Raw genomic sequence first — 72,089 nt, 5'->3', positions numbered from 1 at the left:
AATGCCTTAAGCTGAACTCACTATGTCGCTGAACGTCTTTGTAGGCTTGAACTTTGTTTGAGTAGGAACCATTTGAGGAGTTAAGAGAGGGTTGACAGGCAAAGGATCAACATCTTTGAGTTGTCCAGAATAATGTCATTGACAGATATTGCTTCCCCCCTCGATGTGATTCTGGACATGGTTGCTGAATGGGATCCGGAGTTGAATTCACATCATGGCCTATGTCAAAATACTGGCTGCACTCCATTATATGTCCACTGCACCTTTCCAGAGGTTCTACTCGACAAGTTAGCACCTCAGAGGCAACCCATTCTCAATATCTGCCTATGAGACGTTGCAACAGAAGAAGCTTATTACCATGCGCAGTCACTGGCAGAAAGGCAATGGGTGGTAAGGGAATTTTTTGCCTTTGTCCACTTCCCACGCATGCTACGTGCCATCTATTGTATCCAGTTAGCTTTTCAGCTACCTCACTGTACTGCACACGTTTTGCACAAAAGACACAGCTGGCATTCATCAATGCCCAGGCTGTCTGTGATGTCAGTCGCTGCTTCACTGATGTCTATGTTGCCTTTCCTGGAAGCACACATGGCAGCTACTTCTTCCAAAATACAACTCTTGCATGTCTTTTGTTTGCTGGGGATATTGGTCAGATGTGGCTTATTGAGAAGCAAATCACATAAAACTGAGCCTTCATTAGCATCTGTGGTAGCATCTCAAGCAGTAACAATATTCATTACAACAAAATACATGCACATTATCCAGACATGCACTACATGTAGATAGGTATGATATGGTACAATCAGAATAAAGGCACGCTTGTTAAAAACATTAAAAAAATACATACAGATATTGACCATGATCTACTCCCATACTCGGGTAAGCAGGATGGGGGTACAAAACAGAGGTTAGGGTATGCAGGTGTGAGATTGTCTGGTCAATTCATTATTCTCTTGAGCTGCTAGTTGGTTGCTGCACTATGGCTGAGATACCCGCCACCCCCTCTCAACACAATCCCCAAGGATGGGAAACCGGAAACGGTTCTGAACTTTTGGAAGACGGGAGGGAGTGACCCTCCCGGCCGTATTTATTAAAATATGGAACAAAATAAAACATTAAAATAACAGTTTCATATTATGTACAATTTCATTTCCACATTGCGATGTTTGGCTAACCTTAACATATTCTCTAATACAAAGGTTCACCTAGCCGAACTAACATCCTACAAAACATTTAACTTGAAATTGTACATCCTAACGTTTAAGGGCCAACGGCAAGGTCGTAACCGGTGTCAGATCCCTAAACCAGAAATATCCCCCTCACTTGTGAGGGGCGACCGCACAGAGGTGTACCTCAAGTGCATCTACCAATTTCCCTTGACTTGACGGGGGCCCCAATAAACTCGACGCCATTTAAAGGTCGTCCGAGGACTCGTGTGAGGTGTCTAGAAGGTAGCGTAAACCCCCTCCCAAACCCCACACAACTTACCACATCTGCCGTCGCAGATGTCCTGGCCCCGGGAAATTCCCCAGGAGGGGGCTGTAGCCCCTCCTACCCAGGAAGGGGCCTTGACCGCCTTTCCTTTCCTTTCGGCGGCCCATCCTTAGAAGGGACCGCCTCCCCGTTGAGGGGCCAATGGCCACCTCCCCCGAGCGCTCCCATCCGTAATGGGTGACGCCCACCCATAGGGATCTTCCAATTACTGCTCACCGATCATGACCTTACCGCCCGACCAAAATAAATACGACAATTCTAACTAAATTACTAAATGACTACATTACTAAATGACAGTAACAATAACAACATATGAAAACGCATGATTACTGATAAACACTAGTGCAGAATTACTTTATTTGCAAAACATACTACAAATTGACCATTCTTTATTGCATATTCAAAGTTATCACGATAATCATCACAACCTGCAAGAAATAGAGTTACCACATCAAAACTTTATTCAAAAACCACTTGCTGTCCTCAGGGGCAGGTGGGTGGGTCAAAATTGGCTCTTCGTTCCGTCTCGAGCTCAGGTGCAGCGAGGAGGTGCAGCTTCAGAGCACAGGAACAAGAGGATGCTTTCTTGGCTTGTTGCTCCTTTTATCCGTCTTCAGGGCAGGCGTAAACCCGCCCCTGCCTGCCCCAAGGGCGTGGCCGGCCGCGTCAGTGTCTAGGCCAGCCCACTCCAGGGCGGGAAAAGGCGCGCCCCGGCTACGCCGCTTCGGGCATACCAGCCGAGACTCACCTCCCGCCCAAGATGGCTTCCCGGGGGGATCGTGGTACTCCAGCATACGTTCGGGGGGACCGAATGGTCGCCCCTTTCCATATGGCTGAGATACCCGCCACCCCCTCTCAACACAATCCCCAAGGATGGGAAACCGGAAACGGTTCTGAACTTTTGGAAGACGGGAGGGAGTGACCCTCCCGGCCGTATTTATTAAAATATGAAACAAAATAAAACATTAAAATAACAGTTTCATATTATGTACAATTTCATTTCCACATTGCGATGTTTGGCTAACCTTAACATATTCTCTAATACAAAGGTTCACCTAGCCGAACTAACATCCTACAAAACATTTAACTTGAAATTGTACATCCTAACGTTTAAGGGCCAACGGCAAGGTCGTAACCGGTGTCAGATCCCTAAACCAGAAATATCCCCCTCACTTGTGAGGGGCGACCGCACAGAGGTGTACCTCAAGTGCATCTACCAATTTCCCTTGACTTGACGGGGGCCCCAATAAACTCGACGCCATTTAAAGGTCGTCCGAGGACTCGTGTGAGGTGTCTAGAAGGTAGCGTAAACCCCCTCCCAAACCCCACACAACTTACCACATCTGCCGTCGCAGATGTCCTGGCCCCGGGAAATTCCCTCGGAGGGGGCTGTAGCCCCTCCTACCCAGGAAGGGGCCTTGACCGCCTTTCCTTTCCTTTCAGCGGCCCATCCTTAGAAGGGACCGCCTCCCCGTTGAGGGGCCAATGGCCACCTCCCCCGAGCGCTCCCATCCGTAATGGGTGACGCCCACCCATAGGGATCTTCCAATTACTGCTCACCGATCATGACCTTACCGCCACAGGCCGGATAGTTGACCGGCTATCCGGACCCCCCACAACACTCCTGCCTAAAGGTCATGTCATAGAGTCTTTAGCCAAGCTATCAGGTCTCCTATGAGTAACTCGTTCCCCACCCGGGACAAATGAACACCATCCCCCAAATACATACTGTCCCCTTTAATACAACCATGCGAAACAGAATGCAGTGTACTTGAACGGAACAATCTACTCACTTTATTATTAATTTTCCTTACTGAATGATTCAGAGCAGAAACCGAAATAGCCCCCCGCCACACTTTCCGTGGGATCATATGGGACCATGCAATTGTGCACCCTGGAACTCTTCTCGCTAACCAACTTACAGTGGAAAGCATCGCCTCAAGAAGAAGTCGTCTACCAGTGGTCACCAAATCGTTGCCCCCAAGATGTACTATGACTACAGACGGCGGTGACCTTGTCCGCCCTAACAAACCCTCGAAAAATGATTGAAACTGGTCAATACAGAGCCCGCCCTTTCCGTAGAAGGACACACTGTACCCGTATTCCCCAGCCACGTGAATCATGTCACCTGCTTTGAATACATCCGCGGCACGCCTCACGTATGAGTGGCCCACGACCCACACCTCCTTTTTCACAGCCGGTGATGTCTGACCGCTGGCCCCCCGGTGTCGGGTCGACTGCACAGTCCGCCCCGCCTCGTAGGCTTGCGCAACTGAAAACCAAACAAAACAAGAAGCGTGAGTACATCATTACAGCTTCACAACATATGCAACCGCACATACCTCTTATAACAGTTCGAGGACCAACGCCCCACACGTTTTACTTGTTCTACATTCAGACCCCTGGCTGTAGCCTCTGTAGCAGCCCCTATCCGAAAGGAATGGGTCCCAAACTCGCCGGGGTTCAAGCCCGCGGCCGAAATCGACATCGCAAGCACCCGCTGGAACTGAAACCTCATCAGTGGGGTAGCGTCAGCGTGTCTCAACAAGGCCCCCCCCCATGATGCCACCCTTTGCGCTAAATATTCCTCTACGCTCACTACAGGGCACATGGAAGACCCGGGGATCCTTTGTATGATTATGCAGTCCCCAATCGCACCCTGATCGGACTTGGACCTGACAAACGAGACAGTCATTGTCTCCCCCCTGACCTGAACGTGCTCTCGGCACAGTCCCCCCATGGCATCCTGCTTGTTCTTCGCCACTAGTTCACTTACCCGCATAGCCCCATGGAATGCTAGCGCAAAAGCGGCTCGGAATAACACTGTTTCATACTGGGATGAACACGTTGCCGGAAGTACAGATAATAACAGGGCCAGCCTATCCAGACCTATCGGGCGCCTTTCATCTACTCTGCGACCCTCAAGGCGTTGCCACCCACGTAGCGCTCTTTGCACAACGAAAGACGCAGTCGGGTCCTGGATCCCATGAGCCCTTGCCATAAAGTCAAGTCAAGTCAAGTCATAACATTTGTATAGCGCACTACATACCCAGAGGGTTTCAAGGCGCTTAGGAAGGGGAGGAGGATTATTTGTCAAATAACCACGTTTTAAGCTGCTTTCTGAATGCTAGGTGGTTCTGGGTGAGGCGAAGGTAAGCGGGGAGTGAGTTCCATGTTTTAGCAGCCAGGTATGAAAAGGATCTGCCTCCCATGGTGGTCTTGTTGATGCGAGGTACAGTGGCGAGGGCTTGGTTGGAAGAACGTAGTTGGCGGGAGGGGGTGTAGAAGGACAGTCGAGAGTTGAGGCAATCTGGTCCGATGTCGTAGAGTGATTTGTGTGCGTGGGTGAGCAGTCGGAAAGTGATCCTCTTATTGACGGGTAGCCAGTGGAGGTCTTTAAGGTGACCAGAGATGTGTTCGTTGCGTGGGATGTCTAATATGAGCCTGGCTGAGGCGTTTTGGATTCGTTGGAGTTTCTTCTGGAGTTTAGCGGTGGTACCTGCGTAGAGGGTGTTTCCGTAGTCCAGTCGGCTCGTGACCAGGGCGTGGGTGACTGTTTTCCTTGTTTCGGAGGGGATCCAGCGAAATGTTTTTCTGAGCATGCGAAGAATGTTGAAGCAGGAAGAGGATACGGCGCTGACTTGTTTGCTCATTGAGAGTGAAGAATCCAGGATGACGCCAAGGTTCCTTGCGTGGTCTGTCGGGATGGGTGCTTTTCCGAGGGCTTCCGGCCACCAGGAGTCGTCCCAAGCAGAGGGGGATGTGCCTAAGATGAGGACTTCTGTTTTGTCTGAGTTCAGTTTCAGACGGCTTTGTTTCATCCATTCGGCAACTTCTTTCATTCCTTCGTGTAGGTTAGTTTTGGCGGTGCTGGGGTCATTGGTGAGAGAAAGGATCAGTTGAGTGTCGTCCGCGTAAGAGATGATGTTGAGGTTGTGTTGGCGTGCGATAGCCGCGAGGGGGCTCATGTAAACGTTGAAGAGGGTGGGACTGAGTGAGGATCCTTGAGGTACGCCGCAGATGACTTCAGAGGCCTCGGACTTGAATGGAGGAAGGCGGACTCTCTGGGTTCTTCCGGTGAGGAACGATGTGATCCATTCAAGTGCTTCTCCTTGGATTCCAATGTTATTGAGGCGTTGTAGAAGGGTGCTGTGGCAGACTGTATCGAATGCTGCAGAGAGGTCGAGGAGGATGAGGGCGACTGTGTCTCCATTGTCCAGTAGAGTTCGAATGTCGTCTGTTGCTGCGATGAGGGCGGTCTCAGTGCTGTGTTTTGCTCGGAAGCCAGATTGTGAGGGGTCGAGGGATTTGTTGGCTTCGAGGAAGGCGGCGAGCTGGTTGTTGACGGCTTTCTCAATGACTTTGGCCGGGAATGGAAGAAGCGAGATGGGGCGGTAATTTTTGAGTTCGGTGGGGTCCGCTGTTGGTTTTTTCAGAAGGGCGGTGAGTTCAGCGTGTTTCCAGTCTTCTGGGAAGGTAGCAGAGTTGAAGGAGCAGTTGATGACGTCACGGAGGTGCGGTGCTATGACGGAGTTTGCTTTGTTGAAGATGTGGTGAGGGCATGGGTCTGTGGGGGATCCTGAGTGGATGGAATTCATCAGGCGGATGGTGTCCTCAGTGGAGATTGGGTTCCAGGCGTTAAGGGTGTTCATGGGGGGAAGATGGTCAGCAGATGGTAGGGTGGGTTGGTTGTCGAAGCTGTTGTGGATGTCTGCAATCTTGTTGTGGAAAAAAGAGGCAAGGGAGTCGCAGAGGGTTTGAGAGGGGGTGATGTCGTTGGAGTTGGCCGAGGGATTGGAAAATTCCTTGACGATGTTGAAGAGTTCCTTGCTGTTGTGGGCGTTGTTGTCAAGTCGATCCTTGAATGCTGTTTTCTTGGCTTTTCGGATCAGTTGGTGGTGAGTGCGGGTGGCGCTTTTGAAGGCGTCCTTGGTGCTGGTGGTTGGGTCTTTTTTCCAGGCCTTTTCAAGGGAGCGGCAGAGTTTCTTGGACTTCTTGAGATCATCGTTGAACCATGAGGCTTTCTTGCTGCCAGGTTTACTTTGACGTTTTTTCAGTGGAGCTAAGGTGTCGGCGGTGTTGGATAACCATAGGGTGAGGTTGGCGGCGGCTTCGTTGGCGTTAGAAGAGAGGGCTGGGGAGTTTCGAAGGAGCGATGCGGAGATTTGGTCCGTGGTGATTTTGTTCCAGTTTCTTTGCAGGGTAGGTTGGGAGTGGTTGATGGGTTTCGGCTTGTTGTAGGTGAAGTGAACGCAGCTGTGGTCGGTCCATAGGAGATCCGTAGTGGGGCTGAAGGAGACATGTTTGCTGGAGGTGAAGATAGGGTCGAGTGTGTGACCTGCGATGTGGGTGGGGGAGGTGACTAGTTGTTTAAGTCCGAGGTTGGCGAGGTTGTCCACGAGGGTGGCGGTGTTGTGGTCGTTTATCTTTTCAAGGTGAAAGTTGAGGTCTCCCAGAAGAATATAGTCTTTGGAGGGGAGCGCGTGTGGAGAGATGAAGTCTGTGATGTCTTCACTGAATTTTGCGCGGGGTCCTGGTGGTCTGTAGAGGAGGGTGCCTCTGAGTGTGGTCTTGGGGTCGATGTGGATCTGGAAGTGAAGGTGTTCGGAGTTGGCGAGGTTGGCGTCAGAGCTGGTTGAGATGCGGATAGATTTCTTATGGACGATAGCGATTCCTCCTCCTGTGTGGCTGGTACGGTCTTTGCGGGTGATCTTATAGTCTTCAGGGATGGCAATGGTGATGTCTGGTGCGGAGGAAGCATTCATCCATGTTTCTGTAAGGAAGGCGACGTCTGGAGAGATGGTGTCTAGTAGGTTCCATAGGTCAATGGCGTGCCTGTGCACCGATCGGGTGTTGAGAAGGATGCATTGTAGGTGGTTGGGGTCGGGACTCTGTGGTGTGGTCGTAGCGGAGATGTTGTCGGTGCCGCTGAATTTGCAGGAGTAGCAGGAGAAAGGTCCATGGGAGTGTCCAGGAGCGGCTTGGACGCAGTTGGGGGCACGACCGGGGTCAAGGGCTAGGATGGTGGCGGCATCATAGGTAATGCGGGAGGGCTGGGGAGCGCGAGGGGCAGGGGGTCTGGCGCTGGGCGCGGTCCAGGCGCGGACGGGCGTAGACGGGCTTACCTTTGGCGCACCTTCGGCGTGTCCGAAGCGCGTGGACGCTGCGCGTGGGGGCATTGGCCATAAATGGGTGGTGGAGGGGGCGGAGCGTGGGAGGGGCCGCTGGGAGGCGTGAGCGAGGTCGAGGGAGGGCTCGGGTCAAACAGGGAAATGGCCGCAGCAATAACAACAGCGCGGAGACAGGGTTACACACAGCCAATGTGATCACAGACAAAGAGCAGCCAGTATAAACACAACGGTATGCACAGCAAGTAAAAATACTTTACAGTCTGCCAAAGCGCTAGGATAATGTTTAGCCAAACGTGCGCGCTAGCAGAAAGGCAGATACAGAAGTCAGCGCTATACTCAGCCAAAGCGCTATGAGATTAATAAACAAACGAGCGTGCTAGCTGGGAGCCAGATGCGGAGGTCAGCGCTACGATACCACAGTTGGAGCCTGAGGGAGGAGGCGAAGGGAGCGACCACTCACGTTGTAGGCAAGATGGTCACAGCTCTCTGTGAGGGTGAGGACGGCCCGTAGCTCTCGTGGGTGGGAGGGGCCGCTGGGAGGCGTGAGCGAGGTCGAGGGAGGGCTCGGGTCAAACAGGGAAATGGCCGCAGCAATAACAACAGCGCGGAGACAGGGTTACACACAGCCAATGTGATCACAGACAAAGAGCAGCCAGTATAAACACAACGGTATGCACAGCAAGTAAAAATACTTTACAGTCTGCCAAAGCGCTAGGATAATGTTTAGCCAAACGTGCGCGCTAGCAGAAAGGCAGATACAGAAGTCAGCGCTATACTCAGCCAAAGCGCTATGAGATTAATAAACAAACGAGCGTGCTAGCTGGGAGCCAGATGCGGAGGTCAGCGCTACGATACCACAGTTGGAGCCTGAGGGAGGAGGCGAAGGGAGCGACCACTCACGTTGTAGGCAAGATGGTCACAGCTCTCTGTGAGGGTGAGGACGGCCCGTAGCTCTCGTGGGTGGGAGGGGCTGCTGGGAGGCGTGAGCGAGGTCGAGGGAGGGCTCGGGTCAAACAGGGAAATGGCCGCAGCAATAACAACAGCGCGGAGACAGGGTTACACACAGCCAATGTGATCACAGACAAAGAGCAGCCAGTATAAACACAACGGTATGCACAGCAAGTAAAAATACTTTACAGTCTGCCAAAGCGCTAGGATAATGTTTAGCCAAACGTGCGCGCTAGCAGAAAGGCAGATACAGAAGTCAGCGCTATACTCAGCCAAAGCGCTATGAGATTAATAAACAAACGAGCGTGCTAGCTGGGAGCCAGATGCGGAGGTCAGCGCTACGATACCACAGTTGGAGCCTGAGGGAGGAGGCGAAGGGAGCGACCACTCACGATGTAGGCAAAATGGCGGCCCGATGCCTCTGGGCCGTAGCCACTGATTTGCCTGCCTGATGTAAAGACAGCAGAAATTTTACTACCAACTCCTCCTGGCCCCAAAGCTCCCCCCTAGCAGCCCCCAAAAAGGCCCAATAGGAACGGAACGCCCCTTCATATGCCTTCCTCGTCCTGGGTGCTAAACTCTCTCCCACGAGGTTTCGTAGTTCGGGGCACCGAGAGACCAGAGAGCTTCGGGAAAGGGTGCTGCCACCGGGTCCGCTGTGGGCAGAAAACCCCAGAAGGCCTGCATACGAAAACGAGAAAGCGCATCAGCCGCTTGGTTCATTACCCCCGGCACATGTCTTGCCTTAAATAGCACATTCAATTGCATACACAATAACACAATTTCTTTGAGCAATCTCAGAACCCATTTGCATCGTGCTGCCTGGCTATTGATACACTCAACCACGGTCATGTTATCAGACCAGAACACCACAGAGTGATCTCTGAATCCCTCGGGCCAAGTTTTCAGGGCCACCAGAATGGGGAAAAGTTCAAGAAAAGCAATGTTACTTGTCAGCCCACACTCATGCCACCATAACGGCCATTTTTGAGCCGACCATTGTGTGCCGAATATGGCACCAAAACCAATGCTCCCAGCCGAGTCTGTCCACAGCCCCAGCTCCTCGGAGGACACCGCCGCTTTGTTCCAGACAATTCGACCATTGAAATCCGCCAGAAATGCCAACCAAATGCGCATATCCTGGCGAACCTCTGCCGATAGTCTCGTGCGATGATGACCCTCCTTCAGGCTGACCATGGCTTGAGCGATCGAGCGGGAAAAGGGGCGGGCCATCGGCATTACTCTCAGGGCAAAATTCAGCTGGCCCACCAGTTGTTGTAATTGATGCAGTTTGACCTTAGACTCACTAATACACGTTTCGAGGGATGCCCTGAATCTTAACACTTTTTCTCTTGGCAATCGAAAACAACCTTCCTCTGAGTCGAGCTCGATCCCCAGAAACTCGAGGCTCGTCGAGGGACCCACAGTCTTACCTGGTGCCAATGGCACACCAAAATGATTCATTAAGACACAAAATTCAGTCAAAGCCTGTCCACATTCTGGATCCCCGGCTGCCCCCAAAAACAAAAAGTCATCGAGATAATGCATAACATGCTGAAAACCCGTCCTCTTTGTGAAGACCCATTGCAGGAAACAACTGAACTTTTCAAAATAGGCACAAGATATAGAGCATCCCATTGGCATACATCTATCCATGTAATAATGACCCTGAAAACTGAAACCAAGGAGACTCTGATCGTCTGGGTGTACTGGGAGCAACCGGAACGCTGACTCAATATCTGATTTTGCCAGCAGCGCCCCGGGCCCTAGGCGATTCAACATGGCAACGGCCTCATCGAAAGATGCGTACCGCACCGAACACACTTCCGGGTCTATCGCATCATTCACGGAAAGACCACGTGGGGCTGACAAATTATGTATCAGCCGAAACTCACCCGGGTCTTTCTTGGGGACCACCCCTAAAGGGGAACAAACAAAGTTAGCAAACGGTGGCACCTCAAATGGACCGGCGACTCGACCTCGAGTAACCTCCTTCCTAATCTTTTCCTGCACCACGGTCGTATGTTGCAAGACCGATAGTTGGTTCTTACATTTTGCTACACCCTGAAAATCCCCCACTGGGATGCGGAAACCATATGAAAACCCGTTCCGCAACACCCCAGCGGAAGCATGATCCGGGTATTCATTGAGCCAAGGAATCATTGCCATGGTATCAATCGGGGTAGGTAGAGGCGCCCCTTGGACTATTTCAGACCTGTTTGGCGCTTCCCCTACCACCGTTATCACCCGTTTTGGCTCTGCACATGGACTCAGGATGGGATGGCTGCCCACACCCCCCACATTTGTGTCTAAACTTGCATGACCCCTGGGGCCTCGTACATTTACCCCTGTTAAAATTCCAACAAATCCCCCTTTTACCTGCGTTGCCATTCGGCTTTGAGTGATAGTCGTTACCTGCACCCGACCGAAAGGGTGTCCCAGCGTATTGGCGGGAGGATTCGCCCCCGCCACTTCCTATCAATGGTACTTTCAACATTCCTGTACTCTCCATTTTTGACCATGAAACGGAGTCGTAACAATCCCAGGTCAAGTTTTTGTCGTGTTCTTTCGCTTTTCTAAAAATATTATCATAGCAGAACCACTGATTTCCCCCATATGATACATAATACTCCATGATCCGTGACTGATAAATAGGCAATTCGGTCAGCAACTCGGGCCTACGTTCGCTCATGATGGCGGTAAAGATTCCCCATGCCCTGCCCCAAGTGCCAATGTTTTCGTCAACCTTAAAGGCGGCCATTTTTGCGCGCCAAACACTCGGATGCATGAGCTCCTTCTGGCTCTTAACATGCTCCATCTCATAATGGTCGGTAAGCAAAGAAAAAATGTTTACATACTCATCCGCCCAAATCTTTTCCTTAATCGCCAGTGGAACATGCTGACCCACCTTCTCCCTTCGTGAAGGTGCAGACCCCTCCCTCGCGATCGGCAATGGCCGCTTACCTGAACCAGAAGCTGCATCTGCCGCCGGACCTGGGCCTGTTGCTTTTTCTGCCGCCGGAGACAGCGGGGTAACTGACGATGGTGCCTTCCCAGCCTCCCTAGTTTCACGCAGTTGTCTCATTAACACCCGGGCGTCGTCAGCCGTGGCGCCCTCGCTATCTTTCCCCAACCACGCTGCCAATTGTGCTGCTAACTCGGGAGGCATATCTTCCCCGGACACGGGAGTGACCACTACGGGGATCGGATTCCCCTCCTTCGGCACTGGAGTTGGCTCTTCAAGTGGGATATCGGGAACCGGGGTTTCCCCCCCCAGATGCCCCCCTTCTGGACCTCTTGCCTCTCCCTCCGGGGGCTGCTCCCGGCAAAGGTCGTTTCGGTCCTCCGTCCCCGTTCTTAGCCGCCATCTGCTTCTTCAGATCGGTTACTTCTTTCATGAGCATGCGGAGCATCTGATCGGTACTGACTCGCTTTCCGACTTTCTTGGGCATTCTCCGACAGAGTATCTGTAAGACAAAAAGAAAGATTACCACGCTCAAAATTGGCTCTTCGTTCCGTCTCGAGCTCACGTGCAGCGAGGAGGTGCAGCTTCAGAGCACAGGAACAAGAGGATGCTTTCTTGGCTTGTTGCTCCTTTTATCCGTCTTCAGGGCGGGCGTAAACCCGCCCCTGCCTGCCCCAAGGGCGTGGCCGGCCGCGTCAGTGTCTAGGCCAGCCCACTCCAGGGTGGGATAAGGCGCGCCCCGGCTACGCCGCTTCGGGCATACCAGCCGAGACTCGCCTCCCGCCCAAGATGGCTTCCCGGGGGGATCGTGGTACTCCACCATACGTTCGGGGGGACCGAATGGTCGCCCCTTTCCATTATGTGGTTGAATAGTCTCTTGTTAATGCCGAATAGTGGATGACTAACGCACTGTCCAAAGATACCATCCTTAGACAACTGGTTATTTCGCATCATATCGTTAATTACCATGATATTCTCAAGTTTGAAAATAGTAGTAATTTTCTCAAACATTGTAAAACTTACCATTACTAATGTTGTTACCGATCAGAGTTGGATTTCTTTTAATACATGCAAGGTGTCTTTCTCCCAGATGCAGAGTATCTGCCCAATGTACGGAGGTCCCCACCACGCGTGGGCTTGAAGCCTCCACACTCAAGTGGGGACATACCACAAAAAACAGGAAAAGACATACAGGAAGACAAAATCAGCCATTTTGTGGTCATTCTGAGGTATCTCTCTTCCATGCACCATCATCCTCCAGGCAATTCTTGCCCCCAACATGGCTTAGGAATTTGACAAAAAGATCCCCCATTCTCTAAGAGTGAATTAAAAATCATCAATTTTGTCAACAAGTACCCTCAGCTTTAAGGGGGAGGGGCGAGATACCCTGTTGAGTAAAGCTTTAGAGTTCCACATATGGCAAGAATCGGAATGCGTGTCCACATCTGGTGGCAGGAGGTGTGTTACAAGTTCTGGGAGGACCATTGTTGCTGGGCCAGGATTAAAGCCCAGGAAATTAGGGACTTGTCCTCTCAGCCACATACTTAGCAGTCGTTGATAACAAAAGATTTCCTAAATTCTGCAGCACGTAATCGGTCGACAGGAGGGCTATGATACATGAGAGTCTTGTGATAGCTGTCAAACAACAAAATATTGACAAAAAATATTGACAAAAAATATAGCTTGTAAATATTTTACTAATAAAATAGATAAATATATTGAATAACTTGAAAGATAAAATAAAATATATGCCTTTAAATAATCGCAGAAATACATTATTTAAACATAAATATTAAAACATACTAATCATAACTAATTATAAAAACAAGCACTAGCTATTAAGAAGTAAGAAACTGTAACAAATTTGTTTTGAAGGGATCAAATTCACTCTTCCCTCTCTAACCTGACCAACAGTACGGAAATATTGTAATTTGAAGCAGTCATATTTACTGTTTGGCGAATCACTCGTAAATACTTGAGCAAAGCAAGCAACATGAGACTGCATTTACCATAATGCCAGGGGTGAATATTGCTGGGAGGTGATGCGGTGTGCTCCCACCCCTGTTCCTGTTTAAAAGTACTCCAGTGAGTCATTGAGCTGACAAGCTTGTGGAAGAAGCACCCGCGCGCCAGTGAGAGATACTTGACCTGATGTGATGTTTGGCAGTCTACTCAGCAAACCCCAAGTTTGAAACCTGTAATCTCTACTGATGACGGTTAAAGAACCAGTAACACATGTCTAGACATCACCACCATCTGCACCAACTCTGGCAAAACACTGACATACTTGAGCAAAGCAAGCAACGTGAGACTGCATTTACCATGCTGCCAGGTGCGAACCTTGCTGGGAGGTGAAGCGGTATGCTCCCAAACCCTATTCCTGTTTAAAAGTACTCCCATGAGTCATTGAGCTGACAGGCTCATGGAAGAAGCACCCGCACACCAGTGAGAGGTACTTGACCTAATGTGATGTTTGGCAGCCTACTCAGCAAACCCCAAATTTGTTGCCTGTAATATCTACTGATTATGGTTAAAGAACCAGAAACACGTGTCTGGAGATCAGCACAATCTGCGCCAACTCCCGCGAAACACTCGTTAATACTTAAGCAAAGCAGGCAACATGAGACTGCATTTACCATAATGCCAGGGGGGAACCTTGCTGGGAGGTGAAGCGGTGTGCTCCCATCACTGCTTCTGTTTAAAAGTACACCCGTGAGTCATTGAGCTGACGAGCTGGTGGAAGAAGCAACCACGCGCCAGTCAGAGGTACATGACCTGATGTGATGTTTGGCAGCTTACTCAGCAAACCCCAAATTTGAAGCCTGTAATCTCTACTGATGAAGATTAAAGAACCAGAAACACGTGTCTAGAGATCATCATCATCTGCGCCAACTCTGGTGAAACACTCTTAAATACTGGAGAAAAGCAAGCAAAATTAGACTGCATTTACCATAATGCAAGGGGCGAACCTTAATGGGAGGTGAAGCTGTATGCTCCCACTCCTATTCCTGCTCTGTTAAAATACCTGCTCCAGTGGATGTGCTTTCCTGCATGTATTGCCTGTAGCGCCTCTTTCATGGATCTACTGGAGCATTCAGGACCTAGAAGTAGTACTTCACATGCATGCCCAAGCATTCATATTTTTGCTGTGAGAGACCAAACTCCAGTCATAGCAGACTGCTGCATGTGTATTATGGTAGCCTAAAGATGCACTTGTAGCCCTGACTCTGAGTTTTCTCTAGAAAAGACTCACTTTGTCCTGGAAAAGCTTGTTGCGCATAGCCTACTGTAGACAACAGTTTTGCTTTGATGACCCTTTTAATTGCAACAGTCATTGGGTTACATAACTTTTCATTGAGTTTACACAGGCCGTATATGGTTGCCTGGGCTTTTGTTTTCATCTTTTGCTGATGTACCGTCACTTTCACCGTGTGTTAGACTTGGCATCCTTGGCATGGTTTCCCCTAACGTTTTGCCTCGACCTCCTGTATTTTTGATGCTCTGCTGGATTTAGTATTTGCTTGCTTAGATGCTTTGGGCACTTTGCTACTGCTGATCAGTGCCTAAGTGCAAATGCTCCATGTGTAAATTCTTAACATAATTGGTATTCATCATTGGCATATTTGATTTACTAAGTAAGTTCTTAGTACATCGCACTGAGTGTGCCAGGGCCCATAAATCAAATGCTACTAGTGGGACTGCAGCACTGATTGTGCCACCCACATGAATAACCATATAAAGGTATCTCAGACCAGCCAATGCAGTTTTGGTGCTAAGTTTTAAAACTGCCATGTTGACCTGGCAAGTGTACCCATTTGCGAGGCACAAACCTTCCCTCTCCTTGCATGTAATGTGCCCCTAAGGTAGGCACAAGGTACCTCCATGGGCAGGGTGCAGTGTAGGTAAAAGTTAGGACATCTTCTGGTATGTTTTACATGTCCTGATAGTGAAATACTGCCAATTTTGTTTTTCACTATTGAAAGGCTATCTGTCACATAGGCTACCATGAGATTTATTTGGCAATTTCTTAGAAGTATAACTTTCCATTGGGACAAGATAGAAAAATGGAGTTTAGGCTCACTGAACTAAGAATTAAATAACACATCATTTTAGAGAGATGTTTTTTAAATTATGTGTTTAAACATGCCACTTTTAGAAAGTCAGCATTTTTTTAATTAACCATTCTTTGTGCATCTGCTGGTTTGTGTATTGACTGTCTGGTTTTGAAGTGACAGGGGCTGGGAATGTGCATTCACTGTAGACTGTCACAAGGGGGGTTGAGGTGTGTCCATCCTTTCCTGTGTGACTCAGAACAGAGCTGAATAGACCTTGGCTGCATTTAGAGTGCTGGGAGGAGTTTCACTTACACCTGAATAGGCAGTGTCTCTTCAGCACAATGCTGTCTTCACCTCCTGTAGTGATGCTGCACTAGAGAGGACAGATCTGGTTTGGGCTGGGCTCAGAGACCCTTGCACACAGAGAACAAAGACAAAATGGGGTATAAGCAGTGAACTGTACACCCCAGAGAATTAGATTAATTCAGTACTCAAAAGGAATCTTTTGCCAAGGAGAAGAGCTGGAGAGCTGTACGGTGGCGTGTTTTTTCTTTGCTTTGTGTTTTGCTGGGTTGACCTGCAGTTGCTGCTTCTGCCAAGGAAGAGGACAATGACTGGAACTTTGCTGAGAACCTGCTTGAAGAAGAATCTCCATGGGCTTGTGTATGCTAGCCTCCTGTTCTGAAGTCTCAGGGACCCAAAGACTTCATATCCAGCTCCCCTGAACTCCACTGCTGGGAGTTCTGCTCTGCCAACGAGGTCCCTATTCCAGTTTTGGGCTTCCAGAGTTTGTTCCTGCTGTTGAAAGCTGGAAGAAACTTAAAGAAAGCAAGAAAAACAGCCTGATGCCTTTAGCGCTGCTGCCAGTGATGCCGCGAACTGCACTGAGGATTTGGGAACTACTGGTGAAGAGCACAATGCACCGCCCCGCCTGCAGCTCAGCTCTGATGCCCTTTGATGCCTGCAACTATCAGCCTTCCCGACACCAGCGCTTGCACAGACGCCATTACTGCCAGCACCAGCATCCCAATATCGCGGAGCCTATAACCGATGAGGGTGACTTCATAAACTGTTTGACTTTGCATAGCCTCACCGGAACCGACCCCTCCCAGCTGATGTGTCTACTTCCCATGTCCTTGACTCAACAAGTTACCACATCGGGGACACCATGCCTCACCTCCCCTGTGGCAACCAGGGAACAGGCACCGACCTCTGCACCAACGCCTCACCTCCACAACGCTGTGCATCGTCCATATACTTAATTTTCCAAGTTACTTTGTATGGAGGCCCGTGTGACTCCATGCCCGACACAGCGCAACACGGGGTCTGCACCGTAATTTGGATTTATGCCTTTCACAACATCATACTAGCCCCATGTGGAGCTATTTGATTCTACAAGTGTGATTTCTGCAAGTAACTGTTTTTAAATGCTATTTTAATATATGAATGTTGGATTTTTTTAATTTTGGACTTTTTTGGTTTAGATAAATATGCCTTCTTTTGCTAAGCTGGTGTGGTTTTCATTTGTGGTGTTTTTACTGTGTTACTGTGTGTTTTGAGTACAAATACTTTACACATTGCCTTTGGCATAAGCCTGTCTGCGCATGACTAGCTACAAGGGGGTAAACTGGGGTTAGCTAAAGTGTGTATCCCCCCCTTACCCTGACTAGAAGCAAGGGTCCCTACTTGGACAAAAGGACATACCTCTGCCAATTGAAGACCCCCATTTCTAACACTGTGTCACTGAACCATCCCCTGAGATAGTTGTCCAGTCTCCATCTGTGGGATGTCTTTCTTGCATAGCGGCCAAATATGACCACTTTCAACTTACTTCGATTGCCAACCTGGTCATTGCGTTTTTTGTAGAAGTGTAATGCATCTAGCCCCACATGGAAGCCTATTTTTGTATGGTCAGGAAGTAGCAAGTTCCCTTCATACTGCATTATATACACTTTCCTTTGGCCTATCTCCGGGGCAGCTAGGTTAGCAGTTTGCAGCAACTAGCTGAAATTCACTGTATATATAAATTAAAGAGTGTTGAGGCAAGGACGCAGCCTTGTTTTAAACCCCAATCTGTATTTAATTTTTAGGGATATCGTATCACCTGCAAGTTTCACTTGCACCCGGGTGTCAGTGTAGAGGGAGTTGATGGCATTTAAGAAGCTGTCTGGAGTGTTGCAATTTTTTTCAGCTTCCTCCATAGATTGTTAGACATAACACCGTCAAATGTGGCCGAACATTTGAGGAAGGAGGTGAACACTGAAATGGTGTTCTCAATGTTAGCTTGCAGTGCGAAGAAAAATAGTAACAATATTGTCAACAGTTGAGCCACCCTTACAGAATCCAGTTTGGTAGAATGGGAATATCTCTTCTTCTTCGATTCATCACATTAATTTGGTTAGTAATGTGTTCACATAAGCCTTCCCCTCGATGTCTAGGAGGGGATTACACTATAATTTTTAGGATTAGTGTTTCTGTCTTCAACATTGGATGACGCAGAAACCCTCACCACAAGCCTGGAATGTCTGCATGCAGTCTACATGCTGTAAACAAAGGAAAGAGGACCCAGCCCAGAACCCAGGATCCTCTCTAAACATTCCTCCTGGAAGTCTGTTGGGGACCAGAGCCCCTTCTTTACTACTAATTATCCAGCAATGTGGTGTTTTTGGTTGTAGTTTGTATACCCTCTTCACTGGCCCTTGCTGAGGATGAGGCCTTATTCTAGTTAGTACATTTCCTGGTTTCTCAGTGTATATACTCTCTACCTGGGTTAACCATACTTCCGCTACCACATGGTTGCACCTGTCAGTTTTTTTATGTGTTCATTGGTCAGATTTAGTCTTTCATCTTCAAACAAATAACAGTAGGGCAAGCGCTCTGCATTGAAGGGCTTAGACTCATTATTCTCACACTAATGTAGGTAACAGTAGGGGACATGTTGGACTTTGGAGGGATGAGATTTATTATTCTAACTCCAACCTGGGCAACAATAGGGTAAGTGCTAAATATTAAAGGGGTCCAAACCGCTCTTCTCACTCCAGCATAAGCAACAATAGGGAAAATGTCAAACAATTAAACTCAGATTTTATTTTACTGATCCTATATTAAATTAAATTACATATACACCATAAATATGTATTAAAGATAAGTCCATAGATAAAAACACATTTATTTAACATTTTGTTATTTAAATAAATTAAAAATATTAATAACCAAAACAATGAAATTAACATGTACTCATACATAAAATATTATTAAACATTATGTGCATTAAAACTCAACAAAAATATATTTAAGATAGTTCCCATCCTATTCTCTTAAAATTCCAACAACCAAAAATGTGTTACATTAATTAAGAAAACAAATAACAATACACATTATTTTACAAATAATAACACTATAAAAGTAATTGTGCTATGAAAAATCCTCAATATACTAAAAGAAATGAATATCGAAATTATTAATAACAATTACATAACTAACAAATATTTAACGAATCAATTACAAAATAACAAGTAAGGATTCTCATATTTTTCAAATGATCTATTAAAAAGCTAACAAAATAAGCACATAATTAATGATCAAATAAAAAAATTGAAACACATAAAAACTATTTTATAATCAATAAAAAATATATTTTAAAAACTGCCTACCCTATTCCTGCCAAAAAAGATCATATAAAAAACCTTCAAATATATTACCAAATTTAAAAATAAAAATAAAACATGCTTAACATTAAACTAATAATTGGCCAAGCTTCACAGAGCATTCCAATGTAACACTGCAGGGTGGGAGAATTATGTCTACCACAGACAATAGACATCCAGTGGATACAGTAATCCCTTACAGTGTGGCAGAAAGGAAGACAAGATAAATGCTGTGCATCTACCTGCCTTATTCTTTTGCGGCATCTGAAATAAGACAGACAAAATGTAATCATCCAATACTGTTGTGTAGCGTTTTAGGATCCTAGTGTAATTTACCGATTCATGCCCTTATATAGGTATATTTCGCCTTGCCCTTATATAGGCATAGAAATCATAACCATATTTAGACATAGCCCATCCAGTCCAAATACAGGCATGGCTACTTCCACTGGTTCCAAAAAGACACAACAATTTCTTGGAAAACTCGGCTTCAGCAGACAGGGACATCCCCTTTCTTGAATATTGATTTTTCCTAGAAATCTTGGCATTTTCAAAGAACTACCATTCCCTTGGGGTTCTTTGGTGACCTTATTATGTCCGACTTTACGTCAAACAAGGCAACTTCAAGGTATAAATATGCCTTCACTTGCCCTAGCAAACACACAGTGATTTGGAGAAAGCTTGACTATCTACTTGCCCGACACAGCCTGCTACAGAAAGTGCCAAAGGAAGCCGACCGTCCAGCTGACGCACTGACAGAGAGGCTGCCTTTCTCTTGCTGAGAATACAGCTCCAGTGTTTCCAAGCTCCCTTTGCAGGGTGTTGGGAAATCTAGTCCGAGACAGAGATACCAAACCTACTTCATCCTAAAACCAAGGTACGGAGCTGATTAGACCCTAAGAAAGATCTTGGATAGATTCTTGGCAAAGAAACTAAGCCTATGCTAGACCACACTTCCTTCTTCCCTTGTACTAGACTTAGGTTAGGCACATTGGGGTAGGCGTATTTTAGAAGCACCATTTGAATCCATTTTAGCCTTTGTTATATATGTATGTATTTATCTATGGTCTAGAAGCCATACAATGCTTTTACAGTATTATTTTATAATACTCTTCTTACTGTATGCACTATACTTTTCAAGCAGTATTACAATTATAGCAGTTCACACTACTTGCATGAGAAAGAAGACTGTTCAATAAACCCTTTTATTGGAAATCCCCGTCTCTCTATTTCTCTGCACCTCTGATTAAACGAAGCATGCGCGATTGACTGAGTAAAATATCTATCTATTGTTTCCACGACTCTGGAGATCAGTTTTATTCTTGGGGAAACAAAGTTGTCATGTTTATGCTGTTGTCAGAAACTAATCCCTTCTTGTGAATTTGAGAAAGTTTCTAGTGACCTCTGAGCTAGCTGGCACTCACAATTAAGTCTAATATATTCAATAGAGACCTAGTCGTCCGTAGTCCTACGTCAAACCTATAGGATATATTATTCCAATGCGCAGAGCATACTGGGAATATAGGAACTACACTACATGGCGCCCAATGTTTGGTAAGGCACTCATTTTACAATAGATACTTGAGTAACTCAGTCGGGCTTTTCACAGAGACCCTTTTTTCCCGTAAAATACTTCAATAGACGTCTGGAGTGAGTAAAAGGATGAAATATCCACCATTATTGAGTAGGGCGAAAATCCTATGTATTCGTTTTTGGGTTGTTCAATTTTGAAGGATACAGTGTTCCAAAATATTGTGCACCTTATCTTTGTTTCCTTGAAAATTGCTCTGCAAACTTTCAAAAAGATGTCGGATAGCGACACCAAGAATGGTAGACCTACAAGAAACAACGCAACCGGTCCAGCTGCAACAGCTGCAGCCCGACAGGGCTTTGATGTTACAGGGTTTAATGAAGACGACACGGATGCTATAATCATCCCAGAAAATTTAAGCGAAACCATCACTATAAAGCTTATAACAAATGGCCTATCTGCGAGAGGTGGTATGGTAATTTTTGTCATAGAGGCACACGAATATCGGCAGACAGAGGTATTCTATTCATGGATTATCTTCCCAGAAGCAAATCCATTAACACATGTTTTCCACTTCTACAAAGTAGAGGAACCTCCAGTGGAATACAATCCTTTCGAGGATATTGAAATTCCATTAACATACCAAGAGCATGCGCTCTGGTTTAAAGGCGCCCTACAACATCGAAATCACATTACCAGGCTCGGTCCACTAGGTAGACCAGGAGAACATGGCCGGTACTCGCCAGCTATACACCACATCCTGCCATTGAAGGAATGACAGGTCCCGAACTATTAGTTCAACTAAAACAATTAATCAAAATACATTGACAATCGGTTCAATATTTCATGCGGACTCTAACAGCTCAACCTCCTATAAGGATTCCACAGCAAAAACCTCACCAGGGGAACACTTATAAAATCAAACCAAAGACTATACAATCAGTCATTGGTAAATTCAATTCTTGACAGCTCAAAAAATCACTCAAATAGAGGCAGTATTTCCAGATAGTACACCTCATGAGAAACATAGGATACTAACAATCTGTTTACCAATGGGGATCGCACCACACCTGGAGGACTGTGACACTTGGGGTACAGTCTTTGCTGCAATCTGCACAAAAACACATGGTGTTCCATCTATGGCGGTAATACCGGACGTCCTGAAACAGATTCAAAATGAATACGGGGCAGAGCCTGTTTTAAATCTCGGTATGAATTCACTTAAAGATTTCAAAAAGGTCTCAGCTATAATATTAGCTAATATTAAAGGTGAAGCATCATCAGTGGCGAGCCGCCAAAAATTAAAAGAACTTGATGTAACTGAGCAGCCATATGAACTGGCCAGAATAATAGAAAAATCCTATGAAGAACTAGGTAGATATAGGTTGGGTGGGAAACAAGTTAAGCCCCAAGTAACAGAAAGTCCTGAAAAGGTCTTTATTAAAAACACTCTCACTACTCCTAAAAAGAAGTGGGAAAACACTAAACAGACACTTCCTAAAGAGAAGCGTTCTCAATCCAGAGGTAGGTCTCCTCAAAAGGAGCCCTCTGAAAAGAGGTATAAACTCAGGAACAGGGATAATTTGAGAAAACCTGATAGATATCAAGATACTGATACACGTTCCTCTCGCACCTTTCAGACTTCCTCACAGGAAATTGGAATGAAGAGGACGGTCAGAACACAAGGAAGAACACATGAAGTCCAAAGACGATTAACACGTTCCAAAAAATTAAAAAACAATTCACCAAGAAGAAGATAGCAGGTCTAAAAATCAGACATGCCGAGAATCTTGAGGACACAACTCAAGTACAGGGAGTGGGCCCAGACAATGCTGGATAGCACAGCAGAAGTAACCATAGCTCGCAAGATCCTGAAGGATCATCTGGAGACAGTGGACTTGAATGAGTAAATTCAAGTTGAAACTGCTGATACCAGGGTTAGTGTACCTCATAAGTTATATGAAGTAAAGCTCTGGCTGGAGGGGGACATAACTAGGAAAATAAGAGCACCCTTTTGGGAGAAGCTCTCCAAGGGTTATGACATTCTTCTAGCTGAAAAAGACTGGCCACCAAAATTTGTCAGGGAGTGCCCACATGGCAAAGACATCATTATGCCAGCCTTCTCTAATCATATTCCAATTCACTTAAAATACACCTATGCAAGAAAATGGGCTGTAGCCCAGGGTCCATCATTATATAAAAATCATGTAGGATGGGATGAGGACTATCCTCACCATAAAATCCAGTTAAAAAATCAACCAACTGCTCAGATGCAGTGTCAAGTTAAGCAAGAAGCTAAAAAACAGGTCAGTGAGATCTTAGACTAACTTGAATACCAAGGGTTGATTGAAACATGGACCTCTTCCATGAACAATCCTCTGTTTCCTATCTCCAAACCAGACAATAGATATTGTCTAGTTTTGGACTACAGACATTTAAACACTTGTTGCAAAAACTTTGCAGTACAAAGTGCACACAGTGCAACACTGATGAATAACATTGTGCACAAAAAATATAAAAACACATGAGATATTTTTAACAGTTTCTCTGTCATAACATTGCACCTGAAAGCAGGTACTTGACCGCTTTATCAATTATGGGGACACAACGTCACTTCTGTCATCTCCCCCAGGGATTCAAGAATAGTACAGGATTATTTTCAGCCAGGGTAACAGAGTTACTACAAATGTATGATGATGAGGCATTATCTTATGTCGATGACATCTATCTAACAGACGATGATTTGGACAGGCACTTGAACAGAGTGAATACCATTATACTTGGATTTCTCTCTGGAGGGTATAAAATCAACTTTAAAAAATCAAGAATTGCCCACCTCAACGTCCTCTTTCTAGGTTATGAGTTATCAAGTGAAGGCAAAAGCCGGACAGACAACTTTTTAGAGAACTGTGCGCTGCTCCGACCTCCAAAAACGCTGAAAAACTTACAGTCAATTCTAGGTTTCTGGAATTTTGGAAGAACTTACATTCTAAACTACGCAGAAAGAGTTAAACCTGTCTACGAATTAATAAAACCTGTTTTCAAAAGTTTGCGGCTTCATCAGCCAATGTATTAGTTTTTGGGTTGTTCAACGTTGAAGGATACAGTGTTCCAAAATATTGTGCACCTTATCTTTGTTTCCTTGAAAATTGCTCTGCAAACTTTCAACAAAATGTCGGATAGCGACACCGAGAATGGTAGACCTACAAGAAACAACAACGCAACCGGTCGAGCTGCAACAGCTGCAGCCCGACAGGGCTTTGATGTTACAGAGTTTAATGAAGACGACGCGGATGCTATAATCATCCCAGAAATTTTAAGCGAAACCATCACTATAAAGCTTATAACAAATGGCCTATCTGCGAGAGGTGGTATGGTAATTATTGTCATAGAGGCACACTATTATCGGCAGACAGAGGTATTCTATTCATGGATTATCTTCCCAGAAGCAAATCCATTAACACATGTTTTCCACTTCTACAAAGTAGAGGAACCTCCAGTGGAATACAATCCTTTCGAGGATATTGAAATTCCATTAACATACCAAGAGCATGCGCTCTTGTTTAAAGGCGCCCTACAACATCGAAATCACATTACCAGGCTCGGTCCACTAGGTAGACCAGGAGAACATGGCCAGTACTAGCTAGCTATACACCACATCCTGCCTTTGAAGGAATGACAGGTCCAGAACTATTAGTTCAACTAAAACAATTAATCAAAATACATCGACAATCGGTTCAATATTTCATGCGTACTCTAACAGTCCAACCTCCTATAAGGATTCCACAGCAAAAACCTCACCAGGGGAACACTTATAAAATCAAACCACAGACTATACAATCAGTCATTGGTAAATTCAATTCTTGACAGCTCAAAAAATCACTCAAATAGAGGCAGTATTTCCAGATAGTACACCTCATGAGAAACATAGGATTCTAACAATATGTTTACCAATGGGGATCGCACCACACCTGGAGGACTATGACACTTGGGGTACAGTCTTTGCTGCAATCTGCACAAAAACACATGGTGTTCCGTCTATGGCGGTAATACCGGACGTCCTGAAACAGATTCAAAATGAATACGGGGCAGAGCCTGTTTTAAATCTCGGTATGAAATTACTTAAAGATTTCAAAAAGATCTCAGCTACAATATTAGCTAATATTAAAGGTGAAGCAGCATCAGTGGCGAGCCGCCAAAAATTAAAAGAACTTGATGTAACTGAGCAGCCATATGAACTGGCCAGAATAAAGGAAAAATCCTATGAAGAACTAGGTAGAGATAGTTTGGGTGGGAAACCAGTTAAGCTCCAAGTAACAGAAAGTCCTGAAAAGGTCTTTATTAAAAACACTCTCACTACTCCTAAAAAGAAGTGGGAAAACACTAAAGAGACACTTCCTAAAGAGAAGCGTTCCCAATCCAGAGGTAGGTCTCCTCAAAAGGAGCCCTCTGAAAAGAGGTATAAACTCAAGAACAGGGATAATTTGAGAAAACCTGATAGATATCAAGATACTGATACACGTTCCTCTCGCACCCTTCAGACTTCCTCACAGAAATCGGAAAGAAGAGGACGGTCAGAACACAAGGAAGAACACATGAAGTCCCAAGACGATTAACACGTTCCAAAAAATAAAACAAAACAATTCACCAAGAAGAAGATAGCAGGTTCTAAAAATCAGACATGCAGAGGATCTTGAGGACACAACTCAAGTACAGGGAGTTAGCCCCCAACAATGCTGGATAGCACAGCAGAAGTAACCACAGCTCGCAAGATCCTGAAGGATCATCTGGAGACAGTGGACTTGAATGAGTCCATTCAAGTTGAAACTGCGGATACCAGGGTTAGTGTACCTCATAAGTTATATGAAGTAAAGCTCTGGCTGGAGGGGGACATAACTAGGAAAATAAGAGCACCCTTTTGGGAGAAGCTCTCTAAGGGTTATGACATTCTTCTAGCTGGAAAAGACTGGCCACCAAAATTTTTCAGGAAGTGCCCACATGGCAAAGACATCATTATGCCAGCCTTCTCTAATCATATTCCAATTCACTTAAAGTACACCTATGCCAGAAAATGGGCTGTAGCCCAGGGTCCATCATTATATTAAAATCATGTAGGATGGGATGAGGACTATCCTCACCATAAAATCCAGTTACAAAATCAACCAACTGCTCAGAGGCAGTGTCAAGTTAAGCAAGAAGCTAAAAAAACAGGTCAGTGAGATCTTAGGCTAACTTGAATACCAAGGGATGATTGAAACCTGGACCTCTTCCATGAACAATCCTTTGTTTCCTGTCTCCAAACCAGACAATATATATTGTCTAGTTTTGGACTACAGACATTTAAACACTTGTTGCAAAAACTTTGAAGTACAAAGTGCACACAGTGCAACACTGATGAATAACATTGTGCACAAACAATATAAAAACACATTAGATATTTTGAACAGTTTCTTCTGTCAAAACATTGCACCTGAAAACAGGTACTTGACCGCTTTATCAATTATGGGGATACAACGTCACTTCTGTCATCTCCCCCAGGGATTCAAGAATAGTACAGGGTTATTTTCAGCCAGGGTAACAGAGTTACTACAAACGTATGATGATGAGGCATTATCTTATGTCGATGACATCTATCTAACAGACGATGATTTGGACAGGCACTTGAACAGAGTGAATACCATTATACTTGGATTTCTCTCTGAAGGGTATAAAATCAACTTTAAAAAATCAAGAATTGCCCACCTCAACGTCTTCTTTCTAGGTTATGAGTTATCAAGTGAAGGCAAAAGCCAGACAGACAACTTTTTAGAGAACTGTGCGCTGCTCCAACCTCCAAAAACGCGGAAAATCTTACGGTCAATTCTAGGTTTCTGGAATTTTGGAAGAACTTACATTCTAAACTATGCAGAAAGGGTTAAACCTGTCTACGAATTAATAAAACCTGATTTCAACACTACTGATTAGACTAAAAAACACGCAGAAATGTTGCATTCAGAGCAAACAGACATGTTAGCAACATCACATTTACAGACACGCGTAAATATACGCAACCTTGTAATTAGAATAATCTCAGGAAGATGCGGATTTACATAGTAAACTTTTAATGCAGGTGAAAAGGTACCGATTACTTACAAATCACACTTGTACACACAAGCTTAAATGAATTTCACTTCAACAGAAAAAATCCTGACAGCGATTCAAACTGCAGTCGCAAAAGAGAGAGCTCTCGCACAGGGTAAACGCATAATGGTCGTTACTCCTGTACCTGCCTTAGAGGCAGTGACAAAAGCGAGCATTCCAAATGCAAAGGCTTTACATCAGAGATGGATACAATGGGTTAATTCTCTTGCTGCAACAGATGTTGAATACGTTTTTGACCCCTATTTATAAACACAAGAATTTCTCCAATATGAACAAGAATGTCCTCTGCCCACTGAGATTCTGCCTCTAGAACAATACGAATGTATAGTTTATACAGACGGATCAGCACAGCCTGTAATTGAGGGTAAACAAGCTTGTAGTGCTGCGTGCGCGATTGTTAAAGGTCGCTGGCGCAATAGTAAATTCAGCCCTATGGTTACAAAAACACAATCTCTCAGAGACTGTACAGCCCAGCGAGATGAACTACAGGCTTTCAAGATGGCGCTTGAAAATTCCGATCGAAAATTCCCCACACTCATAGTGTGCGATTCGTATTACTGCGCCCAGTCTTACAATGAATACTTGCAAAACTGGGTTCAAAATGGTTTTAAAGATGCAAAAGGAGGCACAATCAAGCATAAGTTGCTTTGGGAACAAATAGTTCGATTACAGAAAGAACTACAAAAGACTCACGTGATCCATACACTGAGTCATCAGCGTGATGGCGTTCTTGTTGCAGGGAATTCATTGGCTGATGAAGCCGCGAACCCAGCTGTGCAAACGGCTTCCGAAGCTGCAGTCACTCGTTCTAAAACAAAAATAGAAAGCGAAATAATGCAGGCAGTCACCGCTTCCAATAAAGACAGCGGTAAAACATTAGCAAAAGGCTTTCCACTCAAGTACTCATATATAACTGATGCACATAATGTTCCTTTTGCTCGAATCCCTGGAGTGGGGGATAGAGTAATTTCAAACATGGAACATAGATTATGACTAATCTTAGCAGCATATGAAGGGCTTGCCTCTGCACAGAAAGGTGTTTCCGCCACAGTGTCATTATTAAAACAAAGATACTGGTGGCCACGCATCAGGAAACAGACCAGAAATTACGTTTTGGAACGTGAAATCTGCCAGAAAATGAAAGTTTCGACAGTGAAACTCCCGGTGCAGACACCCCTTTTAATTTCAGATAAACCATTAGCATGCATTTACCTGGACCACTGTGGTCCCTTACAAAGGGATGGCAACTATAAATATATCATGGTCGCAGTGAATTCACGCTCCAGATTAATTTGGATGTGGCCTCAGCGCTCGGCTGACGCCTGAACTGTTATAAAAGATTTGCGAGTCTTTATCAGCACATACGCTATTAGCACGCTACATTCTGACCAGGATCCTGTGCTTAGCTCTCGAGCTTACAAGGAGCCCATGGCCAATCTGGGTGTTGCATTGCAGTATTTGAGTCCATTCTATCCAGAATGAAATTCTGTAGTGGAAAGAAAAAACTGGGACATAAAGTAAACTATAACAGCTAGAGTATTAGGTTCATGTGACAAGTGGATCAAACATCTAATATGTGTCCAACGTAGTTTAAACAATCTGCCAAGAAATTCTCTGGTTGGAATCGCTCCATATGAAATCCTTTTTGGTACTAGAATGCTGATCGAGGACCTCGATCCTGACACCTCAGTGGTAGAACAAAAAGCTTTTGATATCAAAGACCGTTTGGCTGTTTTGCAGGACTTGAATGAAACAAGAAGAAGTCTGAGCAACACATTGCGGAAGCCAATGACCACTGAAGAAAAAACACCTGTCCCATCAAGGCCTGTCTGGATTCCATAGATTGGGGATCTAGTCAGAGAAAAGATAAGAAGGAATTTGTGCCTTCTTACAGAAAACCAGTACCAGTGGTAGCGATCCACGGATCAAGAACAGTGTTACTGCCGCCCCTTGCTGGAAGAAAGGAGAACCGGTTTGTGTCCATCGATCTGATAAAACCAGATCTTGTGGCTGATAATAAGTAGTAGGCCCAGTGGACTCCAAAGATGTAGCAGACGATCAAATCTTGCTACTATCCAAGAGGTTCAAACTGAGAGACTCATCACCGTTGAAGAATCTGCAGTAAGAAAAGAGGGACTATGCAACAAAGCCATGGTACTGGTGCCTCTTGAAACCCAAAGAACAGTTTGTCAAGACACTCCTGTCTACAATGATATAGCATCTGACTATACTAATATGACAAGAGATCAAGTAGTCGGAGTGATTTCAAATAATCCTGATGCAATAACAACAATTGACAGAACTGCCTCTGGCTATTTCATCAACTTTGATACGTTTTATGACGATCCCAGTGAGCCCGAAACAACGCCAGCAAATAAAACTTTTAAAGAGAGGAACAGAACTTTTTCAGCAACTTGAAAAGACTTTTGGATTGTGCTAGGCATAATTTTCCTCCTACATTGGCTACTCCTGGTATTATCATTGGGAATGTTGATAAATGGAAGATATAGTAAAATGGACACAGCAATTAAGAACATCAACTTGCTCCTGAAGCCACACAAATCATCTCATCATGAACGAATAGACTTGACATCAGTGAACATCACAGCCATTCCTATACCTGGTGGTATAGCATGGGACAGAACTGATCATGACATTTATGGTCCGACAGAGCTGTTGAAGAGTCCACATCAATTCAAGGTTTCCTAGAGTGACTTTGTTTCACCCAGCACATTTTCTGATGATTGGGACTTTGAGACGGTTAATAATATGATGTCAGATTTAGAGATGTTTGCAAAATTTACAAAACATGAATACTTAGAAGGTTCATCAGATTATGAACAAATGTACTGTTATAATCACTATGGTCATCATTATTTGCACAAATCGTCAAAGCCTAGAAATGTTGATACTTTCAATCAATAAGAACATTGTCCAACGCCACCAAAGGGTAGCTCAAAAGCATTCTATGAAAAATGTCCATCCTTTTCAGGCTTTAATGTCTCAAATCCCGAAACATTTTACTTTAGAAATGTTAATAAGACAGACATGAAAAGTATGTTGACTAATACAAAGCAAATTTATTCTGCGGCCTTTTATGCTCAGTTGTGTACTTTAGGTTTAGACTTTTGGAAAAACAACATTGAGACAAAAACTGTCTGGGGCACAAAAGACTGGCAAGTGCAGGGAATAGAAGCTTTATTTCAAGCCTGCATTATCCCTGAACAAATAATGTTTTTGAATGACACTGTGCTACAAACATCCTGTCTTGGCCTGGCCAAGATAAAAGATTTGAACAACCCGTCCATACCTACACCTACACCTGATAGAAAGAACACTACAGAGGGGGTGGTCGACGTAAAAACAATTTTACTCAAAAACAGAAATGATCCTGATTGGAAAAAAGGTTAATCTGGCCCACAGACACAAACAACTGTCAAGATAGATTCCTGAACAAGACACAAGGGTTTACAGTAACTAGGCCAGGCCTAAGATATGTCCAGAGACAACATCTAGGGATAGTAACAACATACAGTGTAGGAAAACTGTGCCTTGAGTGGCTGCAAAAATCTACACTTACGGAGGTAAAACAACACTTATCTTTACTTAAAGATGGCATTGATTTAAGGGACTTCTTACAAGATCCTGCAAAACAATATTATGAAGGTTTCATATACGCCGGTATATATGCCATTTATAATGAAGCTTGGAAAACGATACAAGCAGAGACTGCAGAACTAATATGAGAAATTGATCGTATTATTTTAGAGAAAGCTCTCTCTATAGTTGACAATGGGTTAACAACTATATCATCTAGAATTTATTCTTTGGACAGCATTGTATCCTCTGCCATTGACATAATGGAACAATATTTGCTCATGTTACAACATGGACAGACACAATTGCGTTCTATAATGCGTTTAGGCTGGATGTTACAAAATCTTCGTTCTGGATACGTGCCTTGGCTTCTAATCAACACTATGCCATTGTTTTCTGTATTTAACCTTACAGATAAACAAACCACTCTGGCACAAAGAGGAACAGACTATACGGTGCTGAGCATTGAAAAACTGAAAAGATTACCATTAACTGTTTCTGAGAAGCAAGCAATGGAATGGATTATACATGGGACAATCACTCTGCCTTACATGATTTTCCATTTTTCATATTGCTTGCAACACATACAAGTGTATGAAATGTTGGGTAAGGAATACATAAAGTCAACCTGGGAATTACCATACACTCACACATGTTGGAGTGGGGGAAATAAGTATTTCTTAGTGGTACAAACTGCAAAAGCGCACTGAGCGGTACATTTTTATGTCAGGGTATTCATTTACATGGAGCCTGCGATGGTTCTTCAACAAAATGATCCTGCTACCTGCAAGGTTCGCCGGCAGCTGTGTAGATCCATTTTTTAGGCAGCTTTCCAATGGGAGCTGCATAATGTTGAATGATCACAGCAGCTGTGGAATGATACCAGGTATAGCCTATCTCCTAACTGTGTCAGCCAGGGAAATGCAAGTATTGTTTCCTACTAAAACTAAGACAGACGAGAAGTCGCCGCTATGGCCTTCAATGAACATCTCTTCTATTCTAATTGATACTTTAAGCAGAATGAAAGCCTTTCTTTATAAAAAACTATGCCACTGACCTCGTCTGAAGAGATCTATGAACTACAAGTTGCGAGGTCTTCTGCAGAGATACATGTCCTTTTATCAACAAACTGCCCAGTACATTTCGTGGAAATGTTAGGTCGTATCTTAAACATGTCTGATACCAGTGGTATTGTACATGTATTTTCAGGATTGTTAGCACCTTTTGAATCAGTCCTTTGCATTTTTCCAAACTTCGTGTTTGGAGGTCTGCCTCTCATTTTGGGACTTGTAGCAGGAATACTATTCTTGTTTCTTCTGCTCCGATATGGCAAGTCTGGTCAGGAATGACACCCAGATTACCATCGAGAACACTCTCCTGGCAATGAAGTGTCGTGAGCGCATGATACAGATCCTGGGCCTGGCTCGGTTAAGAGGCCTGAATACCACGTGGTTCCTATCATTCCGACCAATCTGGCAAGATTGCATTTTACCTGTTCTACAATGCCTGCTATGTGGAGAAGAATGCGTGTTGGATGTCTGTCTAACACTTCCATCAGCACTGCCAACGGACGTTGATACCCTGTTTGGTTTGGTAACGGCCCATGCATAGTGTTGTCCCCAGTGGCAACCAATCCTGATGACGGCATTCATTGATATCTCACAGACGCAATCTGCTGACAGTGAGATACGTGGATCGACAGGCACACAGGTACCACCTTCATTTCCATCTCCGACGAACATTGCTAATGCGGATAACGCTGACGGCGATGCTTCACATTTTTGTGCTATCGGTTAACTAATGAAGTGGTCCAACTTTCACCTACTGTGGTAGACAATTTCTTTGCCAGCTTAGAAGATTTGATGTTTTCTCCTAACAATGAGCGTTCTATGGGACTCTGTATTCGACCTTCACTTCTCAAAGCAAAAACTTCCATCTTCAGAACTCTATTTTTATGCGATTTGACTTTTTCCAAAAAGTAACTTTGTTTGGGAGGGCACAAAGTAATCTGCTTGAAGTAGAATCATTCTTAGAGAACAAGAATTCTTTGACACACTTCCAAATTACAATATTTGACCTTTTCCACAACCTAAACAGTATATATATATATATATATATATATATATATGTATATATATATATATATATATATATATATATATATATATATATATATATCTATCTATCTATCTATATATATATATATATATATATATATATATATATATATATATATATATATATATATATATATATATATATTCTGTCATGGAATGATCTTGAGTTTTTCTTCTGTATTTTAGAGCCATTTCATAAATGTAATTTCATGATTCATTCTGATAGCATTTCCGAAGTTATAATATATGCTTTTGAATGAAAATATTGCTTTTAAAAATGGGTACAGCACAAATGCTCATTTTTGTGTACAACCATTTCCATTTTTGAGGGATTTTTACACATTATGCCTTAGATATGGTTTAAATACTTAGAGATTTAGTAATATTGAACATAATAAAGTGGAGTGGGTGTTGTGTAGCATTTTAGGATCCTAGCTCAATTTACTAATTCATGCCCTTATATAGGTATAATTCGCCTTGCCCTTATATAGGCATAGAAATTATAACCATATTTAGACATAGCCATTCAGTCCAAATACAGGCATGGCTACTTCCACTGGTTCCAAAAAGCCACAATGATGTCTTGGAAAACTCGGCTTCAGCAGACAGGGACATCCCCTTTTTATATTGATTTGTCCTAGAAATCATGGCGTTTTCAAAGAACTAAATTGAATGCTGTCAAGCTTGACAGAATAGCCAATCGCACTCCTTAGGGAGATATAATAATCTCTCCAATGTTTGGACCAAAGTAAATGAAGGCGTACTCAAAACTGTACCACAGAATAACGACTTTTCACTCAAATGTATTCTTGTATTCAAAGTTATTCACGATATATGCTGTTACATCACAGCTGTATAATGGTTCAAAAAAGTTCCAAGTACTTGGTCCAAACATTGGAGAGATTAATATATCTCCCTAAGGAGTGTGATTGGCTATTCTATCAAGCTTGACAGCATTCAATTTAATTCATTCGACAACTCCCCATTGGCCAGAGGGAGCAAACCGATCAGCACCCAAGCGATTTAAGAATTGAATTATTTCAGAATCAAACAGAGTGCCACACAACCCCACTTGCTTGTTTTCAAAGAACTACCATTCCCTTGGGGTTTATTGGTGACATTATTATGTCTGACTTTACGTCAAACGATAACACAAGAAAACTGGTGGTCTAACAAGGGAAAAAAAAGGAGAAATAGTCACAGAACACGAGTAAGAGCAAGACCCAAAGCAGATCATTTACCTATATGATAGCTAGTGGTAGTAAGAAGGTACTGACACAAGTACGACTCTATGACAGAAAAATCCCTGAGGAGGGGAGAGAAAAATAGTGAGGATTTCCATCAACTGCCCTTCGTGGCCAGTGTCATCATTTGGAACTCCAAAAGTACCCCTGTCAACTCAGCTCTTCCGGCAACAAGCCAAACGCTGGTGGACTAGGCGCGATGTGAGGCCAATGATACAAAGATAAAAAATAACAGACTGAGTATCTCAAACAAGTATACTGACCAGGCTAGTCAAAAAATGCAGTGCAAAGGCAAAATTGTGAATGTAAGTGAGTTAAAAAAGGCACGACAATGGCCCAGGACACATTTATTGGTGACCACTGGTGAGCTTATTAAAAAACACAGTTCAGCTTTGAATTTATCTACCGAAAGAGATGGTCTACTAGTTTCAGCCGTAATGGGCTCAGGGACTTCTTCAGGACCTAGTTGTTAAAACTACTGCATTAGTGAAACAGTGAAAACAAAAAATCATCAAAATATCACAGTGTAATTACACGTGACCAATCACAGTACCTCTATGCAGGATGGAAGATTATTCATATCTGTAGAGATAAAGCAAGCATCAAACTACAAAAAGGGCATTTACATCTACAGCCTCTTAAACTGTTCTGTGATAACAAAATAAAGTACAAAAGTAATCGTTCACTCACCTATCCTGTGTGAGGTAACAGGCCTCACCTCACCTGGCTCTGACTCAGGTCAAGGGAGGCACCGCCCTGCAAAGTAGAATAAAAAAATAAAAAACAAAACAGCCCAATGAGCCACCTGTCCTGTCATGGATGCATGTGGACAGAGTGATGTTACGTGTGCGGGCTGATTTCTAAAAATGAATTTACATGGGTCCTCAATAATAATATTATAAAATCATGGCAAGTCAACCAAAAAACGATTCAATCATAGTAGCATGGAGGAAGATGTATGGAAACACTTCACAGAACTACCTACACTAGATTAGAGCATTCACGGTGTTAACAATGAGCCATACATTACTTCTATCAAAGTCCTGGGGAGCATGTATTGCTGATAGCCACTATGCAGAAAGACAGACAAACTGCCGATCTAGCTACCCGTAGTTAACCAGCGAAGCAGGTGTAACTCATCTCAACAGCGCTGGGGGGCTCATGATGCTAATGGCCACTGACCAGACAAATGAAAAAATGTCTTTATACGCGCGCGGTGTGCAGGTGTTCCGCTACGCTTTAGAAGCTAATTCCACGGTAAAACAGCACGCTTACCTCTCCGTCGATACCTCGGGTTGTGTCCTGAGGCAGGGGGAGGCAGCGTTTCTCCGTTACCCGACGCCATTAGAGCTCTCCAGGCCAGATCATGTGATGATTGACGTGTCACAGGGGCCTGTCCAATGGAGAACTAGAACTACAAAATGACGTCAGCGGAATTGGAATTGTAGTCCGGAAAACGGCATCAGTACACTGCTATCGCAAAGAGAGAAAAACAAATAGGGGGCTAATAATCTCCTCAAGCAAAACAAAGAGTGTTATCTAGGCGATCATGGTATGTAAAACAAACGAAGCCTCCATGTGTGGTATATTAATGGTCTCTAGTGTCTACCTGCCCTCGTGTCTGTAAAGGCAATCTTCAGTCACTTGGTTTTCTATGCTTACTATGTACGGTCTGCGATAAGCATCACTTGCAATGAGCATAGTAAACACCTACAGAATATTGATAGTGTGTTCTTATGTCCTATGCCTGCAACTAGATTGCAAAGGACCTAGAACATTAATATTGAGAGTGTCAGAGCCCTTACTCTGGGACGTAGTCTTCCATCACAAGGCTTTATGTATACAGATCGTAGGCACCCAGAGAAACTTGACTGTGTGTTGCCCTACCACTACATAAGGATTGCAAAGAGCAGGATAACCAAATGCAGATAGTAAAGTGAGCACGCACAAGTGCTGATAAACCCTAGGCTAGATGATATGAACCCAGGACAGTGGAGCAAAGTTCTTTCTATTGCTAGTGTGACTTTCACAGGAAACCCTCTATGTTGGTGTTTTTTTCAAAAAGTGTTCCTAACAGGGTCCAAGGAATATCATCATTAAGACCTTGTGTGTCACTTTTAAGTTTGAAAACCCACCTCTGCTCTTTTTGAAAAAGGTATTTAGTCCTGTCACTCACATGGGGGGGTATGGCTGGTTTCTCCAGAACTGTCCAGAAGAATTCTTCAGGCTTATGTTTTAACTCCAAAAAGTGTCTCGTAAGTTTGGTATTGGACTTGCCACAGCGGAAGGTACTTTTGTGTTCCAGCATGCGTTGTTGTACCTTTCTTATGGTCATGCCCACATTTCGTTCCTTACAAGGACATTCAATTAGATAAATTACATGGTCACTATTACAGTTAGAAAACTGTGTCTGAATCCATGGTCTTTGGGTGCCTATGTCTATAGTTTTAGTTTGTTTGGTCTGCGGACATATAGAGCAATTGCCACAAGGGAAGTGACCTTGGACCGGAGGTAAATCCCATAAGGTGTTATTCATGCTGGGTTTCATCCTTGGTCTCGTATGCACCAGAGCATCCTGCAAATTCCGCCCTCTCTTGAATGCAAAAAGAGGCATGGGGATTCGTTCACTTCTGGTGTTGAGGAAACGCCAATTCGTCCGGATGCATTTCTGTAAAGCATTGCTCAAGGTGCTGAAGGTGTTGACAAATGTCAAACGCTCCAAAGGAGGTTTCGCAACTTTAGGTTCCAACAGTGCTTCTCTGTGATTGTTGGAAGCCCTCTTTCAGGCCGTTTTGACAAGATGTCTAGGATACATCTTGTCTTGCAGCTGTTTGGACAGATTATTCGCATGATGTTTATAAGACTCTGCTGTGGAGCAATTGCGCTTCAGGCGCAAAAACTGGCCAAAAGGGAGATTTTCCCTTAGAGACCTTGGGTGCTGGCTATCAAATCTCAATAGAGAATTGCATGCCATTGGTTTGCGATAAAGTACGCTTGATAGACCAGTAGAAGTAGCATATATGGAGAGATCTAAAAACGAAATTCTGTGTTTGCTCATTTCCAGTGTGAACCTCAGGTAACGGTTTTGTATATTGAGCCAAGTATGAAAGGCTCGAACTGACTCTTCGTCTCCACACCAGACCACCAGGATATCATCAATATACCGCTTCCAGAGTCTAATCAACTCTCGGAAGGGATTAGTGACGGTAAGGACATACATTTCCTCGAACCTGTGCACATACAGGTTAGCCAGGCTCGGCGCATAGACACTGCCCATACTCGTGCCCGACACTTGTAAATAATATGTTTCCTCAAACTGAAAAAAAAATTCTTTCATGGCCAGATAGGCCAGGGTCATGATGAAATTAACCGGAGTGATGGAGTTGAGTTCAGTATGACTTAAGATGTCCGAGATGGTCTCTAGGGTCTCGTCTTGCGGTATAGAGGTGTATAAAGATTCGACATCCAGGGATACCAGGATGTCAAGGTCAGGGTTGAAATCCACTGTTGGCAGAAGTCTAAGTACGCCCTTGGTATCTTGTAGATAGGTTGGCATTTTTGGGACAATTGGACGAAGAAAAAAATCTACAAATGTAGATAGTGGTTTCAGACAGGACCCAATTCCTGAAATAATAGGTCTCCCTGGTGGCGGCCTCTGGACTTTATGTATTTTGGGGAGGATGTAGAAATAAGGCATGACAGGATGGATTGTCTGAAGATATGTTGATTCCTGATTCGTGATCCATCCCTCTGTCAATGCCTCCTCCACTGCTTCCGTAACGGTACTGCTCACGCGTGGGGTAGGGTCTTCTTTCAAAGGGCGATAGCAGTTCCTGTCGCTTAAATGACGGATACATTCTGCTCGATAATTGTCTGAGTCCATAAGAACCGTAGCGCCACCTTTTTCGGCCGGCTTAATAGTAATTGACCGATCATTTGTCAGTGCTGTGAGTGCCTGTAACTTCTTTCTTGGGATGTTGCGGTATGTACTTCCCTTGTTGTTCTCACACAAAAATTGACTTCCTCAAGAACTGCTCTTTCAAAAGCAAGGACCTGGGGGGGTATTAAGTGTGATGGAGGATTTTTTACTTCTACTTTGCAGGGAGGTGCCTCCCTTGACCTGAGTCAGAGCCAGGTGAGGTGAGGCCTGTTACCTCACACAGGATAGGTGAGTGAACGATTACTTTTGTACTTTATTTTGTTATCACAGAACAGTTTAAGAGGCAGTAGATGTAAATGCCCTTTTTGTAGTTTGATGCTTGCTTTATCTCTACAGGTATGAATAATCTTCCATCCTGCATAGAGGTACTGTGATTGGTCACGTGTAACTACACTGTGATATTTTGATGCTTTTTTTGTTTTCACTGTTTCAAAATTGCACTTAATGCAATAGTTTTAACAACTAGGTCCTGAAGAAAGCCGGGTTCCCTGAGCCCATTACGGCTGAAACTAGTAGACCATCTCTTTCAGTAGATAAATTCAAAGCCGACACTGTGTTTTTTAATAAGCTCACCAGTGGTCAACAATAAATGTGAATAATAAGGATGCTCTGTTTGTGGTGACAACAATGAACAATAATTATCCAGGGAAACACACTGCACTGTTGGTAGACATGAGTCCCTTTGGTCAAGGTGCTGTATTGCTCTCACAGCAGACCAATGAGCAGTGTGCACCCGTCACTAGTGCCAGTCAAGCAATGACGGCAACTGAGCAGAGATATTCATATGTCAAAAAGGAGGCGATAGAGATACTGTGGGGACATAAGCACTTCGACATCTATATATAAGGGAATCAGTTCAGTTATTACCACTATGCACAAGCTGCTAGTCCCACTTTTCATAAGAGTCATAACAAAGCCACAACCATGCATAGAAAAGTGGACACAACAATTACAGGAATATTCATTCAAACAGAAATGAAAACCATGCTAAGGTAATCAAGAAACATATCTGTTTCAGCACCCTCTAAAACCACGATTGAACCAACTCAACAAGTCACCTAGAAGGGAAGTATTAAAGGCTAAGCTAAAATTAATCACAATCCTGCCATATGACAACTGCAGTTATAGTGTCAGCCACATATGTAAAGACAGGAAAAGATACCATCCCCAACAATGAATTGTTTCATAATTTCGTCCCCCCACTTGAGAAACCTGCACTGGCTCCCTGTCAACAAGACGATATCCTTCAATCTCCTCATCCACGCACACAAAGCACTCCACAAGACCGGGCTATTCGATCAGTAGCATCCCCCCTCCCCAGCGCCTTGAGACCCGTGCGGGTATGTAGTGCGCTTTACAAATAATTGATTGATTGATTGATTGAAAAGCAAAGAGTGAAGTACCATCTCTACTCTACGTCAAAGGGTATTACTCATTCCCTGAAGATGGACTAATACTGTGAGGTAAACAAATAGTGATACCCAGTACAGTAGTCCCTCAGATGCTCAAAGATTCACACAAAAGCCATCAAGGGATGATGAAAACCAAGATGTGTCTGCAACAAAAAGTGTGGTCCCTAAAAATTAAAATGCTGGTAGAGCAATCCATTGCAAGCTCTTGCACTTGAGAGACCTAAGAACCACCTGAATCTCTGACCCTTTGGCAACTATCATAACAGAAGATATAACACCAATTCTGTACTTCTTTATACATGCTGGTTTTCGCAAGCTTGCCTAAAGAACAGCACCTGCTTGCCATAGCTGATAAGTAAAGCAAATAACGCAGGAAGTGAACTTCTAAGATTGACTGTCACTGACAAAATAATTTTAAAAATAGAGAAGATCTATACTACCCATGAAATTCCAAAAGAAATATGTACAGATGTGGGCTGCCATTCCAAGGATGAACAATAAATAGCATCATACCTTAGGTCACTTACCATCAAACACTGGAACATCATTCCGTAATGGCCACAGATGAATAAAAAAGCTGAGTGCTTTGAGCAAATTCGAAATAAAAACCTTTCCATCTCAAAAGCTGAAAAGGAAAACACTGAGTAAGCCATCTACACATTTTTGAGAGGCTACAGGAATACGCCTCATGCCTCCGAAAGGAATACTCCTGCAGTCATGCGGTTAGGAAGGCAACACACTGATTCCATCTTGTGTCATATGTCATGGACACCAACAGTGAACACACAGGAAGTGGTACAAGAAAGAAGAAAGAAAACAATGCTGATAGAAGCAAAAGATGAAGGGTGAAGAATAAGAACCCATCACCTGGAGCACCTGGAGATTTAGTACTGCTATGTGATGCCTTCCAGGTAGTAAATATGACACAACCCTCAAGCTCAGCCCTGGTCAATGATGGAAAGAATATCGACTAAGGTAAGAGCGAGGAAAGTAATTGCCACTATCACATATAGCTTCTCTAAATTAAAGACAACAGTTTGCCCTGACACTCACTGGAGTCATGACTGATCTAACCCTTGATTATGCCATTGACCTAAGATCTCATCTGCACTCTGGCAGAGACTGGTCACCAACAGGGCCCATAGGTGCTGGAAGTAGGTTTGCAGATTTTTGTAGAATGTGGGTTATTCACATGGAACCTCTAACTACTCACTATGGCAAACTGAGAGAATGCAACACACGTTGCCTACAGGAAACACATATTGTGAACATCATTCCCTTTCACAAATAACTGAAGACAACTGTATGTTATAGACATGTGCAATTGCTTCATGTGTGCATCAGGGAAAGAAATGTAACTATTTTACAATTATGCTTGACCTCTACACATTTTGGCATTTACATTATTTTTCTCATTAAAGCAATGCTGTAGCAAGATCAACAGCAGCCCTCCTTAGCTTAGCCAAAAGACTGGGATCGAGGCCCATGGAGGCTATGCTTAAAATATAAAAATCTAAGTGCTGTGCCATAGCCTCTTATGGGGCATCGATTTGGGGCTATGCGCCTGTGGACAAAATACAAATAGTTTAAAATAGGTTCCTTAGATCATTGTTGGCGGTACCACAGTTGTCTCCGACTTTGTCTGTACATTCTGAATTAGGCTTGGGCTATATAGCAGACCACCTAAAAGCAGCCCCGTCTGATCTGTTGGGCCAAGACGTGGCTCAATGAGGAAATCACCCTCAACCATCTTATCCTCAAAGATTGCTTGGCCCTCGATAGGGCAGATAGTATCCCATGGCTGGCATACGTTAGAGCGGCGTGTGTTAGACTGGGATGCCCTGGACTGTATACAACCCCGGAGGGAATAAGGAAAGAGGACTTGGCGTGGATTAAACATAATTTCCGGACCATGCTGGAGGCAGATAGGGAAGACACGGAGCTTAAAAAATCAGGAGTTAGAAGCATTTATGTCTTACAGACCTCCCCAGCTATTGAACCCTACCTGAAGATTGTCACCAAGCCTTTCCATCGCTTTTTGTTGACAAGATTTAGGTTTAATTTAATTCATTTCACCTTAGGAACTTTCCCACAATGGGGTTAACCAGAGGACTCCCCACCATGTTCCTGTGATAATTTTTCTATACAGGACACCCTCCATCTGATCATGTTCTGTGAAAAATGTTATACAGCACGTAAAAGATTTTTATGCCCAATACTATGTGTAGCGGGGTTTCTGCAGGTCAGACCTGCACTTCTACATCTGCAACTGCTGAGTAGCGTGCGTGTCATTTTTAGCGTAGCCAGTTTTTTAGTGGCCGCAGCTAGAGTAAATAATAAAAAAGGTATTGATATGCATTAAGTACAGCAGTCTGAGAGGAGGGGGGGTACCTCTGTCCTTTTTATTCTGTAAAGTGAAATTATGTTTTTTACTCTTTTTTATCATAGTGCACATTGTGGCCCAATAGGTCATGTATTGTTTTGCATAAATCATGAATTGTAAATAGTGTACATATATGACTGTCCGAATTTGTATATATATTTATTTATCTGCATCAATTTTACTGATTTTACACACAAATGAATGTATGTATCGCTGCTTCTTTTATGACTTTAATTAATCGAAATAAAGAGTTTTGACTGGCTGACTGACTCTGAACAGCAACGCCGGAAACACATTGACGATTTTCACCTTTTCAAACTTAGGAGTGAAGTGCAGCTATGGCACACCTAGCTGTGTGGCCAGGTCTGGGCATATCTGTGCTATTCACTGAGAAAAACAAAACATGATGAGGACAAATATTTTAAGTACACATTTTATAGGGAATATAAGGTAACACAAATACATTTTCTGGATAATGCCTATTATATTAATTACATTGGTTTGTCATAAATAAAGGCCATAAGGTTTCAAAATGTCTTAAAGGTGTTAAGTACAGTTAATGGGATACCAATAGTCACAGGTAGCTGCGCTATCAGCTATAACGAGTGCTGTAATGGCTTGGCAGACGTACTTATCTCAAAAGGTAATTTCATGTTCCTTATTAGACATAGTGAAACTTCTGTATTTTGTGCTTATAATGTTCCATAAACTTCCAAACTGCATTGAGTAAATTAAATAAGGCCTATGACCTAGCCTCTTTTGAACTCCTGCAGCGGGATGTACCAGAAGCTCAGTATTCTGATTAGTCAAGGGATATCTTTTCGGAATGTATCATTCTTCCTAGATTTTAGCAGACTGTCGAGATGACAGAGACTAAGGTTGCAAAGATGTCGAATAATTAAATATTTAAGTTTTTACTATTTTGGGGACTTTGAAAATATTTATTCCAATGTTTTAGTAAAGCCTGAGCTGTTCCTAGGCAATTGAATAACAATGACTGAGGGCTTGTTGCTTTACCTGAAGTGAATCCAAAGGAAGTAACAAATGGCTGATATATTCTATTGTACTTGTTGAGAAGAAAACCACAATCTATTGAATCGGTTAGCACCTAATCAGGAGGCAGTGGTAGGTTTGAACTGGGGGTCATGTGATTCTGGCAGGAAAGGTAACAGTGACAGAAAAAGGGAATGTGCATAGCCAAAAAACTGTGACCCCTTCTGAGATATGGATGATAGAACTAGTGAAATCAATGTAAGTACAGATACAGAGGCCCACTTCAGGCAGACATTCTCCATATGCTTCTCATTATTTTTGGGTTTTGGAGAATTTCTTTAAGGTGTGTGTATGGAGGAAGTTTCGTTAAGTGTAACACAGTAATCGGCGAGCTCTGCATCGCCATAGTGAAAAGTGCACGGAGTGATTAGGGCTCCTTTTAGGGTGAAGGCATCTTTGCACCAACGAATGTCCTGACAGAGGGACTTTTAAGGCAGCTGCTACCCAAACTGCTTGATCCTACTCTCATATAACAATAACAAAAGTGGGGAGCCAGAGGAGTGTGAAATCAACATTTAAGTCTTTATGTTACCATTATCAGCTGTTACAGTGCCAGACTAGCAACAGGCAGGGTGGCAATCAGACAGTGTCAGTTTGATTCCTGTTTAGTAAGACTCCATTCTAAGATGACCATAAAACACAGACTTAATTCCAAGATGGCCATCACATGTGAAAACCATGTACAGGAAAGACCACCTCGGAGAGAACTTTGATGAAGGATGAGGGTAAGACATCATCTTCATAGGAAGTAGCTAGTGGGAGCTAAGTATGTCAGTGAGATCTGCAGCAGCTAGAGCTTTGAAGAATGATCAATGATGGATTCTACCATTAGGGGGAGGCATAGGAGGAGAAACTTGATGTTTGCAATGTAGTGTCAATTTTTCTACATTTTCTTTTATGGAAAAAGAGGTTGATAATATTGCACTTGTCTGTGGAGTCTGGGATAAGAGGGCAGGCAAGGGGTTGTATGCAGTGTTCTGCTTCTTTTTGTGGCATCATTGATATTGTTGGTATAGTACTTTGCTGTGGCTCATATAATGAGCTATTCACATTTTTGTTGAGGAAGCACTTCGGTATCATCAGGAGTTCTGTTTTTTGTTCTATTTTCTTTTCTTCTGCTGACAGAGCGTTTATTATCAGCTAGGTCTTTCAAATACCAGGGTGCTGTATATTTTGCCTTGTACCTGCGTTTTGTTGTTGGCGGGTTGATGTTTACATAGTTTTCCAAAAATGTGTTGAAGCAATTTAGTAGGGCATTGATGTCAGAAGAAGTGATGGAGAGTGGGAAAGAAGTTAAATCATTAGGATGTCAATGGAGAAATCTTAGTACTATCTCAAGGTTTGTTTTTCTCTTTTGGGTTGATAATGGGTTGTTTGTAGTATGGTGAGTAGAGTGATAGGGAATACAGGTGGTCGGTCCAGTCTAAGGTTATGGGTGGTTTGCATTGGATTGTTGGTGGAGTTAAGAGGACAAAGCAGAGAAAGTGGCATTTGAAGTGTGCTGATTGGGTGATATGCTGATGAGTGTGTGTTGATAAGGTTGAGGAAATGTCGCCTAATTCTTTTGAGATTGTGTTGTTTGGGAGGTTGAAAATAGATACCCAAAAGGGTGGTATGGGCATTAAGGATGGATGAGGTGATAGGGAGACATGAGTATTTATCAATTACATCCTTGATCTGTTCTAAAGGTCTGTAGGTGAACTAGAAGGTGTGGTCTGGGTTGCAGAGATTGGAGAGGGACATGTTAGGAGCTGATGACATTTAATGTCTCTTGCTTGCTTAGGTTGCAGGACGTGAGAGACTTATTGGTGACAGTGAGGCATTTTCTCTTCTCCTGTGTGTGACCAGTGAACCACAACTCCTCTTACTTGTTCCTTCTTAGTGATTCCTTGTACCTGCTCCAGTCCTGGCAACCCCAACTCTGATCCAGCTCTGCATCCTTTGCCTCTGCACCAGTCCTGCCAGCTCCACCTCTGCTTCTGAACTGTCAAATATAGGTCTTCTCCAGTCTTTTCAGCACAAGTTCTGCATCTGCTCTTGTCTTACCTAGATCCAAAACAGTAGTCTCACAAGAACCGCCTTACAGTTGGGCACCTTGTAAGAAACTGGCTCTATATATACTACACCAAAATGAGGTATAGTGTGTATAGAGTCCAAGTGTTTCAAGAGGTAGGTAGAGGTTAAAGTTAGATAGAACCTTACTCTCTAATAGTGGTAGCTTGGTCGAGCAGTAAGGTAGTATCAGAGGACAGCGTTAAGCATTTGATGTACACACTCAGTCAGCAAATTAATTCACACACCAAGAACTGAACTCTAGGCCAATTGTTTTTGTATAAAACATATGGTGGTGTTTATTTTTAGAACCAAGCAAGCCTGGTACAGGTAAGCAATAAATACTTTTCAGTAATAAGATACTGGATATAGAGCAGTTTGAAAATGCAATAGCAATTGTAGTTTGTTTGATTTACAGGGGAGCAGTAGTATGCAACATTTAGCAAAAACAGTACATTGGAATGAATAGGCTTTTTCGATAAATTGCAGGTAAGTTACTTTTATGTTACTTTTTCTAACTCAGTGCCGGATGCCTAGATTCAGCACTAGGACATTTACTGAAACAGGTGAGTAAATGCGTTTTAGTTATTCATGCGATTTTTAAAGAATATTTTCAGATTTCAAAATTCCACACTTAGAACGTTTTTGGAGCTGTACTTTGAAATGAATAGGGTTTGTCAATAAATTGCAGGTAAGTTACTTTTACGTTACTTTTTCTAACTCAGTGCTTGATGCCTAGATTCAGCACTGGGACATATCCTGCAAACAGGTGAGAAAACATGTTTCGGTTATTTGGACGATCTTTAAAGAATATCTTTAGTTTTCAAAACTCCACACTTATTTGTTTTTCGGAGGGAAAATTGCCAATGTTATCCTATGGAGTAAAAACAGGTTATCGGTTTGCAGGTAAGTAAACGACTGTGGAAGTTAAGGTTCTGGGGTTAGACTCAGGGGTCTCCCAGGGTCAGTGGTGCACTGGAATTGCACCCTCAGTGGCACTAGGGCGGCCGGGTGCAGAGTGTTGAGGCCCAATGTTCTTCAAAAGAAGATAGGGGGCTGCTGGCAAGCAGGCCACAAGGCTGTGGGAGCAAAGCTCCTAAGGTTTAGCTCTGGGTAAGTTGGGGACCAAAGTAGCACCAAAGCACCAAAGGTGTACCCTCAGCGGCGATAGTGCGGCCTGGTGCAGGGTGCTGTTTTGAGGTTGGGTGCCCTGTTGTTTCCAATGGAGAACCCCCGGGACAAAGAAACACTGCAGGCTCGGGGACGAGGATCTTCCAGGTGTGACCACCACTTTGAGGAGTGAGTTGGGATGTTGAAGGTTGGTTAGGCACCGTTGGTTTGGGCACACAAGGCTGTGGGGTGTCGGGTACAGGGGTGACTTGGGACATTGGATTTTCCTACCCGCTCTGATGACGGTAGGGAGGTCCTCTGAATTGAGGTTCCAGGCGTCGTCTGGAGGCTTGAGGCAGGTCAGGAGTTGCCGGATCTCGGGTCAGGATCACCGAGGTGACCTCTTTGTTGTATTTTTCCACTCGAGCTCGGGCTGGGTTCGGCGGGTGCAGAGTGGGCTGGGTTTGCAGTTTCTGGTTGGAACCAGAAGCTGCAGTTTGAACAAGTTCAGGATTCATGGGAGATTCAGTCATTGAAGTGCAGGCGGGTCCTCTGAGGTTTTTGAGGTTGCTGGCTGCAGGACACACTGGGATTTAGCAGAAACAGGTTCGAGGGGAGACAGGCATGTGGGGCTGGGGCCAAGTCAGTGGGCGTCATCCTCTTGTTAGCTCTGCATGGCTTTTCATCCTTATCTTCTTTTCTTGTGGTTTCTGGATCCAAGGAACGAAGGTTTAGGGTGCCCCTAAATACTCAATTTAGGGGCAATACAGGTAGGTAAAGGGCAGGGACCAATGGGTCCCTTCCCTGGGTTGGGTACACCCCCTATTCTGTCACTCTCCAGTGGGAGGGGGGCAGGAGCCTGTCCCTGTTTGGCTGAGTCCCCCCAGCCTCAAAATGTTGTGCTTCACCTTGCCTCCCCCAGCTGAGGGGTGGAGTTGGCAGAGGTGGGCACACTTCCTTTCCTCACTTGTTGTTCCCGCCAGTTCTCTCCGTCCAAAGTGGGGGGTAGAACCAGTGGGGACCAGTTGCTGAAAGCAGCAAATGGTCTAGAGAGGCTCGCCAAGGAGGCAAGCCTTTCAAGCTTCTCCCTTGTGAACCCTGCCCATCCTGGGGGAGGAGGTTTGGCACCTCATCTCAGGATGTGCATTGTTTCAGGCCCCAGAGAGCAGCAAGCTCTCAATCCAGAGGTCCAGAAAAATGTCTTGGGGTGGCAGCCTAAGCAGCCACTCAGTCAGGTCACTAGGAGTTAGTCGAGTTTCAGGGGGCATCTCTAAGAGGGCCTCTGTTGTGCATTTTACATTAAATCTCACACTGCTTCAGTGTGGGTTTAATGTGCTGAGAAGTTTGATACCAAACTTCCTATTCTTCGGTGCAGCAATTATGGTGCTGTGGAGTTCGTAATGACAAACTCCCAGCACCATATACTCTTAATAGCAGCACTGCACTTAAAGTGCCCAGGAATGGAATTGGGCACTGAAGGGGTAAAGGCTCATGCACCTGCACCCTCAAAACTGGCATAGTGCACCCACCTAGAGGGGTGACTGATGTATGCCAGGGCAGTGGTTTGTATGCATGGCACAAAGGGATGTGTGCCATGTTGACTCTTCACTTGTCTGCACCAAGACATGCAGCCTGAAAAGGCAGTATGTGAGTGTCAGGGTACAGGGCTTCTAAGGTTGGCAGGCACAATAAGTGCTACAGCCCTTAGAGGCATTCTCTATTCACACTGCCCTGGGTACCTGTGGTACCATTTACCAGGGGCTAACATGTGGCCAGAGATGTCAGTTGAGTTAGTTTTGGGGGAAGAACACAGGCCCTGGAAACCTGATTGGCAGGGACCCAGGGCACACCAAGAAAAAGTGCATCAGTAGTCTGGCAAAGAGTGGTGGGGTTACTGCAGCAGAAACCCACTTTCTTACACACCGTGAAGAGTTTATTTTAACTTTGGACTTTTTCCTCCTGGAGCTGTCAGATACTAGTTTCTGGAGGGCATACGCTTTGTAACCCATGTTACCCTGGGAGAGATTGAGTGGGATTGAGAATAGATATGATAATTTATGTAGTGCGATGGTAGGAGATATATAGATTTGTTTGCCCCCTCCCCCTCCATTGTGCCACTGAGTCATCTATACTCACTTTCACAATTAGGGAAAGTCGCTCTTAACTTATACCAACTAGCAGTCATACGTTTATTTTAAAATATATTGGTATTTAATTTATTGTAGTTCACTGTCTGTGACTTTACTTTCTCACAGACATTATTGCACATTACACCTCGCACTGCCAACAGATTTCGATCTGTGGAGACTACGATTCCCATCATCTCTTTGTGTCCAGGCCTAAATTACATAATTGTTACATTCCTCTCACATACGATGTTGGTTCTGATATACAGCTTTTCTTTTGGGATCCCCTCTCTCGCTAGGACCCTGACTGCACAGTACACTCTGCTGAGGACTGTGGTAAGTACCCTGGCACGTCTTCTCATCCTAGTGTTAACATAGCCAACTATACGGGATACCGCTATACGGGACCCATATTCTGGAGAACGTTTTACTGACTCTAGCGTCAGTTGCAGCCCCCGTCTTCAAGGTTTGACTGCAATAAACAGTTTTTTGAGTTAGGTATACATATCTAGAGACCCGACCATCTCCACTTGTAGATGATTCTTAACTGTGGCCAGTGTTGCCTTACTTTATTTTGCATCACAAGATCACTACAAGTCCTTAGATCAAGTACTTAGATCGTGGATACATGTTTTTAAGGCGAAATAGGGACTTCATGATCTGCATTTCCTCCACCTGCCTTTTATACAATATCTGTTCATGTGCTGCACTGTAATTAACTGGCACGAAGCATAATCCTGATATTGGTCTGAGAGTCTATTCTCAGTTGTTGTAAAGAGACCCACCTCTTTTCTTTTGGGATATGTTGGTCAGTGGATGATTGTCTCATGGATGTCTCCTTTAACATGCCTAATAACTTGGATTGATTCCAAGTACCTGCTGAGAGAAGTTGCCTGGTCCTTTTCACCTCTGCTATTGTTGTCTTTTTCTCTTTTCTCTTTGATTTTAGTTCAGTGTGCCGGAGTGGTTGAAGGGTACCAAGTGGCTATAGAGAGTATAAGTCTGTCCCCTCCCAAAGGTAACCTCATTCATGTTATTATTCATTTAGATGTTTTCCTCAGCACTTTTTAAACTTAATTATGAGGGGTGCACTAGTGTTTGCGGGTTATGATTTGTTTCCTATGATATAGAAAGGTGAAATGTATCATGCTCTTTCTTGTGTTACAGATTAAGATGATGGATTAATGAATAATACTATGGGTTACAGCCAGTATAGCCATCCTAATGTATTATAGATGATTGTGCCATATTCACATACCGAGTGACTTGTTTTACATTTGGAACTAACAAATGCCTAAGGACTCCATTTGGAGCCAAAGAAAGGCAGAAACATATCTAAGGGGAAATATTTGTTTTGACCCCCCTGTCCTCTGCTTTTTTAATCTTTTTCAAGGACACTACCTAATAACATTATTTGAGTCCTTGAGATAGTTTTATTTTTCCTGTACTTTTTCACATCACTCTGTCCCTCACTCACCACAAACACTTTGTGGCATCCCTTTACCTTAAAACACCTCAACTCCTCCACACACCACTACATTAGGTGAGGAGTTGTAGCCCACTTTAGGGACCGGCTGGCCCCGAGGTGCGGAGGTTGCCCAATGATGAAGTATGTTGCGTTGGGATGAGTGAGTGTTCTTGTCCATTAAGGACATCTTCTTCCCACTTACTAGTAGAACATATCCTTAGTGAGTTTCAAGATTTAGATAGGGAGTGATATGTTCCCTGTTGCTCTCCACTGGATCCTACGTGTGGCATTATTATTGAAAAGAGGTTGCCCTTTCCTCAAAGCGTGTATGAATTTGGTGAAGGACTGACCCACAAGTCAAGCACTTGACATCAACCCCTTTCCTTTGTCTTAACTGATTTGCATAGGGTGACACCAAATTAATCATGATTGTTTGTAAAGAGACAGAGACAATTCCTGGTCTTTGAGGCAGGTGGTCAATATTCTTAACTGGCATTGAAGGACTGTTCTGCCAGAATCCCTGTTAAAGGTCTGTTTTGCATTTTTTTTTACAAAATTTGCTTTTGTGGCAAAATATGATTTTCATATCATGTAATTTTCTTGAAATTTCATGTAAATACAATGCAAATTTCTCACAAACTTAGTGAAAAGAAGCAGAGCTGACAAAGTAGAAAAAATTCTGATATGTCACTTCCAATCCTCCTACAATCTGTAAGAATACTGAGCCCACATCTCACGTTCCCATCTACACTCCTCTTGTACTACAAAACATCATTATAAAAAATTCCTTTTAAAACGAGTAAAGTCACATATCAGTTCCATAATCTTGCAACATATATTGAAATGTTAAAGGCATTTTGCAACATTAATTGTTCACATAACAATTAAGGGACTGAAGGCCTCATTACAAGTCGGATTATTCCACCCGATATTATCGGATCCGATAATTCCAGGTCTGATAATTCTGTCCCCGACACTGGGCCTGTAAGACTTTCTGTAGGGCACCGGCCTCAAACAACAGCATTGCCCGGTTCTGTCCCTGACTCTACCCGCACCCCCACCAGCAGTCCTGGGAGAGCAGATAAACTTCCCCTAAATACGCTAAAGTTTTCTCTTCACCTTTGCTCCCCACCCACCCACTCACCTTCCACCTGCCTTCCACCAGACACTTTCTACTTGGTCAAAGTAGAAAGAATATATCTGCGTTATTGGGGAATGGTGAAATACTGCACACTAAGGCATACAGTAAATCTACGTTTCCACATGTTATGAAACAAAATCTTAATGACCACACTTTACTGTGAAAATACTGGCAGGTACTTTAAATTTTGGCCCAGTAGTATCTCTGCAGCAAAGCCCGGTAAACGTGTTACGAGGAACCTCATCACAAAGTCAATTTTGAGTAGGTAAAATAGTATACTCTTGTAGATGCTCTTGCATCCTTTTTTTTGTGAATTGGACATTTTGTTCATAAAATACTAAGAAATGTTCTGTTTAATGTGTTTACTGACAAGTAAAATGTGGCTCTAAATGCTGTTTTCCATGATGGAAGAGATCAGATTACTTTTTTAGGAGTTTCAGTTTGTTGGTGTGAAATGTGGGGGCATGCAAAATGTGACATTCCATGCTTAGTTTCAGAGCAGTCTTATGGGCCGAAATCTTCCTACACTTACAGACGATGATTGGAGCACAAGGGGAGACAAGGGTACATCCTTAGTGAGTTCTAGATTCATTCCATACCACACCTCCTCACACCTAACATTTAATAGTATGTTTGAAACGATTGCTAATATGTTGCGTTATATAATTTCTAAAGTGCAGAAAATACCTTGAGAGATGTCCTAGGGCTATAGCTATGCACATGGTGACCAGACAGGCATGAAAGGAAACTTAACCAGGTCTTCAAGGCTTCCCTGAAGTATTTCTAAGAGGGGAATTTCGAAGAGTGCATGGGGTTAGAGATTCAACAGTCATTGGGTAAATTTGTACAAATACGCCATTAAAAAATGGCTGCCATCATAAAGAGCTTCTACGTTATATTTAGCATTTCTTTAAACACTTTTCATTCCTTTTTCAGTTTAAAAGCTTTATTTGGATAATAACAGGAAATGCAGAAGGCCAGCAATACAAAAAATCACAATAAACTAGATATATAAACAATACAATGGCAAGCACAAGAGCAAAAGAGAAAGCTGTTTAAATGTTATGAGGAAGTAAGGGGAGGGAAGGGTGAGGGTAAGATAAGGAGGGGATCTTACAATTGAATAATATATGAGTTATTGCATATTAAAAAATAGATGTGAACAATAATCATATTATAGTTAAGAAATACAAGAAGCCAACAAGTTTTAGAGGAAAAAGAGCAGAGAAAAATAAATAATTACGGGGGTTTGACATTTTCAGAATTTAAGCAAGAATTATTTGTTAGTGCTAGTTTGTCTAAATAGGTAGTGAGTGGCAGCCCAAAATGATCTCTACTAGCCATTGGATTGCAAGAGGAGGCAAAAGCAATATAACGTTGATGAAGATGGCAGAGACTATTCCACCATTGTTGGACAGAAAGTTTTGTAATAGTTTTTCAATTAAGAGTTATGTGGTGAAAAGCTAAAGTTAACATAAGATCAAAAAGACCATGTTTGTGAGAGGGAAAAATCAAACAGGCTCCCAGAGAAAAGACTAGGAATAGAAAAAGGAATGAGAATGTCGAATAAATAAGAAATATAGGACCAAATTTGTCCCCAAAATTGAGAAACGGAAGGGCAAAGAAAAAGCAAGTACATGAAGTCAGCATTAGGAGATCCAGAGGTCCAGCAGTTTGTGTCCATAGAATGAGACAATTTAACTGTAGAAGTAGTGGTGGAATAAAGTCTGTGGTAAAGGAAAAACATAGATTGAGTGAGAGAAGCAGATCTAGAAATTTTAAGAGAATGGGACCAGAGTTTGTCCCAAAACTTGACCGTCCATTCACATCCCAGGTCGAACTCCCATGCCTGTTCAATTTTATTTTTAGGACGATCTGGATCAGGAGCTAAGGAGTGTTTGTAAATGAGAGAGACCTTAGGTATAGAAACAATAATTTTTAGAAGAGAGTTTTGTTCAGGGAGAAGGGGAGCAGAGGGAAGAGAGTAAATGTTATCCAGAATAACTGCCATTAAAGTACAGAATTCCTGTGGAGAAGAACTGGGACAATGAAAGTCAGAAATTGGGGGAAGGAACTGGGGGATAAACCATGAAATAGGTTCATGACCCAAATTATTCCCCCTAATTGCCTGGATTTCCAAAAGATAGTTCTATTGTTAATGGTAATAAGGGAATTGTGCCAAAGTGGAGATTTATAAAAAGGACTCCCTCGAAACAAATTTTGGTTGGGTTAAGGGTTTCAACGGAAGGCAAGTGTGTTTAAACAAGGGAAGAAAAGTTGTAGGAGTCTTGGCAGAAAAGGCCAGAACTTCCTTTAAAGAGAAGGATAAAAGCAAAGCACGTTTAAAAGAGAACCATAGGGGGTAAAATGGGAAGGTTCGGAAAGAAGCCATCTCAAGGTCAGACGGAGGCAAAGGGATTTGTGGTAGATACAAAAATCGGGAAAATGCACACCCCCATTACATTTTGCGTTACGAAGAGAAGATAGGGATATCCTAGCTTTTTTTATTTTTTCAAAGGAAGCTGAAGAGGCGAGAATCAATCTTTTTAAAGTAACAGGCAGGAATAAGGACAGGGAGCAAAGAAAGAGCATAAAATAAAATAGGAGTACCTATCATTTTAATTGAGTACAACTGACCCCACCACAAAAGAAAAGAGGATTCCAGTATGAGAATAGTTTGTCAATCCAAGATAGGGCCTCAGTCATATTTAGTTTAACAGAATAGGTGATGGAATTGGAGTACCACATACCTAAGTATTTGATTTTAGAACTATTCCATACAAAACCAGTAGAAGAGTAGGAATGTTGAAAGCACCTTTTTGTGAGAGGGAGAATTTCTGTTTTATCTGAATTGATTTTGTAACCGGAGACAAGGGAAAATGAAGAGAATTCATGTAATGAGGGAGGAATTGAAACTTCAGGATCGGAAATAAAAAGAAGAGTATCATCTTGCATGAGAGGGACACCTTAAATGTTGCTCACCATAAAAGAAACTAGATATAGATTCATTATTACGGATTGATGACAAAAAGGGTTCGAGAGCTAAGATAGAGAGAACGGGGGAGAGAGGGCAGCCTTGACGAACTCCATGGTGAAGGTGGAAGTAGGAAGATACCCAGCGATTGGCTAACACCGAAGCTCTGGGGGCAGAATACAGTAAAAAGATAAGAAAAATCAACTTGGGACCAAAACCATGCCACTTCAAAGATTCAAATAAAAAAGACCAATGAACTCTATTAAATGCTTTTTCCGCATCAACAGAAATGACAGTTAAGGATGTGGAGAGAGAAGGAATTTTATTCAAGAAGAAAAAAAAAAGACGATAGTTGTCCGAAGTTAATCTGCCCGTGATGAAGCCACATTGCTCCTTACCAACCAAATGAGCAATTAGAGGATCTAGGCGTACAGCAAGTGTTTTGGGGAATAATTTATAGTCTACATTGACCAGGGAAATCGGGCAATAATTTTTACAAAACATGGGATCCCGACCAACTTTATGAATCAAGCAAATCGTGGCCTCTTGAAAGGTGCCATCTGTCTTACCAGAGAGAGAAAATGAATGACAAAGTTGTAAGAGTTTAGGAAGTAATAAGTTAGAGAAATGTAAGTAGAATTCAACTGAAAAAACATCTGGGCCAGGAGTTTTCCCTTTATTTAAAGCATTTAAAGCACTGGATAAATCATTAAGGGAAAGGTCTGTTTCAAGTTTAGAAAAGCTTAAGTGATCATTAGAGAGGGTCAGACGTTTGTTAAGATAAGATTGAATGAGAGCAGTAGAAGGAGGAGATTCTGGGTACAAAAGGTCTTTATAAATTAACCACATTCATTGAGAATGTCCTGATCTTTATGAAAGACCTTGCCGTTTGAGGAATAAATAGAGCCGATTAGAGTATGGTCTTTACGAGATTTGAGGTAATTCACCAAAAGTTTATCAGCTTTATTGCGTCCTCCGTAATATCAAGCACTGCTACGGAGAAGTATGGAAGATGCATCATCAGCTGTAGTCTTGTTAAAGGCTAATTTGGCACGGACCAGAGCTTGGAAAACCGAGTCTGTCGCCTAAGTATAGAATTTGTGTTCTAAGGCCTTAATATTTGGTAGAGTAGCTTTATGTTGTTGAAGGAAACGTTTCTTCTTTTGTGAGACGAAGTCCATGATTAAACCCCTCAGTGTAGTCTTAAAGTAGTCCCATAGTATATGGGGGGAGAGCTGGGATCATTATTTAGTTCAAGAAATTCATTAGCAAAAGTGGTGAAAGAAGAGCAAAAAAGAGGGTCGAGAAGGAGAGAATTGTTAAAACACCATCTGGAGGACCTGGGATGTGGAGGGAGCAGATCAAAGTCAACCAGAATCAGGGCATAGTCGGAAATTACAATGGGCTCAATAGATGAAGATAAAAGATTTTGTGATAAAGACTGGGAGAGAAAAGTATAGTCTAAATGGGAAAGGGAGTTGTGAGGAGGAGAGAAGAAAGGAAAGTCAAGAGAATCAGGGTAAAAGAGTCTCCATGCATCTACAAGATTTGTTTGGGAAATAGTGTCAAGAAATTGTTTATGTGCTTTATGAGGAATGTACCTGAGACTGATGGTCGAGAAAGAGATCAACGACTTGATTGCAGTCACCTCCTAGGATAAAGGGATCATCTCTAAACTGAAGACTTTTCTGTGTGATCTGAGGCCAAAAGGAACAGTCATGTTGAGTAGGGCCATAAACACTGAATACAGTCAAGGAAACGTTGTTAATTAACAGTTTAGCTAGCAACCATCTTCCATCAGTATCAAATTCTTGCGATATAACTTTATAATTCAATTTCTTGTGGCATAAAATGATAACACCATTTTTCTAAGTGAAAGTAGGAGAGACTAAAATTGAACCAACCCTACCTTTTTTTAATTTTAAAGCCTCATGTTCATTAAGGTGAGTCTCCTGTAAGAGAACCAAAAAAGGATTATAGGAGGCAAGATGTGATCAAATTCTCTGTCTTAATTGGGTTACTGACGCCTTTTACATTCCAGGAAATAACTCTGAATGCAAAACCATTAATGATAATTAAGGAACAATATATGCAATAATGAAATAATGAAGTAAGAGATAAAGGGATAGAAAGGGGAGTAGAGTCAGGGAGAAAGGAAAAATACAAAGGAGAGGGAGGTTAAGAAGTCATATTAAGAAAGAAACATATAAGAAAAAGGATGCAAAACAGCCAAGAAAAGAGAGGGGAAGGATAAAAAATAAGAGTAAAGAAAGGAAGGGGTGAAAGAAAAAGAATAGGAGAAGACAGTACATGTCAAAATGATGACGGTAGTACGTACCTTACGGGGAACAAAAGGGAAGGATGAGAGGCGGCTACAGACAACGGAAACAGCACACCCAACAAAGGGCAACACACCACACCATGACAAAATTAAACATGAACAGGAGCGGGAACATGGAGAGGAACACAGTAAACTTTCAATGAACCTGTAAAAGGAAACAAAGAGTATTGCAGATAAAAGCAAGAAGAAGAATGGATTCAAAATAACATAAAACAATAACAACAAATTTAATGTAGTAGCATAACAAAGGAAGCACTACAGTCAAGTTCCAGAAGGAGGAGGAACAATCTCAATTAAGGCACTAGAATGAGATTGAATAATCCTTCTGAGATCAGCCGGATCTTCAAAAGTGGAAGTCTTGTTTAAGAATGTGACCTTAAACAGGCATGGGTGGAACAAACCATATCTTGCACTCAAGGAGCGAAGAGCCAGACGAAGATCCAGGAATTCTTTTTATCCTTTGGCGGTGGGCGAAGAAATATCGTGAGAAATAAATACTTTTGTACCATGCCAAAATAGTCGCTTTTTGGATTTAATGGCACCCAGCACCTGCAGAAAGTCAGTGAATTGTAGAAATAAAATAATTATTCCACAAGGTTTAGATGGAGCGACTTAGGGGGATAAACGTGGACCCAGTCTATGTGCTCGTTGTATATTCAATTTGGTTGAAGAAGGGAGACCCAAGAACTGTAGCAGGAAAGAAGTAAAGTATGCAGCAGGGTCGTCCCCTTCAAGGCCTCCAGGAAGTCCGTAAATGCGTAAATTATTGCGACGATTTCTATTTTCCAAGCCCTCAGTCGATCTTCTCTGTTGTAGGACCTCTTTCTCCAAAAAGGAAATTTTAGAAGATGAATCGGGTACCTCGTTAAGCTGTTGCTCCACCACAGTGAGGCAGGACTCCATAGATGACCATTTATTGTCCAAGGTCTATGGGCGGGTGTTAGTTTCCTCAATGAAGGGTCATAGGGCGCGGATTTTCTTAAAAACAAAATCCAAAGAAACCCGAGAAAAAGACTTAGGAGGGGAGGGAGGATCTTGTTTGAGTCTCTTACCAGTAGCTGAAGGTAATTGTGATTTAGATGCCATGGCCATAAAACCCACTGTGTTAGTAGAACAAGCATTGTGTGTCAAAACCAATTGGAGCAGTACCATTGGTGCAACAAGCTGCAGGAGCATTGGACTTCTGTCCCTTAGTATGATGGAGTAGGTATTTGCTCCTACCCATGAAATGTGGTATGAAAAGCTCAGGAAGAGGCTATGAAGGTAGGCATCATATACGAAAGGGGGCAAAATTACTTCACAAAATACAGCAATTCCGACATATAGTTAGATTCTCTAATGTTAAGAAATTCTCATTCAAAGAAAATATGCACAAAATAAAGAAAAACATCAAAAAATTGTCTTCCAGAGTGCCATGTGAGGAGATTTGAAGAGAAAAAAGCAGAGGGAAGAAAAACAAAATGGTGGCTGCTAGGCAGCTAAAGAGTCACCTGTAATTTCTGTCATGTCTCCATGAAAATGAGGGGTGAAGAAAGTAGCTTCCTGTAGGGCAAGCATCCTGATTCAGAAATATGCCCACATAATGATAAGAGAGATGCTGGAACCGCTTAAAAAGAATCCGCGAAGTACGGCGTGATGCACACCGCTGTCGCCAGCTAGCCATCTTGGGTCACGGTGCGTGTGACTCCCCAACAGTTTTCATTCCTAAAGACTGGGAACGTACAGCTTATCAACAACTAATACTTATATCCTCACACTGTCCATGTTATGCATTATGATTTCTGTATGAAGGCATAATACCTGTGGCAAGGTGAGCTGCTCTTCCTGGATTGATGGTTGTTACTCAAGACTTTTGGTTACTGATGTTTACTCAAGTTTCTGAGTGTAAATTCATGGAGATTTAATAAAATCGTGAGGAGTCATTCAGATTTAGACTCAGTTTGGTCTATATTAAGATCCCATAAGACAAATAATGGATAGGTGCATTTTTCTGCATGTGCTGGTGTTAATAGCCTAGGATATGTCAACATGCCTAATGTGTCACTGCTGGCACAAGATGGTGTAAGTGGGCTACTATCTGTACACCTTGACAGTGATTTACGTGCATGCCTCACCAATCTCATTACAAACGTTAAGTATATTTTCTTATGGTTTGCTTGTCCGATCCTAAGAAATTTATTTGAACCCATTATACATGAAGATCCTTTCTAACTTGAATAGCATCAAAATGGCATTACGTATAATCATGAACGAAAAAACAAACTTTATCTGCTTCAATAACAACTTTCAAAAAGTCCAACCCGAACTCACTGCAATGGAAAAGTCGTCTTCTGGTCCAATATGACACCAGATATGCAGATGCCCCCTATCACATACCCTTTGTGGGAGACAAAAATAAATAACATAAGCTATTTGATAGAAATGAGGTAGATCGAAAAGGAGTCACACATTTTTAACAATGTGTTAGTAATGCTGAGGACCTAATATCTATTATGAAGAGACTCAAGAAAGAGGTGGGCATTAAATAAAGTAATCAAAAGTAAATGAAGCTGAACTAATGTTGTATCTACAGATTGCCAGAAGGCGAAGAAAATGTAAAGCTATCATGTATCCTAGGAATTTAATCCTGAACGTCTTCAGCATATTAAGAGTTAGTTGATGGGCAGCAAGAATGTTGGGTGAAAAGATTTGAAACAATGCAATGCTTATATCACATTTTGTCTCCTGAGGCCTTTCGAAGTCCCATATAGGTAATAACCTGTAACAAGTACTAAGACAAGCAATCTTGAAGAATGTAAAAGATCTTTGAAGCATGAAAAATGGCATGGCTTTGAAGGCATTCATCTGAGTATCTCAAAATGATTCAGGTTGGTATTCGTGGAGTTCTTAAAAAGACTTAATTTCAGTACAATAAGCATTGTTTTTCATTGCTCATAATATTTAAAATTACCTCTGAAATGTGTAAAAATTGAATTAAATGCTATTGATATGGTCAACCAGTTTATAGTCTGCTCACAAATTAGAATAGTATTAATATATGTACAATTTAGTGCATATATTGTAATGTGGGTATAGTAAAACAGGACTGTACAATGCAGGTCTAAGAAATCAAGTTATTAGTTAAGAGGGGTGGAAACCCCACTCAAATAATAAACACAGTCCTTGTCTCGGAGAACCACAAATGTCACTAAATAAACCTGTTCCAAACCCTGTGGTAGCTTGGCAAAAAATCAGGAAGACCTAACTTACAAGTAATGTGTAAAGTATTTATACTACACTCAAATAGTAATACAGTGAAAACACGACACAAGGAATATCCGAATCAAATCTAGAACAATAGGGTAAACATTATTATATAAAATGACACCAAAACAACAAAACTTTAATCAGAAGAACCAGAGATATGAGTTTTTAAAGTGTTCAGTGATAATAGCATCAAAAAGCACAAAACGCCACTCATGATTTGTTGGTTGTGCTGAACCATGGGAAAGCCAAAAGTTCAGGTCAATCCTGATGGAGCGTGAGTTGGATACAGGGACAAGGTTTGTTCCACTGAAGAGTTGCCTTTTCCAAATATGTGCGAGGCATCTACTGTTTGCATTGGAATGGGCCACAAGGAGGTTATTGTCAGGACAAAGAGCAGGTCAGATGTCACTGATGGATCTATGACAGAATTTCGACCTACACATATATCAACGCAATTATATCGATGGCGAGAATATCGACGCCCTATCTACAACATAGTAAGTACCAAAATATCGAAAAAATAATATCGATGTTAAAAATATCGTTGTTAAATATATCGTTTTTTTTTCTGTTTAAAAAAACATGTAAAATAATGTAAATAATACTTATAAATTAATTAAACATATTTAAACATATTTAATAATGTTAAAAATAAATAAATAATACATATTTAATAAAAAAATAAATACAAATTAACAAAACATATATAATATATACTTACTTAACAATATTTTTTGTTAATTATTTCAATTATTTATAATGTAAAAAAAATATATAAATTACTAATGCATTTACATACATAAATTAATATAATATATAAAAAATATATATTTAAAACATAATAATTTAATAATTCTATATTTTTAAAGTTAATTAAATACAACATTATCTAAATTACTACAAAATATATAAAATACATAAATAAATAAAACTACTATTTAAAGTATAAAAATAACTACAGTAATAAAAACATTGGATAGCATAGATTGTAACATTTCTATTCCCAATTAAGAAAATTAAATAGTAGTGAAAACGTTAAATAGTGTAAGGGTCAAAATTACTATTCCAACTCCAGAGAGTGCAACAGTAGGGAAAGCGTTGGATAGGGGGTGGGTAAAAATTACTATTCCCACTCCAGAGGGTGCAACAGTAGGGAATGCGTTGGATAGCGGGTGGTTAAAAATTACTTTCTCACTCCAGAGGGTGCAACAGTAGGGAAAGTGTTGGATAGCATAGGGGTAAAAATTACTATTCCAACTCCAGAGGGTGCAACAGTAGTGAAAGTGTTGGATAGCGTAGGGGTAAAAATTACTATTCCCACTCCAGAGGGTGCAACAGTAGGGAAAGTGTAGGATAGCGTAGGGGTAAAAATTACTATTCCCACTCCAGAGGGTGCAACAGTAGGGAAAGCGTTGGATAGCGGGTGGGTAAAAATTACTATTCTCACTCCAGAGGGTGCAACAGTAGGGAAAGTGTTGGATAGTGTAGGGGTATACATTACTATTCCCACTCCAGAGGGTGCAACAGTAGGGAAAGCGTAGGATAGCGGGTGGGTAAAAATTACAATCCTCACTCCAGAGGGTGCAACAGTAGGGAAAGCGTTGGATAGCGGGTGGGTAAAAATTACTATTCTCACTTCAGAGGGTGCAACAGTAGGGAAAGTGTTGAATCGCGTAGGGGTAAAAATTTACTATTCCCACTCCAGAGGGTGCAACAGTAGGGAAAGTGTTGGATAGCGGGTGGGTAAAAATTACTATTCTCACTTCAGAGGGTGCAACAGTAGGGAAAGTGTTGGAAAGCGTAGGGGTATAAATTACTATTCCAACTCCAGAGGGTGCAACAGTAGGGAAAGCGTAGGATAGCGGGTGGGTAAAAATTACTATTCTCACTCCAGAGGGTGCAACAGTAGGGAAAGTGTTGGATAGCGTAGGGGTAAAAATTACTATTCCCACTCCAGAGGGTGCAACAGTAGGGAAAGCGTTGGATAGCGGGTGGGTAAAAATTACTATTCTCACTCCAGAGGGTGCAACAGTAGGGAAAGTGTTGGATAGCGTAGGGGTAAAATGTACTATTCCCACTCCAGAGGGTGCAACAGTAGGGAAAGCGTAGGATAGCGGGTGAGTAAAAATTACTATTCCCACTCCAGAGGGTGCAACAGTAGGGAAAGCGTTGGATAGCGGGTGGGTAAAAATTACTATTCTCACTCCAGAGGGTGCAACAGTAGGGAAAGTGTTGGATAGCGTAGGGGTAAAAATTACTATTCCCACTTCAGAGGGTGCAACAGTAGGGAAAGTGTTGGATAGCGTAAGGGTAAAAATTACTATTCCAACCCCACCCTATTCCCCTATAAACACACAACCCGCTCCAGTACTAACACATAACATTTAATTGAAAATTAATTATCAATTAAATAATTACTTTATCAATTAAAATAATTAATTGCCAATAATTTTTTAATTAAAAATTAATATATACATAAAAATATAATACATTATTTGTAATTAAATCAGTTCCCACCCTATTCCCCTATAAACCCACAACCCGCTCCAGTAGTAACACATAACATTTACTTAATAATTACATTAATTACCAATTAAAGAATTAATTTATCAATAAAAAAAATTAATTACCAATTAATATTTAATTACAAAATAAAATATGCTTAACAATTATTTAATTAATTACAATTAAATTACTTCCCACCCTATTACCCTATAAACCCACAACCCGCTCCAGTAGTAAAACATATAATTTACTTATAAATATACATTAATTATCAATTAAATAATTAATTAATCAATTAAAATAATTCATTGCCAATTAATATTTAATTACAAAATAAATTATTAATTAAAAAATATTTAATTAATTACAATTAAATTACCTCCCACCCTATTCCCCTAAAAACCCACAACCCGCTCTGGTAGTAAAACATATAATTTACTTTTATATATATTTATTTATAAAAAATAATTAAACACATATTATAACAATTAATTTAAATACTTAACTAAAATTTATAACACATATTAGTAAATCGAAATTACTTACATCGATATATATGCTATCGATATAAGTAATTTGGATATTACTTGGATCGTTATATATGCTATCCATAGAAGTAATTTCGATATTACTTACCTTAGGGTTGATATTCTGTCCATCGATATTCTGGACATCGATATTCTGTCCCTTCGATATTAGCAACTCGATATAAGTGTAGGTCGAAATTAAAGATTCGATATCTTGACTGAGTACCGTCACTGATGGCTGCTAATGTAGCCCATAGCAGGTCTTGCTGAAATATCACATTGGCATTCATCATTAATGGTCACTGTTGTTTTGGAGAGCAGGTCCAGCTGAGGCATCACTTTAGAAGTCATTGCAGGTGTTTGATTCTTAGTACGAGGCCACTTTGCAGTTGCAAGGAGCCCAAAGCTTCTGCATATTCACCTTCCCTTCAAGAGAAGCAAACTCTAATGCCAGTCCAGAGTCCAGAAGATGGAAGCACCTCTTTGGGATCATGGCTCCATCGACGGAGGCCTTAGGCAGGCCCAAGCAAGTCCAGTTGGCACTGGTCAGCTGAACAGTTGCAGGGAGGCCTCTGGAAGATTGCTCTTGGAGTGACTTCAGGGGAGCATTGGTTCAAAGTAAGCAGGTACAATCTTCCTTCTTCAGACAGTAGGGTAGTCCTTCTCCTGAATCTTGCACCTGTCCAAGAAAGTGCTGATGAATGGTTCTGAAAGGTGCAGCTTTTATACCCTGCCAGCATTTGTGTGAGGGAATTCCCTGGCCTTCACCCAAAACTGACTCTGGTTAGTTCTTCCTCTTCCACCTGTGCTGCTTTCATGATATCTGAGATATTTGATTGATTTTTGACATATTGATTATTTCCATTATTAATATTTTTTCTGAGACTTGCTAATGATCATCTCTTTTATGTGCAATAATGAACATCTTTTGTAGTTCTATTGTTGTTTTTCAACATGAGAGGTGCTAGATCATTCATGACCTATGAAGAGTTAATATTAAAGGTGGTGGCTTGTTTTTATCCTATTCAGGTTTGAGCGAATCAAAAAGAATTCTGTAATATTGCGGCTGTCTAGCTATATTTTAGGAACAATACTTAGATTTGTTTATCTTAATCGAGAGAAGTAGAGAGGGAGTGAGCAGAGTGGAACCATGCCTGGTTATTTCTTACTGCCTTGCCCTGTGGATGAGATTTAGTTTCAATAGTGTGACTAATTCTAAATGAAGAGAATGCGAATGAGTAAAGGGCTCAAGGAATCCCTACATACATGACAACTTTAGTGGCATTGATGTTTAAAGTATGCTTAACTCATAGCTGTTGGTAGTGAAACCCAATGTTTTAACCAGGGCTCAAAATTAGCCAATGTGGCCTATCGAAGTTCTACTCTGCACCCATGCCTTGTCTTGCACTACTAGACTTTGGCCTTCATAAAAAAAAGTTCAAATGTGCTTTAGGGCATTATTAAAAAAAATGGGCAATTGAGTCAGCTGGTAACTTGATTCCTACAGTTGTACCTTGGTCCTGCTCAGGCATTTTGGTACCAAAAATAATGGCGGTGGTATAATCATGTCTTCAGTTAATCCACTCTAATGAAGCCCTTTCGGCAACAGTGTCTTCCCTTGTCCCACAGAACAAAACTGACTTCCCTCTGAGAGACTAATTCCTAGATACAGTTGTGTACTGAGTGGAAACACTTGGCTATATCCCACCAAGACTTCAGGGCAGATGGCTTGAAAAAGTGTTGCCGGACCTCTCTCTGAACCCCCATAGAATATTGTAGTGTCTTGTGATTTAGAAATGATTAAACACTTTTGGTTCCTGATTAACTCCATAGAACTATGACGTACATGTTATAGTGAAATGCAATGAAGGCTGGTTTAAAAGATTGAGGAAATTTCTCTCCCAGAGAGTTCGCCATGGTCCAAGAAAACTGCTTGTATGTGCCATGTGTGTTGCAGTCAAATTTCAGAACTGATGCTTAGAGCATGAGGAGTCAAAGCGCAGAACCAGCTGCAGTAAAGAAGTTGAAAACAACAAAAGCATTGCAAAGAAATCTATGTATCAGTGACTTAGATTCTGCTAGTCAGACTGAGCATACAGGTACCATGCTGCAATGACATATAGAGCCACACATAATACAGAGCATTGACACTGAAGGCTGATACAACCAGGTTTTCAAAGAGCAGCTATTGATAATTGTAAATTGCAAGATATTAGAAAGTGGTGAAGACAAAAAGCTTGAAAAGAGATGACAAAGAATAAAACAGTTATTTACTGACTGGAACCTGTGTATAGTGAGCCGGTATGACCTCAGCACCAGGCACTGAAAACCAGGCAAAGCACAAGAGTTGGGCTTACGAGGCTGGTGGCAATCTGGAGTGACCAAAGATATCTTCGGAACTGTAGAAGGCAGAGAGAATGGAGGAAAAAATAAATGAGGACCTCTTTCCAAAATGCAATGAGGATTATCCAGGGGCCAGTGCATCTCAAGGCTGTAGGGAAAGCTAACACAAACAGGTTCAAGATGAACAGATGAGAGAGTCAGAGAGAACTCCACCCTCAATGTCTGACATTCCCATACATGGCTACAACCTGCCGCCTTCCTGAAACCACCAACACCGTTAGGTACCACCTAAAAGCTAAATATTGGTAATAGATGGACTTCTTGGAAAGAGAAAATTGATGATTTTATTAATTCACTTAAAGTGACTGATAAAAAGATTTTCAAGTATCTAAAACATCTTGCTGGTGATGGTGTGAAAGAAGTCATACAGAAAATCCTGCAAACTGATCAAAATGTCACATATCGTCGTATTAAAGAAATGGTGAGATTAAGTTTAATCCACTGTCAAATATTTATTATGAATGATACTGTTAAAATGAAGTATGCCATGTAGACAGGTTATGGAGAAAAGGTTATATGTTTATTTTTCAAGTTGTATCTTCAGTTACAGTTTACAGGAAGATGGCAAGATCCATGTAATGCCCCACCAGGAAAATCCTCCTTTATGCTCAGCCCATGCATTCCAACTGACTCACCTTCTTCAAGCACAAACACTCTCAGCCTTCTAATTACCTCATCACTGGCTGAGCAGCAAGGCAGAGAACAACAATTTGGAGGATGTATTGTATTAGCATGTAGATTACAACACATCTCCCCCTTATAAAGACAATAGAAAATATTATGGAGCCAAGATGATAAAACGCACAAACAATGCATCCAATCAATTTATAAAAACCACACACCCTTAACCAACTAATAAGTACACTAATATAAAAGTGTCAACCCTTAAACAGTGTATCCCTTAACACACATCGCCTTGCATCAGGGCAACCAATCACAGAGTATCTTTCAACATTTACAGAGTGGGTATTGCATAACATCCCTTGCCTAACATCAGGGAAACTACACACAGGGTATCTTTCAACACTTATAGAGTGGGTATAATGTAACCCACCTCGCCTCACATCAGGACAACTACTCACAAGGTATCTTTCAACCCTTAAACAGTGGCTATCACATAACCCACTTTGCTTCACATCAGGGTGATTACAACAGATAAATATTCAACCAAGAACACCAGAAAGTTGGTGAGACCAATAATGAGTTCATGGAGTGACTCATTACACTCATCAAACATTATAAGTTCAATGGAGTTATTGTCGGATGCTTGTCTGATTCATTCGGAAGACAAATGCTGGAAGAAACTTTAGTCAGGAGCAAGTGCTGAGGGCTGCCAGAGCTGAAGAGCAAGCTGATAGATGAGCATCTGACATGGATGCTGGAGGGGCCCAGAATGTATTCTTCATGAGTGTGAAAAGTAAGCTAAAACAAAAGATTGAGGGACATAAAGTGATGTCTTGACGTAAAAAGAAGTCATGTTTTTGATGCAGATTTTCATTTCCACACAAAGGTAAATGCCCCACTCATGGACACATACGTAAAGTCTGTGGGAAGGAGAACCATTTTGTGACTGTATGCAAAGCAAAGGAAAAATTAGGTGCATCATGGCACAAAGACAAAATGACTGCCAGAATGTAACAGAAGCAATGTTCGATGCACATCCACAAGGCCAAACGGCAATGTCAGTTAAGATGAATCGACATTGAAAAACGTATTTCAGCTTCTAAATCATTATCAAACACTTCTTCTGTATCAATATCAAGTAAAAGTGAAGACAATGAGTGTGCCATGTCAATGATTACATCAGAAAAGTGTCTGCAAGTTGGTTTGACCGCTTGTGAAGAAAGATGTCGGTTAAAGAAAGATCAACCTGCCGAAGCACCAAAATTATTCAAAGAATGATCAAAGATTACACTTAAAGTAAATGGTTATGGTGCATGGATAAACTTCATACCTGAGAAGAAATTCAATTATTTATCATCATTGCCACAAAGTATGCCATTGAAAAGCAAGGAATATACATGGGCTGCATATAAACCCTTAAAAAGTCAAGGTTAATTTGTGGCAGCAATGAAACTTAATGAAATGAAGTTGCAAGAACCCATCTATGTTCAGCAAGGCACAGCATCAAGTGCCTGTCTGGTTTCAATTATAACACGAATGCTCACCGCAAAATAATAAGTCAGTTCCGTTCATTATTTCATGGTATGGGAAAGCTTAAGACTATGAAAGTGATGCAGCATGATTTTTGTGAATAGTCATGCTTGATCAAGTCTGCTCATAAGTGTGTTATTGAAAACATATTTAACAGTGTGAAAATTATTAGCATGGGAGACTTTCAAAAGTACAACATGAAAATGTGCAAGAAAGACAAAACGCAGTTAATAATCAGAGGTTGCATTACTTACGCTGCAGAAAGCATGGAAAATATTAAGTTTTTATGTGAACTAAAATATTACCAGAGAGAGAAAATTGCTAAATGTGCTAATCAAAATTTATAGGTAGAATTTTGAAAATAATAATAATGATAATTGCTTAGAGAAAAATGTTTATTTCATGATTATTTTTTCTTCCTTACAACAAGAGAGTAATCAATTAAATGATAACTCACTTTTTGTGAGTTATGGTTGCGTTTGTAAGTCTAATTAGAATAGCGAATCTTTAACTGTCATTTACTTATGTATTTTCTTTCTCTTATTTCTTAATTAGTAATGTGTGTGTTTTATTCTTTAGAAAAACAACGATTTATAGTTTCTTTATGAAGGCTGTGAAACCTGTTAGAGTTATTGACTTTTTTCCTATCGTAGGCCTCAAAGTATGTATTTTGTCCTTTGTTAATTCCAAAGTGCTGATTTATTTGTTTAGCTGTGCATAGCATATCAGTCGAATTTCCTTCCTACGATTAGAGTATTTCTTTCTATGAATAATTGTATGAACTATGTTGCCAGCTCATGTGGAAGCGAGCGTGAGGGCAGGAATAAGTTATGAGTTTCTTTCCTGATTCCGTTGAGTGATGACATCTTTCATATTAACAATGGACTGTTCTGTTGAAGTTCCAGATGCCATAGCCTGTAAAATGATCACCTCATGAAATTAGCCAATAAACTGTTAGAACTAAGAAACTGAAACATTGGGGGGCTGGATTTCGGGACATTTTGGGGTATAATTATTCCCATGGGAAAAGTAGTAGCCAATTTCTTGAGAAGAGAGCTCTGCTGCACTTTCTATGCTACTCTGGCTGACTAAATTCATTGCAAATCATGTGTGTGAATTAAAAGAGTCAGTGCATGCATATTATGAAAGGCTTCTACAGGAGTTTAAACAGTACAGTGATGTTGAAAAGATAACTGAGAAAGAAATGGGACATTTTGGTAGAGATTTGTGTATGGATTAAGACCAGTCAATAATACTTTATTTGGTTACATATAAAGACCACTAAAAGCACATAATCAAAACATTGTTAAAATATACAGGGCAGATATCAATATTTACACCAAATAACAGGGTTCTGCATACACAGCAAAATTTCATTGTCGTAATTATAACATCACAATCGTTTTCCTATATTAAAGTTTTTTTTTTTTTAAACGGTAAGAGGGACTACGACAAATTCTGTATCTAATTGTTGGAGAGTCATACAAGCTGGGCGACACAACCTTATGCCAAGTGTTTTTAAAACTGGCATGATCCACATTTTTCTCGGTACGGAGTAAAATCTACAGAAAAATAGGACGTGTATGGTGGACTGGTCAGAGATGTCGTCGCACGGGCATTTACATAGCTGTTTTGACCAGTCATTAATGGTTGGAAAACGTAATGATCTATACAGAATCCCCATGCGGAAGCACATCAATAGAAATCTATCATAGTCGTTATCAGGCATAGATATGGCTGCACTTTAAAGGTTGTTCATGTAAGGTCATGTGCTTGTACGGTAACTTCACTCATTTCAGCACTAACTAAGTCTCTGTTCAACATTCATTCTTGAGATATTTCCTAAAGAACCATGCCGTAGTGGGTGGATCATCATAAAATTCTCAACGACCTAAATTGTATAAAAACATTTTAACACAAGACAGCCATCTAATGTTTGCCACTCCATCCAAGCCCACGCAGTCTTCTAGGATCCCACGATTGAACTTTGTTTCCTCCGTTGTCCATATCCTATGCCACAACAGAACAGGTTGAATTTTTATAGTATCTTCCAAATATGGCAAACCTAGTTCTATGTGGCATATGAAGGAGGAGGTACCATTGGGGACCATTAACAAAAATCTCAGAAACATGTTTTCGGCTGCCAGGAGGAAGATTACATTAGCATACCCCCATATACCCACTCCATATGATGCTACAGTAACACTTTTCACCTTATAAATATTTAATAATTCCACCGTGGGACGTCTGCCTAATTTCCTACTGAAATTCGAGAGTGCAGATAATGTTTTTATGTTCAATAATCTCCTTGTTTTTACAGCCTGCACCCAAGACCCCGTACGGTCAAATAAAATTCCTAAATAGGAAAATATCTTAGTACTTTCAATCCGTTTTCCCTCAATAAAAATGTATCTGGTCTTAATGCATCCTGCTCCACAGTTCATAGTAATAGTTTTAGTAGAATTAATAGTAAGGCCCCGTTCTTTCCTAAAGTTCGCAAAGCTGGTTACAACTCTTTGGAGTCCTAGTGGTGTACGGGCCATTAGGACCGCATCATCAGCGTATAACAATGCGGGAATATGGCGTTTACCAGCCTCTGGGAGGTCCTTACATTCCTGGACTAAGACCTTTTCGAGATCATTTATGTATAAGGTAAAAAGAAACAGAGCGAGGACGCAGCCTTGCCTCACACCACGGCTCACATTAAGGTAGCCCGTGCATTCCCCACCCACCCCAAATCGTACCCAGGCCTTTGCCCCTAAATATAACTCCCTTAAAAAGGAAATAAAACTGTTTCAACACCCAGCTCCTCTAAAATCAACCATAATTTGTTGTGCTTTACGCAATCAAACACCGTTGATAAATCGACGAATATCAAATACAGGGCTCCTTTTTGGCTTTAGTATATTTATTCAGTATAATGTCTAAATTAAGACCTTGCTCAATTGTACCTAGCTTCTTACGGAACCCAAACTGCAGATCACTTGTCACAGACCTATCCTCCGACAATCCTGAAGTCTATTCAATATGACCCGGCCCATAATTTTCACAGTTGAGTCTAACAGCGATATCGGACAATAACAGGCCGGATCAGACCTATCCCCTTTTTAAAATATTGGTACCAGGATGGACTCATACAATGTCGAGACAAGGCCAGCAGGAATACAGGCGTTAAATACTTGTGTCTACAGTGGGCCCCATAAGGTGATGTTAGCTTTGAAGGTGTCAACAGGGACACTGTCAGGTCCTGCTGCCTTCCCACCTGTACTTGAAGCAATGGTTAAATTGACCTCATTTAACTCAAAGTGGAGCAAATTTCCTTGATCCCTAGAAGAAATGCCTTGCTCCCCCATGGTAATTGTACTGTAATATGACCCTGAGCATAACTCGTTGTACAACTTGGAGACGTACTCTATCCACTGATGTTCTGGAATTGCAACCTCAATTGTTGCTATATCTTTGTCCCTCATAAATGGTACATTAACTGCCTTCCAGAAGGCGCTGGGATCTCTTGAACTGGAGGCTTCACGCAAGGCTATCCATGCATCTGCTCTTAGCATATCTCTTCTCCCTTTTGGAGCGCACTTATACTCTCTCCAGGGCTCTCTGATCTTGTCCCTATCCCTTACTTCCCTACGTAAGGCATTCTTAAGCTTTCATTTAGGCCTTAGTACAGTTTGAATCAAACCACCCTTTTGTCCTTTGATTCTTTTTCCTAGTATTTACATTGACAGTAAGTGCCCTCTTAATATAGTCTGTGATATGAGTAAAACCATCGACAATTCTCTTTGGTGAGGTAGAATCATCCAGGCAGGCCATAATATTGACATAACAATTTGTTACAACATCGGCCAAAAAATCTTTGGGTTCAACTTCATCCCAGCTTAAGGAGTAACCGTTTTGCCTAGATAATAAAATATTCTCCATTATGGGGTTGAGACTATCAGTTTTGCTCTTCTCCTGACTAAAAATCCGGATGATTCCAGTCCAAACGGTTGGTAGGATACGCACTCCAATCTTTTGTAACGAAATTTGGTCAAAGGTCAATATGGATGGGTGGTGCCCGTAGAGTTGAACCCCCCGTACTTGGGGTTTTGGAACAAGACTATTGAACGCACTGTTCCCCCGAGAACAGTGTCTCTCCAGAGCACTCTGTGTTAAGTTCAATGATTTGTTCAAAACGTGTAAATAAAGTTCGATGTATGCTTTTATTTGTTCATTTTTAGTTCATCACATGTTTATTCTCATGGTCTTTTAACATGTTGCCCGGTGGCCCAATGCATTTCGGGCTTTAGCCCTTCCCCAGGGGCCGTGTAAATTTCTGTTTGTAACACTGTGTCAGCATACTTTCACAATTATAGACAAGCCAAAAAGCTGGTGATCTCGGCGTGTTCCGCGTTCATCAGTTCGAAAACGTTGAACGCTCACTGTGTGCCGCCTTGGATCCATTTAGAAGGCAGCACACAATGAGCGTTCAACGTTTTCGAACTGATGAACGCGGAACACGCCGAGATCACCAGCTTTTCGGCTCGTCTATAATTGTGAAAGTACGCTGACACAGTGTTACAAACAGAAATTTACACGGCCCCTGATGAAGGGCTAAAGCCCGAAATGCATTGGGCCACCGGGCCACATGTTAAAAGACCATGAGAATAATCATGTGATGAACTAAAAATGAACAAATAAAAGCATCCATTGAACTTTATTTACACGTTTTGAACAAATCATTGAACTTAACACAGAGTGCTCTGGAGAGACACTGTTCTCGAGGGAACAGTGCGTTCAATAGTAAAAAGCAGGATGCCCACACTTTGTGCTCATTGAACACTTAATACAATCTGGTGATTATGAAAGTTGACAATGCTTGAGCTATACCCTTTTGAAACCAGAATAAAATCTATCACAGAAAAGGTTCAGCGACCATTAAAAGTAGGACAAAAAGGAACAGGTGGAGTACTTAAGGTACTGGCAAAACCCAAATCAAATTGAAATAATATTTCATTTAAACTATCGCCATACCTTGAGTGCGGAAAATGGGAAAAGGTAGTCTCCTTATCATATGTAATTCCACAGTTCCCTGTGTCAACATAACGACAAAGAGAGGTATTAAAGTTGCCCCTGCATACTATATTCAAATCTTTACTCCCTACCTCCTGTAAATATTGCAAGCGGGAGCATATAGCCCTCACAATCCCTTCAAGTAGGTTAGGCGGGACATTGTTATAGTAATTCACCAATATTACTGTGCAGTTTTCATTTACCCTTAATCTAATAATCTGATAAAAACAATCTTCAAACAGCATGTCAATTTTTAAAAATGTGCTAAATAGAAACATAGGTGCATAACCCTCCTTTAGTCCTGCCTTGTAGAGAGGTTATTGCAG

Source organism: Lissotriton vulgaris, chromosome 4_1 (genome assembly GCF_964263255.1).
Source record: "Lissotriton vulgaris chromosome 4_1, aLisVul1.2, whole genome shotgun sequence".
In the NCBI taxonomy this organism is placed as follows: domain Eukaryota; kingdom Metazoa; phylum Chordata; class Amphibia; order Caudata; family Salamandridae; genus Lissotriton; species Lissotriton vulgaris.
The sequence above is the reverse complement of the archived record's forward strand: the minus strand, read 5'-3'. Positions refer to the sequence as shown.